Genomic DNA, 72,089 nt, shown 5'->3' with positions numbered 1-72,089 from the left:
ATCTGCGGGCAATTCCCTTGTAGTTAGGTGATGGATGAGAGGGCCCTTCCAGGACGTAGAGTAATCGATGGCGTTGATGATTGCAGGGGTTTGAATACTAGGTGTGGGTAGATGGTTGATCGGAACCACCCCGGAGAGTTATGCTTCAACATCCGTGGCGAATTTTGCCAATGTGTCTGCAAACACATTATGTTCCCTGGGGATCTGGCGGATGATGTAATTCTTGAATGATTGGAGTAACTCCCTGGTTCATGTCACGTAGGCGGCCATCTTCCCCCCCCTTCATTTGGTACTCCCTCGAAATATTTCTGACCACCAGTTGGGAGTCGCTGTGGACTTCTATATTTGCTGCTCCTACCTCCCAGACCAAGCGTAGTCCATCCAGCATGGCCTTATGCTCAGCTTCGTTGTTTGACGCTTTGAACTGGAAGCGTAGGGTGCTTTGCAACTGGTGACCTTGAGGGGATATAAAGATGATCCCAGCCTCGACCCCATTTTCATTCGAGGCTCCATCTGTGAAGATTTTCCATAGAGGAATTATGGGGTCAACGAGTTCTTCATCTTCAGTTATCCCAGTGCATTCTAAGATGAAGTCGGCCAAGGCCTGTCCCTTGATAGAAATTCTAGGGACATATGCTATGTCAAACTGGCTAATCTCTCAGGCCCACTTCAAGAGTCTCCCCGATGATTAAGGTTTTTGTAGTAATTGTCGCAGGGGATGGCTCTTCAGTACCTTAATGGTGTGGGCCTGAAAGTAAGGTCGCAACTTCCTGGAGGCAGTTAGTAAGAAAAATGTCAGCCTCTCGATTAATGGGTATCTGGACTCCGTGCCCAGCAACCTTTTGCTTACGTATTATACTGGGAGTCGGACCTTTCCCTCTTTTCCCACTAAAGCGGCACTAATGGTGTGTTCTGACACTGCCAAATATAGGTACAATGGCTCTCTATCCACTGGTTTCGACAAGATTGGCACTTGGGCCAAATTTTCTTTCAATTTTTGGAAGGCCTCTTCACACTCAACCGTCCACTCAAACCTCTGGCTTTCGCAAAGTATATTGAAGAATGGGATGCACTTGTCTATGGACTTCAAGACGAAGTGGCTTAAGGCTGCTATTCTTCCCGTCAAGCTTTGAACGTCTTTGTGCTTTCATGGTGATGGCATCTCGATCAACGCTGTGATTTAGTCCGGGTTGGCTTCTATTCCTATCGAGCTTACTATGAAGCCCAAAAAATTCCCGGATGCCATGCTAAAAGTGCACTTTTTGGGGTTCAGCTTCATCCCATACATCCGAATAATGGAAAATGCTCTTGCCAGGTCATCCACGTGTTTGGTCGAGCTCTTGGACTTGAATAACATGTCATCTATATAGACCTCCATGTTCTTCCCCAGTCGGTTTTGGAACATCCTATTGACCAGTCTCTGATAGGTGGCCCCAGCGTTCTTAAGCCCGAAGGGCATGACGATGTAGCAGTATACACCTTTGTTCATCTGGAAGATGGTGTGTTCCTAGTCTGCTACATGCATTGAGATCTGGTTGTAGCCAGAGTAGGCATCCATGAAACTCAAGAACTCATACCCAGATGTAGCATCCACCATTTGGTCAATCCGGGGCAGAGGGAAGCAATCTTTCGGGCAGTCCTTGTTAAGATCGGTGAAGTTGATGCAAGTCCTCCTTTTCCCGTTCGACTTTGGTACCAACACTGGATTGGCCAGCCAAACGGGATATAGGGCCTCCCGAATGAAGTTGATCGAGGACAACTTTTCGACTTCTAACTTGAGGGCTTCTGCCCTGTCCGCCCTTAGGGGTCTCCGCTTGTGCCAGACAGGAGTTGCATTTTCATAAATGTTCAGGATGTGACGTATGACGTTGCGGTCGATCTCGGTCATATCCGAATAAGATCAGGCTAGGACATCCTGGTTCTCTTTCACCTGGACAATTATGGCAGCCCTGACCTCCTAGTTCAGGTTTCTCCCAACTCGGATTACTTTGGTCGGGTCGCTATCATTGATGCACATCCCTTCCACCTCCTCAATAGGTTATAATGCCATATCCGCTTCTATCCGCGAATCCAATTCGTCCTCCTCCCAGGCCACCCTCCGTGCTGGCTGTGGTGGTGGGATTGGATCAGCGTTTTCCTCTTCAAGAGGCTCTTCGCAAACCATGAAGATTGGTCAGGCAGAGACGTGACATCATTTAAGGGCGCTTTTTTGATCTCCCCGCACAATTCCCACTCCTCCATTATCGCATGGGAACTTCATGCAGATATGGTGAATGGAGGTGATGGCGCCGAAATCGACTAAAGCGAGACGACCAAAAATTACGTTGTACGCAGTGGGTCAGTCCACCACTACAAGAGTGCAATATTTGAATGAACCCTGAACCTCGTTCCCCAACGTCATGGGTAGTTGAGTCTTACCCATCGGGAGCAATGAATCCTCATTAAAGCTATAGATCTGTGTTGGGCATGAGGCTAGATCTGCCTCTATTAATCTAATTGTTGTGAAGGCCGACTTGAATAGTACATTGACGGAGCTCCAGTCATCGCCAACACTCGGGATACCCTTTTGTTGGGGATTTGGGCATCAATGATGTAATGACCCACTACTCTAGACTATTTGGACCATTAACGAAACTATACATAAAATTCTTAAAAGAACTTACATTTGCGAAAATACCATAATTTTATTAAGTAACTTATAAAAATAAGAGTTACTTACAAAGTAAATACCAAAACGGATATGGGATCCCATTGTCTTTAAAACAAAAACATAATTTAAAATAATAAGACATTACATAATTAGTGCGGAAAATACATGTAAAAAGACATAAAACCGAAACTACATCCTCGAATCGAATAACGCTCGGCCCCTTGACTCCATTCATCATCGATACACATCCTCTAAGCGTCACGAACCTTTCCGCCTCTAAAGCTTATTTTCCTGCACATAAAACAAAAAGGAATGAGCCTAATGCCCAGTAAGGAAAATCTAACACATAGTCATATACATAATTTCATAAGAAAACATAAAGACTTAACATAATACATATAACATACACTTATTATAATGGCCATTATTACTTGGGGTCCCATAGACTAAACAAGCATATGCCCATGGGATTAGTGGGGTCCTACTAGCTAAGTAGGTCATATGCCCATAACCCTTTTGGGGTCTTGTTAGTCATATGGGTCATATGCCCAAGCCTACAAACATACACATATACATATCATAACACATTAATAACATAAAACATATAGATAACATAAGCACATAACATATTGATTCTAGCCTATTTTCCTTACCAAAGTTACCGGGATATAATGGACTGAGTTGGGACTTTTTGGAACACTCCTAAAACCATAAGAAAGAGTGAGTCTAAAGAAAGGAGATGAAATGAAAGAGATGGAAAGACTAAACCATAAAAGAACATACTTACCGACTTATATGCTTAAGAACTTGGATTCCCTAACCAAAATAAGAATGAGGTTAGGGGACTGAGTAGAAGGTTTTGAGAAAGGAAATAACATGAAATAAATGAAATAGAGTTTCGGGTTTACCTCAAAGATTTGCAAGATCAATCTAACTTCCACCGAAATACTATAGAACTCACTTCCCAAAGTGTTTGATAAGCTTATGATGTTTAAGCTTATAGTTTTTCCCAAACCAAGTGTTTACACTCTCACACTCACTTAACACTAGCAGCTTCTGAACTTAGAGCAAATGGTGAATAATGGCTGGGTACTAGGTCCTATTTATAGAGTTTGGGAATGAAAGTATCTTGATTTTACTTGAATAAAAATAATGGCTTTTTAGGTGAAAATCATTTGAATAATCGTTCAGTAGAGGCTGAAGACTAGTTCAAAAGATGCTGGACTTATGGAGGAGTTTGAATGGCTGAAAGGAAAAGAATTCAAAAGTATTTGAATTTAGGCTGGAGGAGGCGATATATCGCCCCCTATAGGCGATATATCGCCTGGACCATTGTTCCCGAGGCAACCGTGCATCGATTCGTGTTTTCCGTATCTACGTGCTGCGATATATCGCCCCCTAAAGCTGCGATATATCGGCACACGCTGAATATTTAAACACGAAATTACACATTTTTAGCTAAGTTTGAATGGAGTAAACAACCTTGACTAAGCCCCCAACGTACTCAAAGCTGCTGACTGACCCTATAACATTCAAACTTTACTCCTTATTAAATTAAATCCTCAAAAATCTTTAATCCTTAATCACCATTCATAACATGTGCTTAAAATCCTATTGGTTGATGTCTAAACCTTATAATATAATAAATATAATCCTTAATATAAGTCACATTAATCAAACCTTAGGTTATACTTAATATTCTTAAACTATAGATTAAACTTAGAAAATCTATAAGTACTACTATGAGTGTCCAAATAATTCCCGGTTTGAACCAAAAATCCATAGTAACAAAGATAACACTAAACATACTATAATACTACTAAACAATTAGCTAAGTAAAGTTCTTGGACTCTACAAATGACTAAGGGGTCATGATGTGGGAAATGAACGTTCTGGGCATCTTCTTCTATGAATGTGATGGGCAAGTTCATCAACTTCGAGCACTGGGCCGGAGTTTGGACCAAGGCACATGCCTCATGGTCGTGATCGAGCTCATCGAGGTACCTTTTTTGATCGTTCTGGGATGGTCCTCCCAGATGTGGGCCTCCTGATATGGTGGCCATGTGGGCATCTACCTGTGGAGGCGCGGTTCTGGGAGGATATGGCATTTCGGGCCCAGGTCCTCCCTGAGGGGCTTGTGCTCCTGAACCTGTAGCGTCCCCTCCTTGAAGAGGTCGGTATGATCCAGGTGCACCCAGGGCCATAGGTTTTCCGGGAGCTGCTGGCACTCTCGAAACCCCTGTTAGCATCCTAGCCCATTGGTGGAGATGCCCCAGTTTGATTAGGTTCTTGATCTCATCCTTCAGCTAACGACATTCTTTGGTCGTGTGACCCCGTCCTTCTGGTAGGCGCACCTTTTGTTAGTGTCCCTCGAATTCTTTCCCCCTTTAAACATGGGGGCTAGCTTCCGGTAATGGACTATGTTGCCAGGTAGATATTTTCCGGGGTGTCCACCAGGTTGGTATTTTTTGTGTATTGGGGCTCATACTCCTTTTTTCCCTTCTTTGATGGCTTGGATTAGTTATGACTCTTGCCCGATCTCTTTCCCCGGAAGGGGTTTATGCTTGCCTCAGCTCCTCCTGCTTGAGGCGGTTGGGCACCGCCGGGAGCGGCACTGTATTTGGTGGGTACCACTCCGTACTTGAAAGATGGGGCTAATGGAGCCGGAGCATACCCCGTTGAAGTGGGCTCATAGACCATCGGGGTCATGAATGGCATCCCAAGGGTCCCAGCGGATCTGGACGCTGCTGGGGGTGCTGGATAGATATCTGCTGGATACAACCCTCCGTATCTGGGGAAGGTTTGGGCGGCGGTCGTGCGGGTTGCTGGCTGCCACCCAAAGGCTTGGATTCGGGCCTCTTCCCAGTTGATTAAACCTTGGGCCCTCCTGATGAATTCTTCAAGAGTGGCCGCCTTGCTACGCTGCATGTCGTCCCAGAGAGGGAACCCAACTCTAATCCTGGACTAGTGTTCACCATTTTTGCAGATGATCAAGATTGATTCAAACTTCCTTCAGCTCTCAATGAAAGCACGAAAATGTTTACCGAGTTTTTCGAAAACTTAGAAATATATTATGAAGTAAAAGCTGAAATGAAAGAATTAGAGATGAACAATCAGAGTTTTTACGTGGTTGGGGTGTTAATGAGCCTCAGTCCACGAGTCAGTCATATTAGGCCTTAGAGAGTTTTTGACAATGGAGTTTTCTACATTTTTTAGCAGAGTAATTGCTTACAAAAGAAAATATGGGATCCCTGCTATAGTGCACAATTGACCCTATTTATAGGCAGTAAAGCGTAGTGGGCTTGGGCCGAATTAATTCAGGCCCAATAGGGTTATAATCACAGTTTTCTCGCTAATGGAGCCATAATACAAAGGATGTTACATAATAAAATGTAGTTAATCTAGCCCCATTGGGCCGGCTTAGGCGTGGCCAAGATTTACAGCTGCCCATTGTACGTTAGCTCAGACTGGTCTGCGTGAGCTTCTAAGGGGATCATGGGGTTAGGATCTATCAGAGTAATGGCAGTACTGTTTCCTAGGAACAGTGTACGTTCCGTGCATACCCTTTTCTGCAGGTTAGTTGAGGAGACCAATTGTCGGATTTCATGGGGACAAGTCAGCATTGGGGCTAGCTAGGCTTGCCCTATCAGGAAGTTTGGCCCGGGTTTGTTTACTAATGTCTCGGTTCACTTACCGGAGTTCTGGTTCGTTCATCCAGGACTCGGGTTCATTTGCCAAGATGGACATCGTGACACTGAGTATCTCCCCTGGATTCTTGATAAGGTCTATCTCCATCGACTAGTTAGTTTGCCACCTTAGTTGATATCTCGCAGGATTAGATAGGTTGGGACCGAGAAGATGAATCGGGCCTGCATCTTAGTCTCGATTCCTTTGTTATGCTCGCGCCCATCAAATGTTGTTGGGCTCGTTGGTGCTTGGGCTATCTGAGGTTTCATCCTTCCTCATTCACCAGGTTCATGATGGGCTTGGACCTCTTAAGAGGGCCCACAGACCCTTAGGGTCATGCCACGTGTCACGGGTGGAAAATAGGGATAACACCAAACATAAGGAAAACATTAAGAATATAAATCTTAAAGCTACACAAACCATATAGGCATTCTCGTCCTATATCAAAATCTACGTCTATTCAAATATCGATTATTTAACTCTCTCTTCTCAGATTTTGAATTAAATTCATAAGTAATGCAAATAACGATGTCAAATTATTCACATTCATTAAACACAAAATTGAATAGATCACAATGAAGAAAAAGAAATCATAGAGAGTGCATTAACTAAAAACAAAGTATCAAGAGACTACATTAAAACCCTAGAAAATTAAATTAGTTCATAACTAAATTCATAACATCCATTGATTTAGAAAATAACATAGGAAATAGAAATTAAAGAAGAAAAGAAGAATAACTCTTGATGAATTCACCAATCTTGATCTCCAAGTTCCTCTTGTTCTCCAGCAGCCAGAAGTGATTTGAATCACTAATAATTATGTTTTTATAATAACCTTAGTGATTCCCTGTGAAAAGATATTCTGGCCCCCATAAAAATGTGATTTGCGTACGTTGTACGAACTCAAGCATCGCGGCCCAACAATCAAGCGCGACGACCCGCCTCGAGTTGCCCATATTTCTTTAGCTTCTGATTTCTCAAGCGCTGCGACCCCACTTTCAAGCGTCGTGACCCTTCCGCTTTCAGTATTTAGTAACCTCTCTGACTTTGCATGCGCCATGACTCTACTTACAAGCGTCGCGACCCTATTGTCCAATATTTTTAACTCACATTTTGAACTCCATTTTCATTGTTGTGGTCTCTCTAGGCATCCAAGAACAACTAATCATCAAACTATATGCGAAAACCACTAAAATCATCCTCAACTTAGCACACTTTACACCACATCCACTCCATCCCTTGATTAATTGCTAAGTCCTAAAAATACACACCAACACAAGCATAATACTACACCAAACCACCTTAAAAATTAAAAACACACCCTAAAACCCACTCTAAAATCATACTAAAATAGACCTAACAAATTCCCCCAAACTTACCCTTTACTCGCCCTCAAGTAAAGAACACAACAATAAACAGACTCGACTAAAATCCTAAACAACAAACACCACTGAATCAAGCCAAGAACAAAAACTCAAGCCTCAAGCTATGATGACTAATACACTTATATAATCTTCAGGAAAATCAACTTATGATCTAGAATTTCAATAAAAACATTCTTCCAATTCACTTAAGTCCAAACAAAAAAAATCATGATTAATAAATAAAATGCATTTGATTCAATTCACGCTTACCAATTTTTTTTATTACAATCAATTGATCACTTGTTATCCCATAAACTTGCTATACTTGCTAATCTCCACTAATGTAGACAACACATGCTTAGAAATCAGTAGGACTTACACGGTTTAAAATTGAATGACTTAGGTAAAGGTAGATGAAATAGTTATTTAGGCTCAAATATACCATAAGCACACAAACTAAACAAACCAATCTTGTATCAACTTGCAAACCCCAAAAAAAATCCCAAATTTCTCAAATTTTCTTACTTTGAGAGAGAATTCATAAACTGATTTTTTCTTCTTCTAATGATACCACACTCCCCCAAACTTATTTCTTTGTAGTCTTAATTGGACTGTAGTTCATATTCAATATACTCTTTTTTTCTCTCAATTATTCTTCTTCTATCGACACAAATTTCTAAATATAAACCTCATCACAAACCATCCCCTAAAACTTTTCATATGCTCATGGTATATCAAAGGGAAGGAAAAATAACAAAGTTTCAAATAAGCTCAAAATAAGTGTCATACAAAAAGAATAAAATTGCTAAAAATTGGGTAACTAAGGATTTAATAAATCAAAGTTGGCTTGAAAGGCTCAAACGTTCCAAAGAATTGCCTAAATCATCTTCCAAAGCATGCATCTTCTAGGATTTCGTCTCAAAAAGCAAGCAAACAAGTTCTAGGATAAAAACAATTTCAATTTTTATTTTATTATGTTTTAAAAATTTAGCAAGCATAAATAAAATTCAATCACACAAAATTGATTAAAAATCATGATCAAGCTCTCAATTATTTAAGTGGACCCATGTAAACCAAAAGAGAAGTTCAACCAAGCACATGAATGTTTATAGCTTTTATTTCCATTCTATTTATACAACACACCACTCAATCATATTGTCATTGGCTAATCATTATCAACTTGATTCAACTACACTCTAAACAACCTAGACAAAACGCAACTAAAACAAAATAACACAAACCAACACAAACACACAACACTAAAACCCTTCGCCCAAACTTAACCTAAACATTGTCCCCAATGTTTAAAATTACAACTAAGGAAAATAAACTTAACTGACACCTCAGACTGCTTAAGATGATACAGATTGAGATGGTGGATCGAAAGTGGGGAAAGAAAATTTTTTGGTTAGCCCATACTTCATTATGCTTGGGCCCGAAGTAGCACCGCAACCCGTCCTTTTTTTTTTCATAACTGGCAAGCGTCTCTGTAACTCATTGTGCCGCGACTCCTCATGCAAGTGTCACGGCCCTATTCTTTTTTTTTATTCTTTCTTTATTTTTCACGTTTTTCACGATTCAACATTACAAATTTAATACTAAACGACAAAAAATAAAAATAACTCTAAAAAAAATAAATACTTAAAATACTAAAATTAGAATGTTCATATTCCAAAACTTAAATAAAATTAATAAAAAAATGCAAATAAAAGATTGGAATGCCTCCAAATGCACTATCGTTACCGTCATTTAGCCGGACGTTGAACTTCCTCTTCAAAATCAACTCGGATCCATACCATCCCTCATGTCCTTGAGAGCCATAGTATCATGAGAAGACACTCGTTTCTTGACATTGCAAAATTTTTGAAACTTTTCATCGTTCATTTTACATTCGAGCTTTCCGACTAAAGATCTTTTTCACACGATGATGAACTATTCGAATACCACATTGCACCATGGAATTTTTTTTAGTGACTCCCAACTCATCATCCCTTCTTTTCACTACATCAACTCTACAACAACTTGGAATTTTTGTTGCTGCAAAAACATTAAATGTTACTTCCTTGTTTTGAACTCGCAGCTTCAATCACTCTTTCGAACATCTATTAACACCCTACGGGTAGCTAAAATCGATCTTCCAATAATTGGGATATTAGTATCTTCTTCCTTGTTCAACACTATGAAGTTTGCAGGGAATGTAAACTTGTCTACTTTCACCAACACATTTTCAATGATTCCCCTTGGATGCTTGACAGATCTATCTGCCAACTATAGTGTAACAATAGTGGGTCTTGCCTCACCTAAGCCAAGTTTCACAAACAGTGAAAGTGGAATCAAGTTAATGATTGCTCCCAGATCGCATAAGGCGTGCTTGCAGTCAATATTCCCAATAGTACAGGGTATTGTAAAACTCCCTGGATCTTTATGCTTGGGAGGTAGTTTCTTTTGGAGTATTGCGCTACACTCCTCAGTAAGTGTCGTCGTCTCATAGTTCTCTAATTTCCTTTTCTTTGACAAGATTTCCTTCATGAACTTCACATAACTTGGCATTTGTTCTAAGACTTTTGCAAATGGAATGTTGATGTGAAGTTTTCGAAAAACATCTAAGAACTTGGAAAACTGCTTGTCAAGCGTCTTCTTTTGCTGCCTCTGAAGATATGAGATTTTGATGTGGTGCTCAAAACTCACTGGTGACTGCTTCTTCTCAAGGTTCTCAGTAACCTTTTCTTCCACCTTTCCTTTTCTTTTTAAGACTCCATTTTTGATGGAAGACTAGATTTCTCAACTGGCTCTACCAACTCCTTACCGCTCCTCAAGGAGATCGCATTTCAGTGCTCCTTAGGATTCACCTCAGTATTACTTGGAAAATTTCATTGAGGTCTACTTTGTAACATATTTGTCAATTGACCCACTTACATTTCGAGATTTCTGATGGATGTAAGAGTGCAATCTCATATTTTTAGTGGAATAATATTGAGATTAATATATACGATTATCAGATTAAAGAATTTTAATTAATAACTTAAATTTATTGGAGCTTGGAATTATAGATCTATAGGTCCCCTAGGCGACTCTATGTGTTTAAGGTAAGAGTTGAAATCGATAAATTGTGTAGGGAACATATTTAGAAGAAAATTGTTCTTTGGACAAATATGTAATTATGAGATAATTGATATTAATTTGTGAAATTAATAGGAATTAAATAATTATTTATTTATTTTATAACTTTTAAAATGATTAAATAAAAATTTAGAATAATTATTTTTGAATTAATTAAGTTTTCATTATTTAAATATGAGATATAAACGTGATAGTGCAAATTGATTTGAATTTGGATTTGTGATTGTTCAAATAATTAATTATTAAGATAATTAATTAAATAACATATAATATTGATTGGATTAGGATTATCAGTTATTCGAATATTTATCATAAATATAATTTGAATAAATCAAATAGTTAAAATATTATTTTAAGAAATTTTTTATAAAATAAATATTTAAAAGAAGTTGGGACACATGTCATTGTGCTATGACATGTGTCACATGCTGAACACAATGCTTGGACTATGATTTGCATGTACCCTGAGTGTTGACTCAATGTGGACTTTTTTATTTATTTATTATTTTATTAGGATAAATGATTAAATTTGATTGAATGATTTCAAACAATAAAATTATAATCAACAAACCCTGGATTACTAATACAAGTAATTAGTATTTTTGTAGGTCTGATAAGCTTTTCTTTATTGAGAAACTCATAGAAAGAAAAACATCATAATGTTTTTCTCTTGAAATAAAACATAATTTTCTCAAGCTTATTGACTACATCTCATATGTTGAGTACATCTAGTGAATAAAAAATATTACCTTCGTTTCTCTATGTGCCTACACATGTCTTGAGGTGTAAAGAATAGGTAAGAAGTTCGTGCTTTGAGTTCTTGTCAAAAAGCTTTTTGATTGAATGTTTGTCTATTAATACTAAAAGATAGAAATTAATAATGATATTACTTCAACTGTTATGATTCTCATCTTCTTTATGTATTATGATTAATATATATATATATTAATAGATCCATTATTTAATATATATTTCAAATGAATTTTTGAAATACAGACCTACCACATATCACACTTCTGCTGTGCTTCTTGAAAATGTGTTTCCAATAGTTGTAGCCCTGTTCGATGATATCATTATGCTCCATGGAAGGAATGCCAGAAAAAACTTTCAAGATCTTGCTATGTCCCATGACCATTGAAAGGCGATTGTGGCTGAACCGCTCAGCCTCCAGGAGTTGCTCGAGTATTAAGGGTTGAGGTTGAGGGTTTGAGTCAGCAGTATCAAGAATAACTTGTGTTGGTATTGAGGGATGAAAAAGGGTGGATTTGAGATGGTGCAAGGAAGAGTGTACTACTTAGTCCTTTTAGCATGTTTGCTTTGTTGGTTGTTGTCACCAATATTTTTCCCTTTTTGTTTTTTCCTACCTTTGGTTGACACCTGGGTGGTACCTACTAAGAAAGCTAGAGCATCCCCCGTGTCTCAAAGATACAAGTCAACCGTTAAGCAAATAAAGATTCAAATATAACGAGCACAGAATAACAAAGTTAATCTAGAAGGAATATCCAAACTGACTCTAGCATTAATATTATCTACTCTACAAGCCTTACATTCAGATTTTGATAAGAAGCTAATGGCCCAAGAAATTGTTTCTTGGCCATTACTAGTCGATAAATTGAAATTTCCAATCCCATCGATCAAGTCTTTTGGAGGTGGAGGAAGGTCAAAGAATGGTTTTGAATGGTTTGAGAGTGGGTCGAGCTCTGGTAGATCTAAACTAGAAGAACTACTCGTTGTCCGTGTTTTCACCAGTGGACACGTGGAATTCATTAGAGGAGTAATCAAGCTCCCTGAGCGCAAGTGAGGCTATGCCCCGAGATCTATCCTCGAGGCGCGGATGTCTCCAGGCTAGGTCACGTCCCATGCCCGACTCCAAGGTGTAGATGTCTCAAAGTAAGATCACACCTTGAGGACCAATTCAGATGGTCCTTGCTTTCTTCATTCGCCGATCCCCCAGGTCTAGGATTATTTTCCTTAGACTTAGAGTAGCTACCAGGTGTCAGTTTTCGTAGCTGCGGCGCACCAACATATCACTTGACAGCTTTTGGTGAGCCTTGAGTAGTGGTGTCGAGATCATACACTTGACAATTGTAATTTCCCACAACGTAGCCTGACATGGACAAACGTGCGTCGTATCCTAACACGGCCAAACACTTGTTCCCCATAAGGTTGGTAGGCAACTTTCTGCAAATGGGCCCCGTGCAATCTGCCTGGGCCCTTGGTCTTTGTTAGTGCATCCCAATGTATTAATTAGCAGTTGACTCCCCAAATAATGGGGAATGTTGTATTAATTATTCATTAAGGGTATTAATGACCCAAGCCTCTATAAATAGGGTTGGGGTATCTCTTTGAAAAGGGTTCACAACTTTGAAACTAAAGCATTGTAAACTCAGAGCAATATATACACTGCCTGAGAGTCCATTGAAGCTTGCTAAACACAAGCTTCAAGCTCACTAATACCAAAGACTCGTGGACTAGGGATCTTTTACAACCTGAACCACATAAAATCTTTGTTTTATTTTCTCTTAGTTTCTGTCAAGTTCTTAGATTAAGCTGATAGCAAAAAAGGCAGTCAACATTTTGGTGTTTTCATTTAGAGCTGAAGAAAGCTTAAAGAAAAAAGACCATGGTGGCCACTAGACAGAATGCACCAGACGACGTAGCTCCTCCCACCAGAGATAACGGAGGAGAAACCAGCCGTCCACCTCCACAAGACCTCCCGGAGATGGTCAAGGAGGATTATGACAACAACTCTTATTACGACAGAGGCGATGACGAGTATTAAGAGGAGGAATTCCCTCAGCCTATGGACGCGGATGACCCGTCAGAAGTGGTGGTGCTTCGTGACCAGGTGAAATATTCCAGCCCCATAAGAGATGGTTAACGCCACGAGGGCCACTCTAGGGACCCACAATGGCTGCAACTGGACCCTCATGGCGAAGTACAATCTAGGTAGCTAGCTGGCATGCCACCCATGCATCCAACTGGAGTGCCACATGTTAATGGAGCAGGTGTGTGATAACTCTAGGATTTAGAGTTATTTTTATAATCTTTGAACTTGCTTTTCAAAACTAAAAAGAGTAATGAGTCCTTATTTCATGTAATTTTGTCAGTTTTAGTGTGTTATTCTAGGTAGTGAGTCTGGGTAAGAGTTAGGTTTGTATTGTAATATTTTTCAGTGTTTTTTTTATGTAAATTACTGTGTTTGTGTTAAGCAGGAAAGGAGGCTGGAATAGGTGATCGGGAACTTTGGATCAAGAAGGGGAACAAATCTGGAAATAGCATGTTGCTGTTCTATCAATGCTATAGCAACCACAACGTAGCAATCGACAGGGACCAGTGAAGAATCGTGACAAATTCCAGCTGGACTTAATGAAGAATAAGTGATGCCTAGGTGGCGAGAATGTTGTACAATGAGTCAGCTGGATGGTGTGGCAGAGGACAAGAGGGCACAATTGACTTTGACTTACTAATTAGGGTAAACCAAGTACCCTAAAGGGGAGGCAGCCGAAATATTGAAGGGACAGATCATTTTTTGGAGGATTCTGACTATTTTTCACTAAGAAAAGTACAGAGAGAAGTAGAAAGAAAGAAGAAGAAGGGAGTACGAAATAGGAGAGAAAAAGAAGACAGACGCCTAAGGGGGACTAGAGCTCAACACTCAATTCTCTCTAATCTCTATTTCTGTTTAATTTTGTATTATTTTCTCATCTCAATTTTTGCTCAAACTCCATGGAAATATTCTGTACTGGTTTTATGTTTACAATTTCAGCTATGAACTAACACTCTAAAGATTTGGGTGGTTATGAACCCTTATGTATGAACTAAATTTCTAAATGCATGGTGAAGTTGTTTATGTCATAGTTCAATTGAATGTGCTGTAATGTTAATTGAATGTTAATTACTGGCCATATTTAGCATTTATTAAGTTAGATCTAACTTGGAAAAGGGAAGTCTAGCTGAACCCATTCAATTGATGCAAGAGATTCATATATTTTTAGGTGATTTTTAGTAGTGGAATAGGACTATTTTGCTGCCTTGTATAACTTAAAGATTTGGTGCTTGATGGATTGTTTATAGTTTGTTTTAATACAGGAATGTATTGAGGGAGGTTATAAACAACAGATAGTAAGTTTTGGGAAAAACTCACTGGGTTTTACGAAATCTGTTAACTGTGACATAAATTGCTGAACCATTGCTGTAGCAACTGGAACGAACCAAGGGGAATTAACCACCTAAATCTATTTTTTTCATATCTGAAATCCACCCAGAATTCTTTCATTTTAATCTCTGATTTTTAGTTGAATTAATTTGCTCATTTGCATTTATTTTCAGAATTAATTACACAACCTTTCTCTTGATTTGGTTACTGTATTATAAGCTGTTTTTGGTTGATTTTACGTTAATTTAGTTGAAAAGTCCCTGTGGAGACGAACTTTGATACATTATCACTGTATTACTTGTTGTCGATTGTGTATACTTGCGCATATTTTAATCATTAGAAAATTCACAACAAGTTTTTGGCGCCGTTGCCGGGGACTTTAAAATTAAATTTTGTTTTATCAACTATTTTACAGTTTATTTTCATTGTTTTTAATCTTGTTGGTTTGGGTTGTGCAATCTCAGGTACCTACAGTGTATGAACCAGCAAGAGGACAGTGAACTTGCTCTTATTGACCCCGAGATCGAACGCACTTTCAGAAAAAGGAGAAAAGATCAAAAGGCTCAATGCTGAGGCACCATGGCTGAACGTGTTGATGATGAGGGGGATGGCCAGCAAGTCACTAATCCCATTGTTTTGGCAGATGACAGAGCCAGAGCAATACGGGAATACGCTGCCCCCATGTTTAATGAGCTAAATCCAGGCATTGTGAGGCCAGAAATACAAGCAGCTCAATTCGAGCTCAAGCCAGTGATGTTTCAAATGCTCCAAACCGTGGGGCAGTTCAGCGGGATGCCGACGGAGGATCCTCATCTTCACCTTCGTTCATTCTTGGAGGTGAGCGATTCCTTTAAGCTTCAAGGAGTGAGTGAAGAAGCATTAAGGCTGAAGCTATTTCCATTCTCATTAAGAGACCGAGCTAGATCATGGCTCAACACTTTGCCTCCTGATTCTGTCACAAATTGGAATGATCTTGCTGAAAAGTTTCTGCGCAAATATTTCCCTCCCACCAGAAATGCAAAATTTCGGAGCGAAATCATGTCATTCCAGCAGCTTGAAGATGAATCAACCAGTGATGCATGGGAGAGATTTAAGGAACTTTTGCGGAAGTGTCCACACCACGGCATCCCGCACTGTATACAGATGGAGACCTTCTATAATGGCCTCAATGCAACTTCTAGAATGGTGTTAGATGCCTCGGCTAATGGTGCTATCTTGTCCAAGTCTTATAATGAAGCTTTCGAAATTCTGGAAAGGATAGCCAGTAATAATTATCAATGGTCCAACACAAGAGCTCCAACAAGCAGAAAAGTGGCGGGGGTTCTGGAAGTAGATGCATTGACTGCTTTGACAGCCCAAATGGCTTCCATGACTAATATTCTGAACAACATGAGTTTGGGGAGCAACATTCAGCCAGCTGCTTCTATTCAAAGTGGAGACATTTCCTGTGTATATTGTGGAGATGGGCACATGTTTGAAAATTGCCCTTCCAACCCAGCAGCAGTTTGTTATGTGGGAAACCAGAATTTTAACCGAAACAGTGGCCCATACTCAAATTCGTACAACCCATCTTGGAGGCAGCATCCGAATCTATCTTGGGGGGGTCAAGGAGCAAGTTCCAGCAGTGTACCAGCACAAGGGAAGCAAGCTTATCCGCCAGGTTTTTCTCAGCAGCCAAGGGCTCCACAATCGCAACACCCTCAAGGCTCCCAGCCGAACTCTTTGGAGAATCTAATGAGAGAGTATATGGCTAAGAATGATGCAGTAATACAGAGCCAAGCAGCGTCTCTTCCTAATCTTGAGATGCAGCTCGGCCAGCTAGCCAATGAAATGAAAACTAGGCCACAAGGATCTTTGCCTAGTGATACAGAAAACCCAAGGAGAGATGGGAAAGAACACTGTAAAGCTATTCAGCTGCGGAATGGTAAAAATCTGGGAAATTCTGAGGAACTACAGGGTAGTGGAGAGCCTACTTCAATCCAAAGCGAAGGAGAAACAAGTAACAAAACTGCCCAGGAAATTACTGAAACTAGCCCAGTTGCTACAGCAAAGGGTCAGCAAACTGCTCCAGTAAATTCTGGTCCTAAACCGCCCCTTCCATTTCCGCAGCGATTTCGCAAACAACAACAGGATGGTCAGTTCAGAAAGTTTTTGGATGTACTGAAACAGCTGCATATTAATATTCCCTTGGTCGAAGCATTGGAGCAAATGCCAAATTATGTTAAGTTTTTAAAAGATATTTTGACAAAGAAAAGGCGATTGGGGGAGTTTGAGACTGTAGCTCTCACAGAAGGTTGCAGTGCGATGTTGAAAAGCAAAATACCTCCTAAGTTAAAAGATCCTGGCAGTTTCACGATTCCGTGCTCAATTGGGGGTAGAGATGTGGGAAGAGCATTATGCGACTTAGGCGCTAGTATCAACCTTATGCCTATGTCAATTTTCAAGAAGCTGGGTATTGGTGAGGCACGACCCACTACTGTTACTTTACAACTTGCGGACAGATCTATGGCTCATCCCGAGGGCAAGATTGAAGATGTGTTAGTTCAAGTGGATAAATTTATATTTCCGGCGGATTTCATCATTTTAGACTATGAAGCGGATAGAGAGGTACCTATAATCTTGGGTAGGCCTTTTCTTGCTACGGGGCGTACTCTTATTGACGTGCAGAATGGTGAACTTACCATGAGGGTCAATGACCAACAAATCACCTTTAGTGTGTTTAAAGCTATGAAATTCCCAGATGAAGTGGAAGAATGCTCTAGAGTTGACGTTGTTGATACTTTGGTAGCTGAGAAGTTCAATAAAAGGGTGGAAAAAGCTGCTATGGAAACTCAGATTTTTGGAAGAGAGGAGGAGTATAGCATTGAAGATGAGGAGATGATTACATGGGTAGATTCTTGCCAACCAACCAAGAAATTTAGTAAGGTGTTTGAAGCTCTAAATCTGCCAGAAAAGCACTTTCAGGCCCCTAAGCCATCTGTTGAAGAACCACCTCAGCTTGAGTTAAAGCCGCTGCCAAGCCATTTAAAGTATGTATACTTGGGCGAAAATGATACTTTGCCTGTGATAATATCTAGCTGTCTGGAGTCTGTTGCTGAAGAGGCATTGCTGAAACTGCTGAAGCAGCATAAAAGGGCGATTGGATGGACAATGGCTGATATTCAAGGGATTAGTCCAGCGCTTTGTATGCATAAAATCTTGCTGGAATCTGATTGTACTAGTTCTGTGGAGCAGCAAAGGCGTTTGAATCCAGTAATGAAAGATGTAGTTCGAAAAGAGGTCATTAAGTGGCTTGACTATGGGATTATTTATCCAATTTCTGACAGCAAGTGGGTGAGTCCTGTCCAATGTGTTCCGAAGAAAGGGGGCGTTACAGTAGTTACTAATGACAACAATGAGCTTATTCCCACTCGTACAGTCACCGGATGGCGGGTTTGCATGGATTACAGAAAACTCAACAAGGCCACTAGAAAGGATCATTTCCCTTTGCCCTTCATCGACCAAATGTTGGACCGCTTGGCGGGGAAGGAGTTCTTCTGTTTTCTTGACGGGTATTCTGGTTATAATCAAATTTCTATAGCGCCGGAGGACCAAGAGAAGACCACTTTCACCTGTCCATACGGCACATTCGCTTTTAGAAGAATGCCCTTCGGTTTGTGCAATGCACCGGCCACATTTCAGCGGTGCATGATGGCGATTTTTTCAGATATGGCTGAGAGTATTTTGGAGATATTCATGGACGATTTCTCTGTCTATGGGGATTCATTTGAAGGTTGCTTGGAGAATTTAGAAAAAGTCTTAAAGAGGTGTGAAGAAACTCATCTAGTGTTGAACTGGGAAAAATGCCATTTCATGGTGCAAGAAGGCATTGTGTTGGGGCATAAAGTGTCTAGCAAGGGGATAGAGGTTGACAAGGCTAAACTGGAAGTTATGGAGAAACTACCAGCCCCTACCACAGTAAAAGGCATTAGAAGTTTCCTCGGTCATGCTGGCTTTTACAGGTGTTTTATCAAGGATTTTTCTAAGGTGTCCAAACCTTTATGCAGCTTGCTGGAGCAAAATAGGCCTTTTGAGTTTACTGATGAATGTCAAGAGGCATTTCTGAGATTGAAGTCAGCCCTTGTTACAGCACCAGTGATCACAGCTCCTGACTGGTCATTACCTTTTGAACTCATGTGTGATGCTAGCGACTTCGCTATTGGGGCTGTTCTTGGGCAGCGGAAGAAATTTTTTTTTCATTCTATTTACTATGCAAGCAAAACATTGGTGGATGCCCAGATTAATTACACTACAACAGAAAAAGAGCTGCTTGCCGTGATCTTTGCCTTTGAAAAATTTCGCTCCTATCTTGTGGGGACTAAAGTTATTGTGTACACGGACCACTCCGCTATCAAGTATTTGATAGCCAAAAAGGATTCTAAACCGAGGCTTATACGTTGGGTTCTCTTGCTGCAAGAATTCAATTTAGAAATCCGAGATAGGAAAGGCACTGAAAATCAAGTAGCAGACCATTTATCAAGGCTGGAATCAAGCACTTACAGCAGCAATTCAGAGGAAAAATTGCAGATTCAAGACACTTTTCCTGATGAGCAATTGCTGGCTGTGGAACAAGAGGAAGTACCATGGTATGCGGATATCGTGAACTTTTTAGTTGGGGGCGTGTATCCACCAGATTTTACCAAACAGCAGCTCAAAAAGTTCCTACATGATGTCAGATTTTATTGTTGGGATGAACCTTACTTATATAAACAGTGCCCAGATCGAATAATGCGAAGATGTGTCCCAGAAAGTGAAGTTTCCAGCATCCTAGAGAGCTGCCATTCAGCCCCTTATGGTGGTCATTTTGGTGGGCAACGAACTGCTGCCAAAATATTTCAGTCAGGATACTATTGGCCTTCTATTTTCAAGGATGCCCATAATTTTGTTCAACATTGTGATCGCTGCCAGCGAGTGGGCAATATCTCCGCTAGGAATGAAATGCCTCTTAATTGCATTTTGGAGGTGGAATTGTTTGACGTGTGGGGTATCGACTTTATGGGTCCCTTCCCGCAATCTTTTGGGAATCTCTACATTCTAGTGGCGGTGGATTATGTATCGAAATGGGTAGAGGCAATTGCTAGTCTGACAAATGATGCTAGAGTGGTTATGAAGTTCCTTCATAAACATGTGTTTACAAGGTTTGGGACACCTAGAGCCTTGATTAGCGATGAGGGAACACACTTTGTGACCAAAGTCTTGGCTGCTCTCTTGGCAAAGTACAGTGTTAAACATAAAATTTCCACTGCCTATCACCCACAGACCAACGGGCAAGCTGAAATATCAAATCGAGAAATTAAAGGAATTTTGGAGAAAGTTGTAAATCCAAGCAGAAAGGATTGGTCCCAGCGCCTAGACGATGCACTTTGGGCTTACCGGACAGCTTATAAAACTCCACTAGGCATGTCCCCTTATCGCCTAGTTTATGGGAAGGCATGTCATCTTCCTGTAGAATTAGAGCATAAGGCGTTTTGGGCGTTGAAGAAGTTAAATTTGGATCTTGTAGTGGCTGGAGAAGCAAGAAAGTTGCAACTGAATGAATTGGATGAGATGCGGCTGTTTGCTTATGAAAACGCCAAGTTATATAAAGAGAAAACAAAGAGGTGGCATGATCAAAGAATTAAGGAGCGGGTGTTTGAGAAGAACCAGAAGGTCTTGTTGTTTAATTCCAGGTTGAAACTGTTTCCTGGCAAGCTAAAATCCCGTTGGTCGGGCCCCTTCACAGTGACTAGGCATGTCCCCACCAACCATTTGTCAAAGTTCAACCGATTGATGTCGACGCATAGTGTCTCCGAGGACGCAAAGTGCCATGTGTTCCCGTTGACCTTGACGGGACCGGCGGATGAGTGTTTCAAGAAGCACAAACCAGGGTCCATTCATTCATGGCACCAGCTCTCCTCCTCATTCTGAAGACAGTTTATAGAGGCTAGGAAGGTGAGCTTTGAGGTCAAAGCCTTGGCCAACATAAAGCAACGACCCCTTGAAACACTCAAAGCCTACATGAAGCACTTTAAGGAAAAAGCCACTAAGACTAAGAGGGTCGACGATGGCTAGAAATTGATGGCCTTGCAAGAAGGCCTCTGTGCAGGGGTCTCCTTTGTGGGATGACCTCCAATGAAGGGGATGTCATAGCCTCAACGACTTCATTTTTTGAGCACACGAGTATATAAACTGGGAGGATGCCCAAATTTGGGCGTTTGGAAGATTCGTCGCTTTGGGGAACCAGTACCCCTTTACACTACTATCCAAGAGAGTGTGGTGGGTACCCCACAGTTTAGCCTAGCTGTCTAGTCAGTTGGCTTTAGTGTCATGCCTCTTGCTGGCTTCACTGCTGCTCCGACACGATATGGAGCCGCTCCCACTGGATACAATGCTTTTCAGCCTATGTCCAATGCTAGAACAACGAATCTAACTCTGTCAGCCGTACCAACCAGGACCCCCAGCAGAAGTGGTCACGGGGGCAAAGGCAAAGGCAAAGGCAGAAAGCCCAAGGGAACTGGGGCAGCATCGCCACTACGAGATGCGGCCTCCAAGGATAAGTATGTCTCGCAGTACTCCAAGTACACAGACCTGGTGGAATCTCATTAGAACATCTTCTTAGCCATGGAGCAACACGTCCACTACTAGAAACCACAACACATCCAGAGGGACAAGGAGAGGAGAGATCCCAACAAATTTTGTCAGTTCCACAATGATGTGCGGCACAACACCAATGAATTCTGACAACTCAAGGATGAGATTGAGAACCTCATCAAGCTAGGGCATCTGTATTTGTATGCTTGGGGCGAAGCACATCTGGTTTAGGCCCTAGCCACGGGAGCGCCTCCGTAGCAGGCAACTCCCTAGGCTCTGGGTGCAGTACCCACAACCCCATAACAAGAAGTAGTCCACGGGCCTCCCCCAATGACTTGGAGAGTGAGAACTATATCCTAGGGGGCACCTCTCAGGGTTCACATAATAGATATGCGCAAGCCTTGAATCACGATGATGAAGTGCTAGCGTTAGCTCAGCTGCTAGCATAGATGCCTAGGATGATTGACCAAGTCATCACATTCTTCGAGTACGATGCGCAGAGGGTCCATTTTCCCCACCACGATCCTTTGGTGGTCGAGAGCCAGACTTCCAATATGATGGTGGCTTGAATCCTGGTGGACAATGAGAGTTCGGTGAACTTCCTGTTTTAGTCAGCCTACGAGAAGATTGGGCTAACCACGAGTGACTTGTCCCCGCACACCTCGACTCTATACGAGTTCTCGGGGAATTGGCTCATTTCGATGGGGTAGATCAAGCTGCCTGTGACACTTGGAGAAGTGCCTTGTCAGGGCTTCAAGTACAAAACCTTCATCGTAATGAAATGCTCCAATGCATATAACTTTATCTTAGGGCATTTAGCCTTGGTAGAATTTGGAGCGGTCACTTCAATTTGCCACCTGTGCATGGAGTTCCCCACAGAGGCGGGAATCGACTTAGTCCGAGGAGACTAGAAGAAGGCCAGGAAATGCTACAATGTGTCCCTCAAGCAACCAGTTATTGTGATTGAGGCAGCGACCCCCGAGCAGCCTCTCCCTGAGGAGGTGGGGGTACAAGATGTTCAAGCAGAGGAGTCGAATGAGTTGGACCCTAGGATTTAAGAAGAGTGGGGTACAACCCGATTTCCATGCATGTCGTGGACTAAGAGCACACCGACTTCTGAACTAAAAAAGTAGTGTACTGCTACAAAGTGATGCCCTTCGGGCTCAAGAAATAGGTGCCACTTATCAGAGATTGGTAAACTGTATGTTCAAAATCTAGTTTGTAGGAAGATGGAGGTTTATGTGGATGACATGCCGGTCAATTCTGTTATATTATTTTATAATATAATATAATGTAATATTATATTATAATATAATGTTTTAGATTAAATAAATGTGACAAAGAGTGTCACATATTGTAACATATAATAGAGAGTTACAATATTTAGATATATGAGATATATCCAAATAATATAACATATTTGGTGTTACAAATTTGTAACTTCCAAATATTACCCTTTATTGTGTAAATTTGGTGTTACACAATATTGAGATGAATTTCATATAGCCATATGTGAAATGGCTGTTAGAGATATGATTTTAACCCCAATAAGGTGTTTTGGGAGTTACAAAATCATTTGGGAGGGTTTGGAACCGTTTGGAAAAATAGCACATTTTCAAGTGCTGAAACTGGGCTGTGGTCGTGGCCACTGGATGTTGGTGGCCGCGGCCTGGGGGACAGAGAGCAGTGGTCGCAGCCACTGATGTCCCTGGCCGCGGCCACAGGTGCATTTCAGGCCATTTTTTTTTCAGTTTTTTCCAAATGTGTTAAACGGTTCCAAAAACCCAAATAACTCCCAAATCTCATTTTTAATTCCATATTAATCCAATTAAACATTGGTAACAACCATGGGGGTTGGTTGAATTTGAAATTCAAAGGGTGTCTCTAAACTCTATAAATAGGAGCCTATAGCTCACTTGAAAGACACAACATTTTTTCTATCCATTAGAGCACTTGTCTAGAAACACCTTGAGGCTTGATAATTCCAGAAAGCATTTCCTGTAATCTGTGAGAGATCCCTTAGTGCTTGAGTTAGGGGGAAATAAGCTTTTGGACAAAGGTTTCAAACCTTGTTCAAGTTGGTGATCCCCAACACTCTTCACTTTGGTAGTGTGAGTGAGAGTTGTTTATCTTTTGTTTCTTGTTGCTTTCTTTCATTCTATTGCTTTTCACCTTTATATTCTTCTTCTCTATTTACTTGTATTTCTTGTTTAAGAGTTGTAATCTTTTCTTTTCTTTTGTTTCAAACACTTTACTTTATTTGTAATCTTTTGCTTAGACTTGTATTTTACTATTCTCTTCTTCTTCTTCTTCTTTTGTTCATTTGTATTTTCAGTTATAGAGTTGTAACACTTTATTTAATCAATTCTTGTCTATTTTAATATTTTTGCATAGAGTTGTAATTATTCTTACTTATTTCCATTGAGGCAAATAAATATTTTCCTAACATTCAAAAGCTTACCCCTTTGTTTGTTTCAATTGAAGGTGAGACCATCAAAATCATGAATCAAGACCTAGTGAGGTTGGATAGGTTTGATGGGTCCAATTTCACTAGGTGGCAAGACAAGGTGAGATTCCTTTAGACCACTCTCAAAATGGCCTACATTCTAGAATCCACCTAGAACCTCTCCCAACACCATCCGACAAGGACACTCCCGAGGAGGTGGAGAAAAGAAGGAAGAGGGAGGAGGACAATCTCCTTTGTAGGGGTCATATCCTCAATTCCCTATCCGGCTCTATGACCTCTACACTGAGACCAAATCGGCCAAGGAGATATGGGATTCACTTGAGAAAAAGTTCAAGGCAGAAGAGGAAGGTACCAAAAAGTTTTTGATATCTCAATACTTCGATTTCAATTTTTTTGGTGATAAACCTATTCTTCCTCAAATTCATGAATTGCAAATAATTGTTAACAAACTGAAAGTTTTAAAGATTGAGCTTCCTGAGGCCTTTCAAGTTGGTGCTATAGTGGCTAAATTACCACCAACTTGGAAGAGCTATAGGAAAAGAATCCTTCATAAAAATGAGGATTATTCTTTGGAGGAAATCCAAAAGCATATTCGAATCGAAGAGGAATCGATATGTAGAGATAAACTTGTGGAGGGGTCTAATGGAGAAACTTTCAAAGAAAATGCGGCGTCACAACTAAAACATCCCAAAACAAAGGGAAAAAGGGTAACGAGAAACCTTTGGGTTCAAATACCAACCCAAACAAGTTTAAGGGCGAGAAAGGTCCTTGCTTTGTGTGTGAGAAAAAGGGTCACTATTCTAGAGAGTGTAGGCATAGAAAAGACCAACAAGGACCTAAGGTGAATGCAACTCAAGAGGAAAACATAGTTGCTACCCTTAGTGATGTGAATGCGGTCCAAGGCAAGGTGAAATGGTGGTGGTATGATACATGTGCCACCGTCCATGTCACCTATGACAAATCATTGTTCAAGACCTTTGAAGAGTCAAAGGGCAACCATGAGATTCAAATGGGCAATGAGGGCAAATCCAAGGTACTTGGAAAAGGTACCATTGAAGTCTTTTTCAAATTCGGCAAGAAAGTTACATTAGTGAATGTACTTTATGTTCCCGAAATGAGTACAAACTTGGTAAGAGGTGATTTTCTTGGCAAGCCCGGCATTAAAGCCGTTTTTGAGTCCGGTAAACTTATACTTACCAAATCAAATGTATTTTTGGGAAAGGGGTACTCTTGGGAGGGTATGATTAAATTGTGCACCATTGATGTAACTTTTAATGTTATCAATAAAAATGCTAATTCCGCCTATATTGTTGAGTATGATTCTTTATTTTTGTGGCATCTTAGACTATTGCATATAGGTTTTTCAACCATGAAATTGCATGCAATATTAAAATCTATGGTAAATGTGAAACATGTGTTAAGGCAAAAATGATTAAGAAACCATTTCCTAGTGTAGAAAGATCATCTAATTTACTAGATTTAATCCATAGTGATCTTTGTGAATTAAATGGTGTTTTAACTAGAAGTGGCAAAAGGTATTTTCTTACTTTTATAGATGATTTTAGTAGATATACCTATGTGTTTCTTTTAAAGCATAAAGATTAAACTTTTGATGCTTTTAAATTGTATAAATTAGAAGTTGAAAATCAACTAAATAAAAAAAATTAAGGTGCTAAGAAGTGATAGAGGAGGAGAGTACTTCTCTAATGAATTCAATACATTTTGTGAAGAAAATGGTATAATTCATGAGTGCACTACACCTTATACACCACAACACAATGGTGTTGCCGAAAGGAAAAATAGGACTTATCTAGAGATGATAAATTCTATGTTGGTGTTTTCTAAGTTGAACTTCAACTTATGGGGTGAAGCGCTTTTAACCGCTTTTCACATTCTTAATCGAATACCGATGAAGAAAAATGAGATATCTCAATATGAGTTATGGGAAGGAAGAAAACCCAACATAGGGTACTTCAAAGTGTGGGGGTGTCTTGCATATTGCAAGAAAAACGAACCTAATAGAACAAAGTTAGGTTCAAGAGCCATAAAGTGTGCTTTTGTTGGTTATGCCAACAATAGAAAATCTTATAGGCTATTAGACTTAGAGTCTAATATTGTGATTGAATCTAGAGAAGTTGAATTTTTTGAGAATATGTTATGTGACAACAATTCTCAAGCTTCAACATCTCTAAAAGAAAATTTGTTATATGAGAACAATTCTCAAGCTTCTACATCCAAAGTTGATTCTTAAGAGGAGAATTCTCAAAAGGATGTAAAGCAACCCTTTGAACCTAGAAGAAGTCAAAGGCTTAAAAATCATAAAAGTCTAGTAGTGGATGAGATAGATTCTCAACGAATTTCATTCTACATGGTAGAAGGAAATAGAGAGGAAGTTATTAGGAAAATTCCTATTGTACTTCTCGTTGAGGATGATCCTAATACTTATAGAGAAGCTATGCAATCGAGAGATAGTGCATTTTGGAAAGAAGCCTTCAATGATGAGATGGATTCCATTCTTTCCAATAATACTTGGGAATTGGTAGACCTCCCACCGGGGTCTAAGCCAATTGGGTGTAAGTGGGTATTTAGGAGAAAATACCACACTGATGGCACTATCCAAACCTTTAAAGCTAGATTAGTAGCTAAGGGGTTTAGGCAAAAAGAGGGTATCGATTATTTCGATACCTATGCGCCTGTTGCAAGAACAACTTCTATAAGAATTTTTTTCGCTTTAGCTTCTATACACAGCTTGTATGTTCATCAAATGGATGTCAAAACAACATTCCTTAATGGTGACCTCAATGAGGAGGTCTATATGGAACAACCCGAAGGGTTTGTCCTACCAAAATATGAACATAAAGTTTGTAGACTTGTAAAATCCTTATATGGATTGAAACAAGCTCCTAAGCAATGGCATGAGAAATCTGATCAAGCCATCATGTCTAATGGGTTTAGACATAACAATGGAGACAAGTGTTTGTATTCCAAAACTTGTAAGGGATATGTGATCATTGTTTGCTTATATGTGGATGACATGCTTATTCTAAGTAATAGCATGAAAGGGATAGAAGAAACGAAGAGGTTTCTATCATCACCCTTCAAGATGAAAGATCTTGGAGAAGTTGTAACCATACTCGGTAGCAAAGTAAAGAAACATAGTGGGGGTTTTGCGTTAGGGCAAGCCCACTATGTTGAGAAAGTATTGAAAAAATTTAACCATCTCAAGGTTAAAGATGCCAATACTCCATTCGATCATTGTGTAAAACTAGAGAAGAATGAAGGAAGAGCGATGACTCAATTGGAGTACGCTAGTGCTATAGGGAGTCTAATGTACGCTGCCCAATGTACTAGACCTGATATTGCATTTGCGGTAAGTAAACTTAGTAGGTTCACAAGTAATCCAAGTGTGGATCACTGGAAGGCAATTGGAAGAGTCCTAGGTGATCTCAAGAAAACCAAAGGACTAAGCCTTCACTACTCCAAATTTCCCTCAATTTTAGAAGGATATACAGATGCAAGTTGGATATCCAATCTTGGGGACAACTTGTCCACAACTAGTTCGGTATTTACACTTGGTGGAGGTGCAATTTCTTGGGGTTCCAAGAAACAACCCTGTATATCTCATTCCACTATGGAAGCATAGTTTATAGCTCTAGCTGCTACCGGTAAAGAGGCCGAATGGTTAAGGGATCTGTTGATAGAGATTCCCCTAATCAAAGATAATGTATCTATTATATCGATACATTGTGATAGCCAATCGACATTGGCTAGAGCATACAGCAGAGTGTATAATGGGAAGTCTAGACAGATTAGTCTAAGACATGGATATGTAAGAGAATTGATTCAAAGAGGAGTCATCTCAATATCCTATGTGAGAACAAGTGAAAATCTGGCGGATCCTTTCACTAAGCCACTAACGAGGAATTTAGTGGCTGCATCATCTCGAGGGATGGGACTTAAACTCCCTAAAGAGATTCACGATTGATGGTAACCTATCTTAACACTAGTTATTCAACTAGTGTTAGGTTCAATAAGTAACAACAAGTCAATCAAGTGAATATTAGTTGTACTCAAAACATGTCCCATCTGAGATATTGAGTACTTGTGTGTTACCAAGTTGAGGGTTAAAACCGAAAGGTTTTTTAATAGAATTCAGTTTTGTGAAGGCAAGTATTTTTGGTAACAAAATACTGTAAGAATTCTACCTATATGGACCTAGGGGTGGTGCCGCCTCTCATGAGAATTGGGAGTATTCTCAAGAACGTCCATGAATGGAAAATGCACATGGCCATTAACGGTGCAAAGCGAGACATATAGGTCTCAAGTGAACATCGCAAAGGTGTGTGTTACCACCGATTTATTATCATGAAAAGATGGTTCAATGCCTAGTGCAACCAAATTTTCGACAAATTTTGTGATAATTACACTATAGTAAATTTCAAGTTGAAAAATACTTTGCTTTATGCACTAATGCAATGACTCCTATAAGAGAGAGTTCTTATTTAATCAAGTGGGGGATATGTTATATTTTAAAATATAATGATTGATTAAATAAGTGTTACAATAGACAACTATTTAATCTAGTGGGGGAATGTTATAATATTTTATAATATAGTGTAATATTATATTATAATGTTTTAGATTAAATAAATGTGACAAAGAGTGTCACATATTGTAACATATAATAGAGAGTTACAATATTTAGATATATGAGATATATCCAAATAATGTAACATATTTGGTGTTACAAATTTGTAACTTCCAAATATTACCCTTTATTGTGTAAATTTGGTGTTACACAATATTGAGATGAATTTCATAAAGCCATATGTGAAATGGTTGTTAGAGATATAATTTTAACCCCAATAATGTGTTTTGGGAGTTACAAAATCATTTGGGAGGGTTTGGAATTATTTGGAAAAACAGCACATTTTTAAGTGCTGAAAATGGGCTGTGGCCGTGGGCACTGGATGATGGTGGCCGCGGCCTGGGGGACAGAGAGCAGTGGTCGCGGCCACAGGTGCATTTCAGGCCATTTTTTCAGTTCTTTTCCAAATGTGTTAAACGGTTCCAAAACCCCAAATAACTCCAAAATCTCATTTTTAATTCCATAATAATCCAATTAAACATTGGTAACAACTATGGGGTTGGTGGAATTTGAAATTCAAAGGGTGTCTCTAAACTCTATAAATAGGAGCCTATAGCTCACTTGAAAGACACAACATTTTTTCTATCCATTAGAGCACTTAGCTAGAAACACCTTGAGGCTTGATTGAGACTATCTAGATGATTTTATCCAAGGTACAATGGGGACCATGGGCCTATGAAATCAAGCTCCAATAAGTTATCATAAATCTAACAAATAAATTTACTAACTTATTAATTCCTCGTGACTCCACTATAGACTTGGAATTGCACTCTTGAATTCATAGAACGCTCTATAACAAATATAGATACGCTATTAATTATCCATTGTTACAACCATAATTTTCACTCAATCCTCTATAGACGGTCTACAATGAGATAGGACTAAAATACCATTTTACCCCTCATTGTATTTTATCCTTAAAACACTTAGTTCCTTGTAAATGATATTTCAGTAAACTAATTTAATTACTGAAATGAGATCTCTATCATTTAACACCTTGAACCAAACTAAAAGGAAACCATCGTTTCACTTCTTCATCAGAAGCTATAGATGTTCATATCTATGATTAACACTCCCACTCAATTATACTACCGAGTTCCCAAGATGTAAGTATGGGCTAGTTCGTAGGGTAAGCTGGTAACGAACAAGTCAAAGAACTCAAATAATACAATCAGTTAGAATACTAACCACTCAGAATTGAGATTGAATTGACCTATGGTCAACTATATGATATGACTAGAATAGATAATAATGGTATGTTTACTTATCTTATCAACTGTCAATATCGGTCCTGTCCGATGTAACAAATACATCTGATCTTATCTACTTTGCTAATGTTCTGGAAAGAACATAACACTGTAATGTGTAAGTAGATCATATCGTAGATTGACAAGTCAGTGTAAATCCGGTGCACTGACTAATCTTAGGACTAACTTATTTTGAACATATAATCATATTTATATTCCACTGTGATTACGTCACTATAAATAAGATTAGCTATATGCTCGGGATTTAATAGAAGTTTATATTAAACAAATAATCATGAAAATAAAACATGTGAGCAAAGTGATTGACCAAGTCAAAAAATGATTTCTATTCTTTTATTGATAATAAAATGAGATTACCAAGAATTTGGGTTTTAATTAGGGCATAAAACCCCAACACTAGGTGCATCCCACCAAGGTCCTCACTAACCATCCCTTACAACAAGTCCTTCAGAAGTCGAAGTCATCCGGGAGACTCCTTAAATGAGTGGTTGAAATTTGTTAGTTCGACATCACCTATCACCCAAGGACCACCATCATGGGGCATGCATAGGTAGATTTCATCACCGAGTGATCGGGAAATCAAGAGAGACCTGGGGACACCCAAGTGTTAGGGCTATATGGAAGTTGTACGTAGATGAGTCTTCTAATGAGAATGAAGCCAGAGCGGGCCTGATCTCGGTATCCCCTGAATGGCACAGGGTCCATAGTGCCCTGAGGTTTGGATTCGATTCTTCCAACAACAAAGCCAAGTATAAAGCACTTATTGCTGGACTCCAAGTAGCGCTGAAGCTCAAGGTCGAAGGCCTCGAGATCTTCAGCGACTTGCAGTTGGTAGTCAATAAGGTGCTCAGAGAATACCAGGCTCGGGGATAAAGATGGTCGCTTATCTGGCGAAAGCCCAAGAAATGCTGCCCAACTTCAAGAAATTTATCATACGACAAGTGCCCTGAGAACATAATTCTAATGCTGATGCCTTGGCTAAGCTTACTACCACTAAGGACGTTGAGTTGATCAAGGTAGTCCCTATTGATTACTTGGCCCCTTCGAGCATCTTAGCCCCCAAAGAGGTGGAAGCAGTCCAGCCCCAGGATGGCTGGATGGAGCCCATTGTGAAGTATCTTATCTTCGGGGAGTTACCGGAGGACAAGAAAGTAGCTCATAAGCTGCTTTACCAAGTGCCTCGGTATATGATCATGGAAAGTAAGCTGTATAGGCAAGGATATTTGCTACCCTTACTGCAATGTATGTCCAACCAAGAATCCGATCTTATACTTCGGGAAGTGTATGAAGGCTTTTGTGGGGACCACGCTGGGGGAAAAGCCTCACAAAGAAAATCTTGAGACAAAGATACTTTTGGTCCACTATGAATGGTGATGCGATGGATTACGTGAAGAAGTGTGACAAGTGCCAACGCTTCGCCAACATACCCCGAGCTCCTCCAAATGAGCTCACTAAGATGACAAGTCCATGGCCCTTCGCGTTATGGGGCATTCACCTTATCGGGTCCTTGGCCACGGGTAAGGGATGGGTGAAGTATGAAATTGTAGCTACCATCATGTAACGCCCCACGTCACTATGGCTACTTCTTGGAATGACGACTGGTGCTACAAACCAGCGCGAGTCTTTCCTGCATGCTTTGTCCTCACTCGCACACTTCTTGGGAAAATGTAACGACCCCAAATTCGGTATTAAGGCTTGGGGCCTGGGATAGTGTGCCTGGAGGGCATAAAGGAATTCTGTGTGTGTCTTTAATGAGTTTTATGCAGGATTATGATTTAATGCACGTTATATGATTATGTGATTAATTGTGATGCCTGACTATGTGAATTAGTATGCATGTAGACCTGATTGAGCATATTTGTAATTTGGCCATGTTGGGCATGACTATGTTGATACCTGTGATCTATGACTCGAGAGGATCTTAGAATGAGCGGGTTAGCGGAAAGTCAAAGCGGGAACCTGTGCCAGGCTTGGGTTAAGCCTGGGGAGTTTAATTGAGAATCTGGGGATATATTTGATGATTAATCCGGTATTGGGTAGCGAACGGGAATTATTAGGAACACTTGAGGAATTAGTGGGAATTTGGGTAATATGACTAAAATGCCCCTTTATGGACATAAAGGTTTAGAATTAGTAAGGGAGGGCATTTTGGTCATTAGGCTTGTAGGAGAGAAAATAAAGAAGGTCTTTATACTTAGTGGATTTTGTAGAGAAAAGTATAGGCTGAAAGAAAGAAAGAAGGAAGAGAAGGAAGAGAGGGAAAACTGAAGGGTTTGGCTTTGAAGATTCAGTTTGTGGCTCTCCCAACCATTTCACTTGATTTTTCTTGAGGTTAAGCTCAGTGGGAAGCTAGGGTTAGCTGAGCATCAAGGATCCTAAGCTAGGCTTGAGGATTGGCAAGGATTTAGCAAGATCAAATCAGAGATTTGAGGTAAGTTCTTGAGGTTTTCGGTTTTAGGGTTTTGCTGGTTTTGAGCTGTGTTTTTGAGCTAAATGGATGGGGTTTTGGGGAAAACAGGTCAAGGTTGTGAAGGTGCAAGCCAAGGAGGTCTAGGGTTCAGTTCAAGGTCGAAATTCCACCCACAGTACGATTTCTAAGACCCTATCCTTGTTGTTTGAGTAATTTTCTGGTTTTTGGGTTCATTGGGTTAGATTTTGAATTGTGGATTGCTTGAGCTTGGGATTGAGTTCATGGGGTGCTTGGGATGAGTGTGTGGTGTATATAAGTTTGTTTTTGGGCTTGGGAAAGAGTTGGACAAGTTTGGGTTCGAAATGGGGGAAGAAAATCGCAAGATGCGATTTTTGGTTTTGGTCTGCTGCAACTAGCGCTACAGCGCTAGGCAGGGGGCGCTGTAGCACTAGCCCCTGTCTGGTGAGGGTGGTTCTGCTTGTAGCGCTACAACGCTACCTTTTGAGCGCTGTAGCGCTGTACTGTTCACAGAGGGGATTTTTGGGCTTTTGTGAAGGGATTTTGACCTAGGGTTCGGGGCTCGATTCCGCCACTTTGTTTTGGGGATCTAGGACTTCCCGGGGGCTCGGGATTAGTCCCGAGGCTAGGTTTTGGACTTGAGGATTGGTGATGACTTTGACTTGTGGATTTTGCTTAGGTAAGCGCTAGGGCTCGGGTAAGATCGTGCTCAAGGAGTCAGGTTGATCAAGGCTACTGAATCTAAAGGTAAGAAAACCGTAACACCCGAGAATAGGGCATGGTCCCACTGTGTGATTGTAGGGCATGGCCCAGATTGTATTATGTGCAAATGTTTAACCTTAAATGAATCATGATGTGTGTGAATGATTATTTTGAATGTACTATATGTGTGATTATGATGAAATGAACGGCAAGGGCCGAGTGCGGCGTAGGCCGGGTACGGCCGTGGGGCCGAAAGTAACACACAGCACATGGGATGCTTATATTCAGGGTGGGACCCAAGGGATACATGAGTTATCCTCGCGGTGAAAACCGAAACCCCAGGCTTTGGTAAGGCCTCGGGGGTGGCTTGGCCGTACTTGTTTATTATGATGGTTTTCCTATGTATCAGTGAATTATGCCAGCTATTTGATTTGCATATGTTATGTACTATTTGGGTTTTCTTGCTGGGCTTCGGCTCACGGGTGCTCCGTGTGGCAGGTAAAAGCAAGGAGTCAGTCAACCGGCCATGAGTATGGAGAGCGTGGGGGCGGCACGTACATGTTCGGCCTGCCCGACTGCTTTGGTTTGGGGCATTTTGTATATGGCTATATTAAATCATTCTTTTGATAACTGATCAAGTGTAAATCTATTTTTGAGTTGTAAATATTTTGTAAACCTTACTTTGGGATCCCAGATGTTTTACATTTAACGTTTTCAATGAAACTAATCATTTTCGAGGAGTACAGCCTTAAACTCTGATTTATTCACACTTTTGGTTTTAGAAACCACTTAGAGTAAACTAAATGCACAATTTTCTTTTAAACTCACTTAGTAACGGCTCTAAGGTAGTAGGGCGTTACAGAAAACTTTCCAGGATGCCACCCATCATGAGACTACTCTAGGTCAAGCACACTTAACTTTGGAGTTCTCAAGTGATGGGCTATAAAAAAAAAAGATGCATCTTGTTGGCATAGGTAGTACCCATCGATCCATTTAAGCCTTCTTCAACTATGTAGTCCCATACCTACACAGTCTTAGAATCATCACACTTGACCTTCCCTAAGCGATGTGGAATTGCACAACTTTTACATGATCTTTCTCCCTGTGGATCACAGGATTCTGACTGCCACAATCACCCCCCTTAGGGGTCCGACGTCCCCGTCGACCGTACTTCCTGCTGGGTCAAGGCTCTGATACCATTTGTAGCACCCCACATCACTATGGCTGCTTCCTGGAATGACAACTGGCCCTACAAACCAACACGAGTCTTTCCAGCATGCTTTGTCCTCAATCGCATGCTTCCTGGGAAAACATCCTAGGAAGTCACCCATCATGAGTGTAACGCCCCAACTCCAGGGACCGCTACAGTGCACATTGCAAATAGTGCTAAACTCGCTAACCGAGTCGTTTGGCCATAAACGTGTAACTAAGTATGATTAGCGGTTTAGGGGTTAAAAACTTTGGTTAAGATAAAACGTTTCACTAGAACGTTTACTGTATACATTGGGATCCCGAAAATACAATTCAGAGTTTATTACAAAAAATATTTACAACAGGCCGTTCTAAGCGGCAAAACAGGGTTCAACCCTAGTTCCACTTTCAAACCTCGCCCAAGTATTGGTCGAGCAGCTGCATATGTACACGTCATCACCTAAGCTCTCCAACTCAAGGATGGCCCAGCTTTCTTTTGCCTTTACCTGCACCACATAGCACCTGTGAGCCGAAGCCCAGCAAGAAAACATAACACTTTTCATAAACATTATCAAATGATTATCATTATAATCACACTGAATGTAAAGCTTTCAACCAATGGGTGCACATCTCATGATTCTAGCGGGAGAGTGGCTGTTAAGTAAGCCACCAGCCTCCAAGCTCTGTTTTGTAGCGGGAGAGTGGCTGTTAAGTAAGCCACCAGCCTCCAAGCTCTGTCTTTTAGCGGGAGAGTGGCTGTTAAGTAAGCCACCAGCCTCCAAGCTCTGTCTTTTAGCGGGAGAGTGGCTGTTAAGTAAGCCACTAGCCTCCAAGCTCTGTTTTCTAGCAAGAGAGTGGCTGATAGGTAAGCCACTGGCCTTCAAGCTCTGTTTTCTAGCAAGAGAGTGGCTGATAGGTAAGTCACTGGCCTTCAAGCTCTCTTTTCTAGCAAGAGAGTGGCTGATAGGTAAGCCACTGGCCTTCAAGCTCTGTTTTATAGCAAGAGAGTGGCTGATAGGTAAGCCACTAGCTTTCAAGCTCTGTTTGTTCATCGACCCTCAGGGTCGGTCAGGCATTAATGCTCCTTGAGTCATTCAATGCTAGTAATCGATTAGATCTAATCTCTTTTGGCTTGCGTGATTCACGCTAAGGCCGTTCTGACAAGTAAGTCAGCGCTTCCTGACCTGTGTCCAGTAACACTGCCGAGCCTGACAAGTAAGTCACAGCCTCACAGCTGATACTAACACTTTTGTCGATCTGACTAATTAGCCAGTGCCATACACAAGTAAGCAATGCTATCAACATATATCATATGCCAGTTATCCAAGAATAGGGCATTCAGCATGCTTACTAAACAGTTTCCAGCATAATCATAATCATGCACAAATTCAGAGACTCAAGCTCTGGCCAATCTCATATTCATCATTCATAGCATGCCCTAATCACATGTTTTTCGTGCATTACATGCATCTCACTTAATCATCAAGCATGCCTCAACAACAGTCATATGCAAATGGCAAGGTTTGCCAAACATTCATTATGCTAACAATGTTTACATTTAAATGTACAACATGCATCAATCATAGCCATGCATGTCATGCTCAATAATCGACCAACATGCATCCATATTAGCCATGCATGTCACACATACACAGGGTGCAGTTTTCTTACCTTAGGTCCAAGCACAGGTTACCAACAAATGAGCCACAAGCACGATCTTGATCCAAGCCTCTAGTGTTAACCTAGTCACATTCACAAATGGTGATCCAATGAGTTCAAGCTCTAAAACCAACCCTTGAACTAAAAATTAGCCTCCAAGACATCAACCCTCACTAATCCGGGTAGTAGGAATGATCCCGAGGCCTAAAACCATGTTCCCGGGGTCAAAGCACCCAAACGGGCTCAATAGCCTGCCTGAGCCGCGGCCCTGGCACCCTGAGCCGCGGCCCCCAGCACCACCAGAAGCAAGCGCCGCGGTGCCCAACACCAAGGGCCGCGACGCCCAGCAAGGCAAAACTGGGGCACCTGCTTCATCGAGCAAGGGCCGCGGCGCCCAAGAACAGGGCCGCGGCCCAACTTCGGGGCAGCCATTTTCCCTTTGTTTTAACCTTTTAAAACCTCCCAAAAACATGTCTAAACATTCCCAAATCATTAAATCAAAGTTCCCAAACTCCCCAATGGTCCAAAACCACCAAAACCTGAGGTTCAAACACCCTAAAAACTCAACGATTCACAAAGTCCAATTCTAAGCTTAAAAACTTTTAAAAACTTAAAACTTAAACTTGAATTACCTTCGATTGAGTTGTTTCCAACTAAATCCTCCGGCTAATAAGCTTCTAATTCTCCTTAGGATTGCTATGCCTCGATCCTCGCTTGATTCCGAGTCCTAGAACTCAAGTTACCTTCGAAAATGCGATCGGGAACGAAAAGGGAACTTTAGGGAGAGAGAGCGTACAGAATGTTCTTTTTATTTCCTTAAAAGGTTACTTCAAGCTTAAGTAGCTTCCAATAAAACCTAATGCTCGGGGTCCCGAAAACACCCCCTGGGACATTATAGTCAAAACTTCCAGAATTTCCCCCTAGTCTTACTAACTCCCAATTTATCGCCAAATGTTAATTCCCATTACCCAATAACCCGGTAATGCTATAAATACCCCTTGACTTACTCCAAGTCAAGCTTAAATCCCGTTGTGACTTTCCCACTAGCTTACCTCCTAGGATCGTCTTATGCTGGGTAACCCTGGCATAACCAGATAATAACAAAGCACCACGCCCATTTCACATGCATATTTAATACACCTAAACATGCATATTATCATTAAATAGCATAATAAAGCAATTATGGCCCTCCTGGCCTCCTAATCAAGGTCCTAAACCTTATTAGAAAATTTGGGGCATTACAATGAGACTAATCCATGTCAAGCACGCTTAAAAGACTCGTGTTGGTTTGTAGGGCCAATCATTATTCCAGGAAGCAACCATAATGACGTGGGGTGATCTTCTTTTCAGTAGCCCATCACTTGAGAACTCCAAAGTTAAGCGTGCTTGACTTGGAGTAGTCTCATGATGGGTGACCTCCTAGGAAGTTTCCCGAGGAAGCATGCGAGTGAGGATAAAGCACGCTGGAAAGACTTGTGTTGGTTTGCAGGGCTGGTCATCATTCTAGGAAGCAACCATAGTAACGTAGGGAATTACACATCACCTCCAAGAAGGCGCTGGACTTCGTCATCAAGAATTTCGTTTGCCACTATAGGCTCCCAAGGAAGATAGTCTCCGACAACGAACTATAGTTCGACAGTGAATTGTTCACAAATTTTTGTCAAAGGCATGGGGTAATGAAGAACTTCTCCTCCGTAGCTCACCCACAGGAAAATGGACAGGTGGAAACAGTCAACAAGATGCTTAAAGCAACCTTGAAGAAAAGAGTAGAGCATGCGAAAGACACTTAGCTCGAGGAGCTGCCTAAGGCATTGTGGAATTACAACACCACTGTCAGGACCTCCACCGGTCAATCTCTATTCTCCATGGCCTACGGGTACGAAGCCATACTCCCAGTTGAGGAAGAAATCTCCACGCACCGAAAAGATACGTACGATCCTATTGGATAAATAATCAGAGTGCACAACGAAATTGGCGTGGTGGGCCAAGTTTGGAAACACAAAAATTTTCCATCTCTCATATAAAAAATTTATATGTTCAAGAAAACATCCGGACAGAAACATTAATATGCAATATCATTAATCATGCAACATATATATAATTATACACATACTTATTTATATATCATATGCACATTTATACAAATATTCAAAAACAAAAATATTTACCTCTTGAAGCCTTTTCGTATATATAACGATCTTCCCATCCAACGCTTTGAGTACTCAAACCACGATCTTTCGGAATATTCTCTACACCTCAAGATCTGTGTGGGCACATAGAGAATAAGAGTTTGTAATTTATAAAACACAGGTATATCTCAACACATGAGAACTTGGATTATGGCTATAGAAATGTTAGAATAAAAGAAGAAGATGACAATTTGTTGTTTGACAAATTCTGAAACTTTTTCTGAATTCTTACTCCCTTTTGTTTTTCTTCTTCTCACATAATATATATATTAGAGATTATATATTACATTATCATTCCTAATAATACTAGTAATATAAAAATAATATAATGATGATAGAAATTGATTTAGGTAATATCTAACTTACCAAATTTGAAAAAATCTATTTTCAATTAATTAATTAAATAAATAAAATTAAAACAATATTGATACTTTATTTGTATTGTCTTACACGCATGTCACAGTCCCTGGCGTGTGTCATGCGTGTAGCAGTATTCTCTTTTCAGGGATATTGCGTTTTTCTTTTATTTATTTATTTAATTAAAATCAATCATCCCACAAAATATTGTATTATCTTTTTAAGGAAAAGATCACAGACATATTTCAATATTTAAATTTTAAATTCAAAATTCAAATTGATGATCATCATTATCATCATCTATTTTAATTCAATAAATCAAAAACTATTTTGACTTACCAATTTTATTTTCTCCCACTCAACTAAAACAATTAATTTCAAAATTTATTTATTTATATATATATTTCGAAAATTTATATTTAAATTAATAAACATATTTTCAAAAATTAATAATTAATTCTAAATTAATAATTAATTCTAAATTAATTATTCAACCTCAATTATCTTATCATTGAATATTTGATCCGAAGAAAAAAATTCTTCTCAAATTTCCAAATTACAGTTTTACCCTTGTATCAACTTTTACCTTGATATGGTGTTGATAGAGCCACTTTGGGGACCTATGTACCTATAATATCAAGCTCCAATAAATATTAGATTATTAATCAAAGCTCTTCGTTTAAATAATCATATTTATTAATCTCATGATTACTCCACTATAAATATGAGATTGAACTCTTGATAATTATAGACATATATTTACAGAGTACTTTATTAAAGAATAAAGTGTCCATTGATGTACTCATTACATACAATATTAATCCTCTATTAGTGGTTCATAATTGAAAGAGAATAAAATTATCGTTTTACACTTTTAACTATATCTTGTTCCTAGAGTACCATTGACTTTACTAGTGAAGGTTGTGTCACAACAAGTTTGTGACGTGAGCGCTAATAACCTTTTTAGTTCCAAAAGTCAACCCAATAGGGAAACATTATTCAATCTATAAAGAGGTCTAAATTCCATATCTGTTAACCTATGTCTCCAGCCATATATATCATTGAGTCCCAAAAATAATTATTCCTAGCTTGATCATTCTGAGGAACCTTAACGCATGAATCCAAGGATCAGATGACATATATATGAGTTCATATTAACCTCAAGATTAAGATCATTGTGTATATGATCATTGTTTGATGTTTTTGATTAATATTATGAAACATTGTTTAAACAAGTATTAACAAATCACATCTGGTCAAGTTCTATATATCACTATATATAAAGTACCTTCACTAAAGTGTCCTACTACACTAGTGACCCGGGTCTAGGTCACTTGTATTCATAATACTAGTGAACCGTACTAGCAGTAATTAATCTAAAGATTCCAAAACTTTATTATACTGCGAACTGTTTCAAGTTTATTATCTTAATCTCGATCATATCATACCAAAATGAGATTAAGATGACATAGATAAACTTTTGAATTTTCAGATATTTACTTAATATTATCAACATAATATCAGACATAGTTTATATATATAATAATTCAATTCAATTATTTATTTTATTTAAAACATTTGTCAACTACAATTGCTTTAAGGACACTATTTCCAAAAATCTCTCAATTGACCTAAAGCAAATTGAGGCATCTCTCTCATTGTGTTAATCACATTATCCTGAACGAATTTGTCTAACAAAGTCTTTGTAAACAGTTTTGAAGAAACTGTTTTGAAGCTATCTTCAAGATTATTACATCAATTATGTAAAATTGTCTCGAATTAAATAATACTTCATTTCATGTGTTTTACCCTTGTGGATGCCAAAAATCCACCAAAGAAAAAATCTCTAGTCCCTTGTTGGAACACAGGGATAAAGGTCACTTAGTAATGCTATTGGGCTCGAGCCTGTAGGCCTTTTTGAATACAGGAGATTGTCTCATGAGAAACAACATGTTATGAGCCATAAGGTTTGGCCCTGCTAAGCTAAGGGACTTAAATGAATACTGCAAGAGGATAGGTGCACAAGGCCCTCACATAGTGAGGTCCGACGTGCTCGCGCGAGGTTGACATGCTCATGGGTCAAGATGCACTCACACGCGTAAACGCTGCCAAAGACACCCAGGACATACACCTATCTGCATGCAAAGGGCACCAAGTACCCAGGCACCTCGCGAGACCCCCCGTCTCGCGGGCCTATCACCCGCATCTCATGAAGAGGCACCTGTGGAGTTGCGGGTGTCTCGCACCAATGACCCACGAGCCCACCTTGCACCTCACGAGGAATAGTCTTGCATCCGGAGGCACGCTGCGCGCCAAGGGTGTCACACGCCCATGCATCTCATGCAAGTGGCGCACCTCGCGCTTGGTGTCTCACCCCGAAGCCTCGCACAGCGAGGCCATGCGTCTCGCGCAAGAGGCGCACCTCGCGCCTGGCGTCTCGTCCCCAAGCCTCGCACAGTGAGGCCATGCGTCTCATGCAAGAGGCGCACCTCGCGCCTGGCACCTCGCCCCCAAGCCTTGCACATCGAGGCCATGCGTCTCGCGCAAGAGGCACACTTCGCGCCTGGCGTCTCACCCCTAAGCCTCGCACAGCGAGGCCATGCATCTCGCGCCACCAGCCTCGTGCACCTAGGCATAAAGACCTCGTGCACCCGTGTGCAAGGGCCTCATGCACCTATGGTCCTGCGGCCCCCTAAGGCGTCTCGCGCCACCAGCCTCGCGCACCCATGTGCAAGGGCCTCATGCACCCATGGTCCCGCAGTCGCCCAAGGTGCCACACACCAACACAACCATCAGATACAAAGTACCCGTACGTGTACGGGTGTAGAACATACGACCATGAGGAGGACAGAAGCGTGACTCTGACATCTACATCACGCAGGTAGTGGAGGTACAGATTTGTACAGAGAGTGGAAACATTATGTGCACGCCTCTGACCACGTACCAGCCCGACACCATGACCTTCTACTCCACCACTACCTGTGCCACTACCCAGACAATGTACCTATGTACAGTCTTGTCCCCTGGGACCACAATGTATAAGGAGCCATTAGAGCTCCAGTATAAATAGATCATGACCCCTCCAGAATAAGGGTTGGAAAATTCATTGTAAGCTGAAGCTATTAAGCAATATATAATTTTTACTCCATTGTTGATCTGTGTTTATCCTTCCATAAGTCCATTCTAAGTTCTCATCTGAACATCACTTGACTTACCTTTGAGTTTTCCGATCTAATTTCGTTGACGAGATTTCACCATCAACAGTTTGGCGCTGTCAGTGGGAAGAACAAGCATCAAGCCAACGTTCTTTCATCATTTCCAACAAAGAAAAATGCTAAGGTGTTCAAAACTCCTACTGCAACTACAAGATGATGAGGTTCGCCGGGAAGGAGTAGAGAGGAAGGCATCCAAGAAAGACCCCCCACCGCCTAAGCATGGAGGTAGGCTGGAGGAACCTCCTCCCCCAAGGGAGGAGAAGGAAGCATCGCCCCTGGCTATCCGGCCCGACGGAGGTCATTCAGAGCCGCCGGTACATCCACTTCACCGGCCCCCGGTGGCACCACGCTCAGGCCACCAAGACCAAGGTCCATCAACGCACCGGCCATGCAAGGGTCCCAGGGTGCACAAGGATGAGATTCAAGGGTTACATAAAAAGACTCGAAGGCTGGAAGCCACAATAGAGAGCATGCAGGAGGTCTTAAACGACCTACTGCAAGGAGAGTCGAGCATACCCCTTCCTAAGCATAAAGAGAAGGAGCGTGAAAAAGGGGAAAACACTGCCCCCGTAGTCGATGGGAGAACCCGACTTTCCACCAGTAAAACTCCCTAGAAAAAATACCATGAGCGGTCTAGACCGACGAAATGCCCCCAGGAGCAAAGGCGGAGGGAAGACGATGGTTGTAGGAACGAAGTAGAAGTCACCTCAAAAGAGGTGCCCCCTGGCCTAAGAGAAAATCTCCATGGGAAGATATCAGAAGTAAAAAACGCACCCCCCGCGGTTCCCCCGAGGAACACAACCAGAGCAAGGGTTCAGTCTGAGGGCCCACGAGACTCCTCAAGCAAAAAGAGGAGGGGAATAGACACCAAAATGCGAAGCCCTCGAGGAAAGATTACCACTGCACTTGGGGGGCACAAAGATGACGAAGAATTTGACCGTGATTCGCCCTTCACAAGGGAGATCCAGGCTGAGCAAATGCCCACTGGCTTCAGAGAGCCTCGCATGACTCCGTACGAGGGTACTACAGACCCAAAATATCACTTAGACTCCTTCAATAACTTGATGAGGTTAAGAGGGGTGAACAACAGGGCAAAGTGCCATTGCTTTGTTGTTACGCTTGAAGGAGTGGCATACAAGTGGTTCAGGAGGTTAAGGCCAGGAACTATCAAGTCATGGCAGCAATTCTCTGATGAATTTCTTCAGCAACACCATGCAGCCTGTGATTACGTCATGCCAATTACCAGCCTCGCTAACATAAAACAAGGCGAGAATGAAAGTTTGAAGAACTATATCCATAGGTTCAATATAGAAGCAACAAAGGTGGGAAGTTTAACCAAAGCGGAGCTCAAGATGGCTATTACAGCTGGAGTTCGTCCAAGAAGCAAGTTATGGAGTAACATGCTCAAAAGAGAAGTTTCAAGTTTAGACGATTTCTTCGAGAGAGCACAGAAGTACATACGTGTGGAAGAGGGCCATAAGAACTCGCAGGTTGAAGAAAGCGAACCTTCCTCCAGTCGTCCCACTACCGATACATCTAAAGATTCCATATAGAAGGGGGCGTCGTGCTAGAGGGGTCGCAGACCAAGTTTGAGATTGAATGAAGACCATCTAGCCATGAAAGTCCCGACCCGAGGGGAGATCACCTCAAAAATTGCAAAAAGGGTCTCAAAAGTAGACGCCTGCAAAAAGTGTTTCACAAGTAGACACTTGCAAAAAGGGTCTCCAAAGTAGACGCCTACAAAAAAGGGTCACAAAAGTAGATGCTTGCAAAAAGGGTCTCAAAAGTAGATGCTTACGAAAAGGGGTCTCAAAAGTAGGCGCTTGCAAAAAGGGTCTCAAAATTAGATGCCTGCAAAAAGGTTCTCAAAAGTAGACGCTTGCAAAAAGAGTCTCAAAGTAGACGCTTGCAAAAAGGGTCTCAAAGTAGATGCTTGCAAAAAGGGTCTCAAAGTAGATGCTTCCAAAATAGTACTATGCCTAATGATGAGAAGGACGCTTCTCGCAAAAAATAATAAGAGCGCGCAAAAGTATGTAAAAGGATAGCTAGAACCCAATGGGTCAACCTATCCTTATAGATACAATCAAGGTGCACCAAAGAGAGATCTACCGAACCCCCTTTCGCGGGGTTCCAAAGGACCTCGAGCATGATAAATACAAAAAAAAAAGAAAAAAAAAAGGATAATAAAAAGGAGAGAAGAGTCTACAAGAGCGCCTAAAGGTCTCCCTATAGACTGGGGGCCAAGTGTGGATGCCAAAAATCCACCAAAGAAAAAATCTCTAGTCCCTGGTTGGAACACAGGGATAAAGGTCAATTAGTAATGCTATTGGGCTCGAGCCTATAGGCCTTTTTGAATACAGGAGATTGTCTCATGAGAAACAACATGTTATGAGCCATAAGGTTTGGCCCTGCTAAGCTAAGGGGCCAGAATGAATACTGCAAGAGGATAGGTGCACAAGGCCCTCACATAGTGAGGTCCGACGTGCTCGCGCGAGGTTGACATGCTCATGGGTTAAGATGCACTCACATGCGTAAACGCTGCCAAAGACACCCAGGACATACACCTATTTGCATGCAAAGGGCACCAAGTACCCAGGCACCTCGCAAGACCCCCCGTCTCGCGGGCCTATCACCCGCATCTCATGAAGAGGCACCTGTGGTGTTGCGGGTGTCTCGCACCAATGACCCACGAGCCCACCTTGCACCTCGCAAGGAATAGTCTCGCATCCGGAGGCACACTGTGTGCAAAGGGTGTCACACGCCCATGCATCTTGCGCAAGAGGCGCACCTCGCACTTATCGTCTCGCCCCCAAGCCTCGCACAGTGAGGCCATGCGTCTCGCACAAGAGGTGCACCTCGCGCCTGGCGTCTCGTCCCCAAGCCTCGCACAGCGAGGCCATACGTCCCACGCAAGAGGTGCACCTTGCGCCTGGAGTCTCGCCCCCAAGCCTCGCACAGCGAGGCCATGCGTCTCGCGCAAGAGGCGCACCTCGCGCCTGGCGTCTCGCCCCCAAGCCTCGCACAGTGAGGCCATGCATCTCGCGCCACCAGCCTCGTGCACCTAGGCATAAAGGCCTCACGCACCTGTGTGCAAGGGCCTCACGCTCCTATGGTTCCGCGACTCCCTAAGGTGTCTCGCGCCACCAGCCTCGCGCACCTGGGCATAAAGGCCTCGCGCACCCATGTGCAAGGGCCTCACGCACCCATGGTCCCGCGACCCCATAAGGCGTCTCACGCCACCAGCCCGCGCACCCATGTGCAAGGGCCTCACACCACCATGGTCCCGCGGTCCCCCAAGGTGCCACACACCAACATAACCATCAGATACAAAGTACCCGTACGTGACGGGTGTAGGATGTACGACCACGAGGAGGATAGAAGCGTGACCCTGACATCTACATCACGCAGGTAGTGGAGGTACAGATTTGCACAGAGAGTGGAAACATTATGTGCATGCCTCTAACCACGTTCCAGCCCAACACCATGACCTTTTACTCCACCATGACCTGTGCCACTACCCAGACAATGTACCTATGTACAGTCTTGTCCCCTGGGACCACAATGTATAAGGAGCCATTAGAGCTCCAGTATAAATAGATCATGACTCCTCCAGAATAGGGGTTGGAAAATTCATTGTAAGCTAAAGCTATTAAGCAATATACAAATTTTACTCCATTGTTGATCTGTGTTTATCCTTCCATAAGTCCATTCTAAGTTCTCATCTGAACATCACTTGACTTACCTTTGAGTTTTCCGATCTAATTTCGTTGACGAGATTTCACCGTCAACAACCCCTCATGATTTATAGTTCTTCTAGAATAGTTATATCTCAATTTCTTTCGCAATGAGATGCTAGTAGTTTATTCAAGTTTGAAACATTTTCTAGAATGGCAAAGAACTCAGCTAAATCAAATAGCCTATTTAACTGCTCATAGCTGTTACATTTAAGCTTCTATGGTGAATCATACAATTCTGAAATGTCCAATAAATTTCCGATTAGTGTGTTTCCTCCACATTTATGGAACTGATTCTGATATCAATCTTTGAAGATTTCTATCTGGTTTAAAATCAGTTCATCCTTTGGGATTTTAGGTCACTGCCTAAATACACAAACATATAATCTCCATGATATTCAAGATACTCAAAAAATTAAGTCCTTATAATTATTCATTGACATCAATGGATTGACAACTGTTGATTATTCCTACTGTTTAACAAATGTTAATTCAAAGGCATAACATTCGATACATTAAACAATCCATCACTGAGTTGTAGGAATACTGTCTCATATCCTTCTTTTCTAGTAAAAGAATAAATGGACATTATTATTTACAGAATACATCCTCCAGACCGAGAAGGCAAAAAGCCTTTCTCGGACTTTTGTAAACTAAAGTATTTAAGCTTCTTATCTATATAAGTTGCTTGAGACAATGCCAAAAGATTGTTCGTTCAATCTCTAGTGATTTGAGTGTATAGAACATTCTTGGCTTTTCTAAATACAATATTTAGAAATGTTTAGCTAACCATTTATTTTCTACTGATAATTTCTCTACATCATTCTCAATGATTAGAACGTTATAAATATTAAGAATAAGAATCACAACTGAATCTTTCTTGTCGAGATCTTCAAACGGTTTTGTCATGTCAGCCATTTAGTAAAGACTACTTAGACATCCATTTAAATTAATCTCATAATCCATGCATAAAGAAATGGATAAGAGTATGTAAATAGATTAACGCTTGGTTATAGTATAAGGTATTTATTCGAGTAATAAATTATTATTTTTTGTTTATATCCTTAGGCTATTAACCTTACTTTGAAAAGTCTGTCCTAAACTCTGTTCTCCTCTTCATCTTGAATATCTTGTTTCAAACTGAAGTTCAATGAAATTTAGTTGGATATTCAAGAATCCAGATGTCATAGGAATTCCAAATTCCATTTCTAGATTCATGGTGTTTCAACCATTGTTTTTTCTGTTAAAACTTTTCATTACATACTAGTATGTGAATGAAATATAGTTATATTTTATTACACACAACTAACTAAAATTTATATTTGTAACAGAGTAGTTACTAACTATGCTCCCACTACAATAATGCTTTACATAAATTGTGATATCTTTGGTTTTATCATTGTTAATTATGAGTAACTCGCATACTTGACTTATAGTCATTATTTCTAATACAATTTAACTAAAAAAAAATAGTGATCATAATAATCACGCTTCATTAAAGTAGGATTTAAGAGATACAAAAACTTTTGTAATCTTTTATGATTGTTAAATTGTTTTACTAAATGACTTCATGAAAAAATTTCAATTTATTCACATAACCAGTTGTGAATCCCAACTTTAAAGTCTTTGATGTTGTACAATCAAACATGTACATAGTATAACAAGTGTTAAAATTATAGAAATAATAAAGACGATAATGATCACTCATTATCTAGTTAATCTTATCTAATATGATTATATTCCATTTCTAAAATACTAATTTTGCTTAGCATTCTATTTGTATGTGAGTTGGGTTTGAATTCCAAGTTCACATGGAAATTACTTGAATTCCAAATTCGAGTTTAGACTTCCTTTTGATCAGATCAAACAAGTCATTAAGTGACTTTACTTTGAATGTTGCATGAAAATTTCTAGAAATTTATTTTCATTCAATCAAAAATAAACATATCTTAAATAAATGTCAATCAATATTGACTTACTATTTATTATCTCTTTTAGCTTTGAACATTAAAAGGTTCAACATACATCTCTATGTATTAGCTAAACGATTATGTGATTTTTGAGCCTTCATTAGAGAAAGATCTTTTGGTTAACTTTAATTAATAGAATATATAAGCAGGGAGAGAACCAATGAATGGTTCTAATAAAAGACTATTTTTTTTATTTGTTTTATGTGTCTTATTAATTACAAACCAATCTCAAAATAATTTACATATATGTTTCACTTAATTGTTGTTGGAATAATATGTCTTATTTATTAAATCTATGATTTGTACAATAATGAAAAATGAATAATTATCATTTATACTCATTGATGAAATAGATGGACTTCCATATCCATTTTGAATTATATAACTTTTTAATTATTTTAAACAACCTTTTAAAATAATTAAACATTGGGTTTTAACACCCAAATAGTTTCTAAGGCCCAATTTGAATTTGGGTAATTTAATTCAAAAATAAAATTATACAATTTAATTTTAATAAATTAAAATTAAGAATAATTTTAATTTTGGATATTTTAATTATGGGAGAGAATAATTAAAACATTTTTAATTAAGGAAAATAATCAATATTCTTTCAATTAAAGAAATTTCCAAATTAAAACCATTTTAATTCAATTTTAGATTTTTAATTGAATGAATAATTAAAATAATTTTGGTAACCACACAAACCCTAGGTGTGTACCAATGTGGGCGGCGACAAGGGTCTGACGGTGGAGGAGGCCACGACCCGGGGTGGACGCTGGCAGGGGCGCACAGATGGGCACAGGGGCACTGGATGGCCTAGACATGCGTGGCTGGCACAGGCACGTGGGTGGGTGTTGCACGACCTGGGCGTGCGGCACAGTGTGGGCATAGGGGCGCGACTGATGCAGGAAGGCACATTACTCAGGTGTAGGAATGCGTGGGCACGACGTTTGGTATAGGCGCACAGCTTAGGCCTCAGGGTTCGTGCTTGGGGCTCGGGCCATCTCAGAATTTTATCTAGAAATTAAAAAGAAAAATTACAAAATTCCTATGCCCCAAAAGATGGCTTACATTTTTTTTCATCTAGAAATTTTAAGAACAATTCCTAAACCCAAAAACACCATTATTGTAACGACCCAAAATCACTAATATGGCTTAAGAGCCTTGATTAGTGTGCCAGGAGGGCATAATTGGTTTATCGATGAATTTATTGATTTAATGCATGATTACATGATAAGTATGCTTGTATGATTATATGTATATAAATGTGGTTAAATGTTATACTTGTGAGAACCACATTATTATGTGGGTAAATCTGCAGCGGATGACTTGCAGCGATCCTAGGGAGCTAGATAGCGGGAAAGTCACAGCGAGGCCTAATGTTTGACTTTGGACAAGTCAAGGGGTATTTCAGGTATTGGGTGGTTATTTAGATTACCGGGTTATGAAAATAAATAATTGGAGATATATTTGAGGTTAGGAAGCCTAGGTGGGAATATTGGGGAATTTTTACCATTTTTCCCTTGGGGATGTTTCCGGTACCCCGAGCTTTGGGATTAGCTTAATTTCCTAAGGATAGACTTAAGGAGTTACAGAAAATAGTAGAACATAAAACATACTGATTCTTTCCTCTTTCTCTCTCCCTCAAAGGAAAAACACAGGAATTTAGAGGTCTTGGCTGGAATTCAGAGGATTAAAGTTGGGATTTAGAGGATTAGCTCAACGATTATCAAAGGAACTCAACCAAGATAGAGGTAAGCATTGAATTCCAATTTCTGTGGTTGAAATTCTATGATTTTCAGTGTGTTCTAAGTGGTTTTTGGGTATTGGATTTGAAGATTAAATTGAGGCTAGAAACTTGGAAGTTAGCCCAGAAAGCTCTTGGAGGATTGGTTCTGCAGCTGAGGTAAGCTCTAATTTAAGGTTTAATGGCTGAGTTATAGTGTTTCCATGGCTGGGTTTTGTGTTCTTGAGTTAGAAAGTTTTCAATGATTGAAATGGGTTTTTGATGGGTTTTTAGTTTAGATTTCAGCTGGGTTGTGTTGCTGGAATCTTGTGGGAAGTCTTTGGGTAATTGAGTTGTGGAATTGGGGTAGTTTTGGGTGAGTTTGCATGAGGTTTAAGAGTTAAAAATGGAGTTTTTTCTGGGTTCTAAGGGGTCGGGCCACGGCATAGTTCTTGGTGAGCCGTGGCCCTTCGAAGCTGATGTGTGCTGAGGAAGGAGGGTGGGCCGCAACATGGTCTGAGTAGGGCCACGACCCTTGTCTATTTTTGGGCATTGGGAGGCCTCTGGTTGGGGCCATGCCGCGGCATGGGTGGCTAATGCCGCGACCCTTAAGGGATTTTGAGATTCTAGGCTTGGGAATTTAACATAGGGTGCTCGGGATTGAATCTTTTACCATGTTTGGTGAAGTTCAATGATTCAGAGACTAGAACTTTGTCTAGAAGCTCTTTTAATATTGTTGATGGTATCCTTCATCTGGGTTGTGACTAGGTGCTAAGCTAGGGCTCGGGGATCAGATCACGCTCAGGGAGCATCGCTCGTAGTCTTTACATTCGGAAGCTAAAGGTAAGAAAACTACACCCGGTTGTGTATTTGTAATGGGACTAAGGGTTTCCTAATATGTATGCTTTGAAAAGGATGGTATTATGCCATATAAATAGTAAACCAATGGCCTAAGAGTGCCAAAGGTTACACTTGCGCACAGAGCGCGGCTCGGCCACTGGTAGCCGAGGACAGCTTATTATGCACTGAGCTTGGTTTAAGCGGGCCGGAGTCAGTGGGGTAAACAGAGGGTGCGGCCTAAGTTGTCGGCCCTAGTTATTATGTGATTTGACTGTTATTAATGATTGGTCGCATCTTTGATTCCAATTACATGCTATGCTATTAATGTGGAATGTTAAGTGTTTGATCATGCTTAAAGAATTATTCTCTTGTTATGATTGTTGTGATGTATATTATGTTTTCTTGCTGGGCCTTGGCGCACGGGTGCTACGTGGTGCAGGTAAAGACAAGGGAAAACTTGATCAGCCCTGACTTGGAGAGCTCTGTGAGCGGAATGTACATGACCAGCTGCTCATCTGCCACGGTTATGAGGATAACAGGAACAGAAAAGCTATAAATGTCTGTTTTGGCTTAGAGTGGCTGATGGTAATCTGTATTTTGGAAATTTTGTAACCAACTTTTAAACACTGTTTCTTTTTGGGATCCCATATGTTGAATATATGAAATGTATCTTTTGAGACCAAAACCATTTTAACCTTAGCACATTTATGGTTTAGTGACATGTTTTGACTAAATGACTTGATTAGCAAGTCCTGCACCTTTATAAGTACACAGTGTAGCGATCCTGGCTATCCAGAGCATTACAATAATAAACAACCCTTAAGAATCTATCATCATCAATATTGTTACACCCAAATTTCAAGAATGGAAATTTTGATCTCGAAAGTCAGGCTTGTAAGGTATAAGCTCGAAATAAGCATATTCGTCATATAATCAACATTAGTGAGAAAGTTAAGGATAGTCTCGCTGAATATTAAAATGACGACATCAGAATTAGTGAGCTCGGAGCTACGTGGTCTCGAAGGTGTTCCGAGGTTACAAGTCGAGCTCGAAGTTACAATGAAAGGGGTTCAACACTTTTATAAATCTCCTGGTTCAACTTTTGCCATCAGACAAGACGGCTCGAGCCCAGGCGTTGTGAGCTCGGGAAGGGATGGTCTTGACAAAGTCTCTTGTTAAGACCTAGGTAAATTAAGGTAGCGAGCTCATGATGATTGGCCAATCTCGAAGGCATTCGATCATTCGAGGTCAATAGCCCAGTTTGAACATAGTTACTTTTTGAAAATCCCTATATATAAGGGATTGGTTGTAATTTGTTGTAAAATCGTGAATATCATGGGATTTATATGTGTATTGTATAATTATATGCATTTAATTATATTTAATTTGTGATTTGAATAATAACTCCCCGAAATGTGAGGGGAGATATTCTGTAAACCAGTCTATAAATAGATTGGAGTTATTCATTTGTAGAGGATGGAGAAATTTGCATTTGGGAATACTCTGTTAAATTGCTCCTAAGAGCTTTGAGAGAATTCCATAGTTGAATAACATCGACTTGCGGACTAGGCAGATTTTAATTGCTAAATCGCGTAAAAATCGTGTCTTTTATTGTTTGTCTCTTCTGGTATTTTGTTTAATTGCTCTTCATTTCTAAGTTGACGAAAAACGGTGTCAACAGTTTGGTACTTTCATTGAGAGCCATTAAATAAGACGTGAGCCTGTTTAATCAGAAAACCTCATGAATCCTTAATGGCCGCTGCAAACAACTCTAGTACTGGTGGGTGACCATTGCCCTAGATACCATAGGAACAGACTCCTCGTACCAAGGAATATCCCCAACGACCTGGAAAGCAGCTTGTGGTGGACCCGAACCCTGAGGAGAGGAGTGATTCATCCAATTCTCAAGGACCATTTGCTCCTAGGCCTAATGTGGATCTGCACTACAACCCTGAGACATATGTTCCTATCGTGGAACTTGAAAATCGCCAACTGCGCAAATAGTTGGCAGAGGAGACAAAACACAATGAAGAATTAGCCAGACAGGCTGCTAACGCTCAGGTACCTCCCCATAGGCCTAGAAGACGTCCCCGTGGGAGCACGCCCGCCAGGAGGGTGGGACAAGCATCACAGTCGAATTAGTCGAGGCCCTGGAGAAGCACCCGGCTAAGGCCACTATCAACCCGGTTGCAGAATTATCAACAAGAACGGGTAATAACTGAGCCCCCCAGTTAGGTGTGCACATTTGGACCCGAAAACCCGACCACCCGACCCGACCCGCACCTGAGACACCTGAGAAAAAGTTAAAACCCGCACATTTGGGTTGGGTTCGGGCTCAACCCGAGCTTCATCGGGTCGGGTTCGGGTTGGCTAAATAAGTGAATCTCGGGTTCGGGTTACACCCGAACCCGCCCGTGATGTTTCAGTTTTCCTTTTTTTATATAATTTTTTTAGTTTTCGATTAAATAAAAAAAACCTAAAAAAAAGAAAGTAACCTAAACTAAAAGCCCCAACCCAGCAAGCTGTACCCGAGTCCCCCGACCCCCTCCTCATCCCTTTCCCCCCTAGTCCCTTCGGCAGCGCCTCACCACCAGCAAGCACCAAACACCGATGCCAGTGCCCACCCAGACCAGACACCGCTCCTTCCTCTCTCGGTCTTTCCCTCTTGTCTCCTCCGTGGGTTCGGTCGGTAGTTAGGTTCGGTGGCGTGGTTCATCCTCCTCCCCGTTCGTGGGTTCGGTCGGTGGCGTCACGGGCGACAGCTAGGCCTCTTCCTTGCCAGTGAAAAGCCAAGCCAAGACTATATATATATATTAGTTTAATTATATATATCTATATTATATTTTGTCTGATATATATATTATATTTATATTAGAATCAGCTAGTTATATATATTTAAATTTAATTATATATATTTATATTTTGTCTGTGATATGATTATATAATATAATTATATATATGTATATGTGATGATTACTTGATTTAGATGGATATAATATAATTTTAATGTTTGTTTGGTTTTGCATTTGGTGAATTTATATTTTTGATTTTGATATTGGATTTTGAGTTTTGATTTAATATAAAATTCTAAACTTAAAATTGTAGTAAGATAAAATTGAAATTGCTATTTGGAATTGGATATTTAGAATTTTCAATTGCTTGATTGTATATGTAAAATTAAAATTGTTATAATAATTAGTTTTATGTATATTTGATATTTTGAATGTTGGATTGTTTTGCTTGATTGTATTTGTTATTTTGTATATGTGGTTTGGTTTGGTGTTTGTAATGTTGGATTTTAGTTGTAGTGGATTGGACGAGATTAGTGGATTTTAGGTATGCTCGGTTGTTAATCATTATATTATATATGTCTTTGTGTTCTATAGATTATGGATAATGATCAAGATCAAGTAGATGAAACTACACCACCACCTCCACCTCCACCTACCAATGATGAAACTCCTACAGATCAAGCACAGGGTATTCCTAAAAGAAGGGGTAAAAAAAGAGAGAAACCTCATTTGGCTCCAAAAAAAACAAAAGGGTCAAACATTTGGGAGCATTTTTAAAAATTGCCTCCAGTTGATCCTAACGACAAAGAAGAGATACCCAAATGTATTTGGTTTTATTGTGGGAGTGAGTTCTTCTATGATAGTAGAAAGCATGGGACTAGTCATCTGTGGAATCACTTTAGGAATGTTTGTGAGTTTAGTCCATATAAGATTGATGAGAAAAAGCAAAAAATTTTAAGTTTTGAGCCAATGATAGGAAGGAAGGAGGGGGAAACAACTTTAGTTCCGATGGCTTATAACAAAGAGGCATGCATGCTTGCATTATCAAAGTACATTGTGTTGGATGAGTTTCCTTTTAGACATGTTGAGGGGGAGGGTTTCCGACAATTTGTTAGAACCATACAGCCTAGGTTTGATATCCCTTCCAGGATGAGTGTTGCTCGGGATGTGTTGAAATTGTATGCTGAAGAGAAAAATAAATTGAAAAATATTTTAAAGAATCAGAGGGTATCCATCACCACTGATACATGGACTTCTATTTAGAATTTGAACTATATGGTCATCACGACGCATTGGGTTGACTATGATTTCAACTATCAGAAAAGAATCATAAATTTTTGTCAAGTGGTAGATCACAAGGGGGAGACTATTGGCAAAGAGATTGAGATTTGTTTAAATAATTGGAGCATTACAAAATTGTTTGCCATTACGGTGGACAATGCTTCTTCAAATGATGTTGCTATTCGGTTTTTGAAGAGACGGTTTAGAGAAAAGGAAAATGGTCTCATTTTAGATGGGAAGTTTTTACATATGAGATGTTGTGCTCATATTGTAAACTTGATTGTCACTGAAGGATTAAAAGAGAAGCATGATTCGATTGCTAGCATTAGACATGTTGTCAGATATGTTAGGTCTTCTCCCACTAGACTCAAAAGGTTTAAAGAAGTTGTTGTAGAAGAAAAAATTGAATGCAAAGGACTTATCTCTTTAGATGTCCAAACGAGGTGGAACTCTACATATCTCATGCTTAATTGTGCATTAAGATTCCAAAAGGCTTTTGAAAGTTTACTGTCAGATGCAAATTTTGTGAAGTATTTTGAGGAGGTTGACAAAGATGGAAAGAAAAAGGAGGGGCCGCCTACTGAAACAGACTGGGAGAATGCAACGGTATTTGTAAAGTTTTTGGAGACTTTCTACAAGATTACATTAAGGTTTAGTGGATCAACCTATGTCACATCAGAAAAGTACTTTATTGAAATATGTAATATGAAGCGCACTTTGTATAGAATGGCAGTTGAGGAGGATGACCCGTTGTTAGCGAGTATGGCACATAGCATGTAGTTGAAATATGACAAATATTGGGGAAAGATTAAGGAATGTAACGAGGCCCTTATAATTGCCTTGGTTCTTGACCCAAGATACAAGCTCAAGTATCTCAACCATTACTTCAAAGCTTTTTATGGTCCACTGACATGCGCTCAGATGGTTAATGAGGTAGAACAAACATTACGATCACTATTTGATTTGTATGGTGGGGGATCTACATTACTTCCGCCATCTATGACCCAATCTCAGTCTCTGTCTCACTATCTGCCTCAGCCTAGTGGATCTTCCTCTTCCTCATTCACTACTACATCTAGTTTGAATAAGTATGCTTCGTTGCATGATGAGTTTGTACAACAAAGGAAAGAGGAAGATGGTGGTAAGACAAAGAATGAGGTTGATAGGTAATTAACTGAGGATGCTGAACCTATGATTGAGGGTGTCAACTTCGACATTTTGAAATGGTGGGCCAGAAATGCATCCAAGTAACAAGATCTTGTCAACCATTGCTCATGATGTGTTAGCCATACCAGGTACAACTGTTGCTTCTGAGGCTGCCTTTTTGACTGGTGGTATAATTTTAGATCCCTTTAGGAGCTCACTAAGTCCTAAAATGGTTGAATGTTTAATATGTCTCAAAAACTGGTGGAGCAGTTCACATCAACCAATCATTGTTCGAGAGTACATGGATGAAAATGAAGTTCTAGAGACATCAGAGATTATGGAGTCTAGTAAGTTGTTAAACAAACTTTTATTTAGAATTTTATTTGTAATTATTGTTTGAAATTAAATAATATTTATGGAAATGTATAATATTGTAGAGATCACAGGTGATAGTGATACTACAACTGCTGGAGCTAGTGGTAGTGAAAATGTTTCTGCTTCACCTTTTGGTTCTATTAATGCTCCATCTACAGCCTCATCAGCTGCACAAGGAACTGATTGAATGAAGATGAGAACCTCATCTTTAGACTCTGGTTATTTTGTGGACTTTTAAAGTTTTAGTAGTTTAGTAACTTTTTGTTAAGGACTTTGAAATTTGAATTTGGACTTTTGGATTTGGACTATGGCATTGGTAATTTGGTATGGACATTTAAATTTTAATTATGGACTTTTGAATTTATGGCTAATTATGGTTAGAACTTGGATGTTTCATATAAGTTACTTATTATTATTAATTTAAATTCTCTTTTTATTTTTTCACCTTTTTATTTTTTTTTTTTATTGAAGAAAACAAAACAAAGGTGCTTTTCAATTAATCCCAACCACACAACTAAGGGAAAAAAATTTAATGAAATGCTCTAGTAGGGCAGACTCAAAAACTTGATAGTGTTGTTTAGTTATTGTCACTATGTGATTGGTCATGAAGATCCATTTAAGTAAAGCTTATATTATATCATTTTGGCATATTCTGTTTTTTTTTTTTTTTTTAACTTAAAGCACTTTTGGGCATGTCTTTATCATATAACCATTATTTTATGCTTAAGGATTTAAAACCCCTTTAGTCCATGATTCTACACACACCACCAAAAATTCCAAATTTTGGATTCAATGAAACATAATTGTGGTGCTACTACTTCCTTGAATTTTTTTTTTCTGATTTGCAATGAAAGTGGGGTATTTTATTTATTTATTTATTTTTAAAGTGGGTTTTAGGGGAAGAGAGAATTTGAGAAAAAATGGCACAACAATGTTATTACTACTTGTACTAAGTTTTAAAGTAAGACAATGAAATGCAATTGAATAATAATATTTCATTGCCAATTGCAAAAGTAGTTGCTCTTATTGATATTCGAATTTCGAGTAAACTTGTTGAACATCATCAAATCTAGAATATGAGTTTTTAGTATGGTTGTCTTTTGAGTAACCCAAACCCGACCAACCCGACCCCCTTTTCAGGCGGGTTCGGTTGCACTTTTCCCACATCTGAACCCGACCCACCCGAACCTGACACTTCCCCACCCAACCCAATCCAAACCCGAAGAAATCCAAGAACAATTAGGGCGGGTTCGATATGAATTTCTTCCACCCGAAACCCGACTAACCCGAACCCGAACCCGACAAACCCGCCCTATGTGCACCCCTACCCCAGTGGCTCAGAACCCGAATCCTGATGCTGCAAGAAACAACCCGGAGCCTGTCCGGGAAAACTCTGGGCCATCCAGGCCCGACAATGGGAGACAGCCACCGTCACCCATAAGGTATCCACCATCACCAATAAGGCACCCCTCGCCACTCCAAGAGGTTGCATGACCTGCACCACGGAGGCCATCTCGCAACAACAGTCGAGATGGAAACCGACAGGCTAGGCCTGGACAGGGGAATGAAAGGGAGGCTACTTGAGATCACAGAGATCCTCAACTCTCAGGAAGCCAAATGTCAAGATCACAATCTGCTGGAATAAGGAGACTAGCAAGGGACCCACCTCGTAATTATCGAGCCACGCATCCAGAGAGGGCTACAAGTTACACAAGCAGAAGCTCGGACTACACTCGATCCGTAAGCATTTATAATACTAAGCCAAGGCATACGGGGAATCACCCTAATCTGCAGGACCATCTAACCCATAACCGAGGGCGAGATAATCCCCCGAACCCTGCTCTGTGAGACCACCTGAATGGTCATAAGCAGCTAGCATATAACCCAATACCAAGACATGGTGCTGGAGTTTTTATTAATGATATCTAGCCCCCTCAAGTCCAGGATCGACTCCCAGTGGATCTAGTCCAGGAAAGGATTGACCAGTTAGAAAGAGAATTTAGGCTCCTGCAAGACGAGCGTAACATGGATAAGGCTGAAGAGTCCGACGAGGAACTCGAACCTTTTTCCCTGCATATTTCTAACAATTTGTTTCCCCAAGGATTCAGAATACCCCATGTACCACCAATTGATGGAAACTCGGACCAGTATAGCCATCTGAGTACTTTTAACACCATCATGCGAGCCATCAATGTTGGCTATGAGCTCAGATGTATACTGTTCCCAACCACTCTTACAGGACCAGCAAAAAACTGGTTTGAAAAGTTTCAAAGACATTCGATCTCATCCTGGGATAAATTAGCTAGAGAATTTAAGAAGAAATTTAAAGTTATGGTTGGCATCAGGCTTGAAGCCTCAGCCTTAACCAATGTCCAACAATAGCATGACAAGTCGCTAAAGAGTTACCTTACGAGGTTTAACCTAGAAGTGGCCCGACCTCGAAATGTCGACGATAGTGGACACCTGATGGCTGTTAGGGTTGGTTTTTGCCAGGAAGTCCCCTTTGGGAAGATTTACAAAGGAAACCTTTTAGGTCACTAACCAAGTTCAATCGAAGGGCCCAGATGTTTGTCACTGTAGAAGAGGCGAGGTTAGCCTTTAACCTAACCTCTCAACCCACAACTACAACGACAAATGTGAACTCTACCTCAACCTCGGTGGCCCCATCAACTTCAAAACCCTCCGAGGATAACCCTTCTAAAAGGAAGAAGAACGAAGGGAATAACCCTGAGGCTAATGGAGGTAAAAAGAAGAAAGGGGATAAATATTTCTCCATATACAAGGTGTATACCAAGCTTAACTAGACTCGGGAGAATATTTACCTGGCTAATGAAAACCAGGTTCCGTTCAGACGACTTGATTCCATGCGGAATTAGAAGGTGAAAAGGGACTCAAATAAATATTGTAGATTCCATAGAGACATCGGACAGACGACCGATGAATGCCGGCAATTGAAGGAGGAGATCAAAGGTTTGATATCGAGGGGATATTTTGGTCAGTACGTTAGAAACCGAAATCCCAATCAATCCTCAACAAGTCAGAGGGCAGCAGTTGCACAACCTGCCAACACAACAACTCTTGAGCTCGGGAGGATGAGCGACCCCCTCTGATTGATGGAGAGGATGTAGTAACCATCTCAGGGGGACCTCATATTGCAGGCTCGGGAAGGAATGCGCAGAAAAGATACGCAAATGAGTTCAAAACCAGAGACGGTTCTCTTTATGAACCCGAACCACGAGCTCCAAAACAATAGAGGGTTGAGACTCAACCCATAACATTTACCGAAGAGGATGCATCACACGTCCAATTTCCTCATAATGACCCCTTTGTCATTACTCTCTAGCTCGCGAACAAGAGGGTACGCCGAGTCCTAATTGGTTATGGGAGCTTGGTGAATATCCTTTACAAAACCATTCTAGAAAAGATGGGACTCGCGCTTCGCATTTTGAAAGCATGTGCAACAACATTGTATGGTTTTTTAGGAGATGGGATTGCCTGTGTGGGATCCATTGAACTCCCCGTAACCTTGGGGGACTATCCAGTCTCAGCAACCAAGATGATGGAGTTTGTAGGGGTGGACCTCCCGTCAGCCTACAATGTACTGCTCGGGAGACCCGCCCTGATTGGGCTGGGGGCAGTATCGTCTGTTAGGCACTTGGCCATGAAGTTCCCAACTTCTAGTGGCATCGAGACACTGAAGGGAGACCAGCTCGCAGGAAGGGAGTGCTACAACCATAAGAAGAAAAAGTCAGACAAGTGCGCAAGCACTGGTGGTTATCCAAGAAATAAATGGAGCCATTTTCGAGATTGATGAGGAGATCAATCCTAGAGTAGATGAGAGGGCCAATCTCGAACCTCTGGAAGAGCTCGAGGAAGTTGAGCTCGATGCATTTGATGTCACGAAGGTGGGTAAGAATCTTTCTGAAAAGGCAAGATAGCAATTAATTTACTTCTTAAAAGAAAACCAGCATATGTTTACATGGTCACACTTGGACATGGTAGGAATTAGTCCGAATGTCATTAGTCATTCACTCAATTTTGACAAGAGCTTCCCCCCGAAGCCGCAAAAATAAAGACTTTTGGATGATGATAGAAAGAAGGCCCTCAAGGAGGAGGTCGATAGGATAAAGGGAAATTGATTCATATGGGATGCCTTTTATCCTGATTTGATCACCAATCTGGTGTTGGTCTCGAAGCCCAACAGTAAATGGCGAACCTGTATCGACTACTCAGATCTTAACAACGCATGCCCTAAATACTATATCCCCTTACCTCGGATAGATCATCTCGTAGATGCCACTGCAGGTCATGGCATCATGTCATTCATGGACGCTTATTCTGGATATAACCAGATTGCCATGCATGCACTAGATTAGGAACACACAAGCTTCGTGACCGACAAAGGGTTATACTGTTACAATGTCATGCCTTCCGAGCTCAAAAACGCTGGAGCCACGTACCAAAGGCTGGTGAACCGGATGTTTGCCGAGCAGATAGGAAATAACATGGAAGTTTATGTTGATGATATGCTAGTCAAATCAAAACATAATGATAACCATGTGGATGATCTCACATAGTGCTTTACTGTACTTCAAAAATATAATATGAGACTTAACCCACAAAAGTGCTCGTTCGGAGTGTCTTCTGGAAAGTTCCTTGGATTTATAGTAAACGCATGAGGGATAGAGCTTAATCCTGATAAGATTAAGGCATTGATAGATATGCCCTCACCTCAGAAGCATAAGGATGTCCAGAGCTTAACAGGATGGATGGCGGCATTAAGTAGGTTTATATTGAAATCTATAGACTGATGTCTTCCATTTTCAACCTTTTGAGAGGGGGCAAAAATTTTGAGTGGATGGAACAATTCGAGCTCGCATTCCAGAATCTTAAAAAGCACCTCGCCGAACCACCAATCTTGTCAAAACCTATCATGGGAGAGGTTTTGCATCTATACCTCGCTACAACCGAGCACACCATTAGTGCGGTGCTAGTACGTGAGGAGAAGAAGGTACAAAAGCCTGTATACTATTTCAGCAAAACGTTATTGGGGGCAAAATCGAGATATCTGTTAATGGAAAAATGGTTCTGAGTCTGATACATTCATCTCGAAAGCTCCGGCCCTACTTCCAAGCACATCGTGTGCTAATTGACCAGTCGCTACAACAAGATTTGTCCAAACCAGAGGCTTTCGAAAGATTGTTAAAATGGGTTGTCAAACTCGGGCAATTCGAGATCACATACCACCCAAGAATGACCATCAAGGGAAAAGCCTTAGCAGATTTCATTGTTGATTCTATTGGGATCTCAAATGATGAAGTTGTAACCCCGACCCATGAGCTGTGGAAACTTTATGTCGATGGATCCTCCAACGAAAACAGATTGGGGGGAGGTATTGTACTAATTATCCCAGCAGGATATTGATTCCACTCAGCGTTAAGATTCAACTTTGAGGCATCAAATAATGAAGCCGAATACGAGGCGTTACTAGCAGGACTCTAAATAGCCAGAGAGCTCAAAGCAAAGGCTATACACTGCTATAGCGACTCACAACTGGTGGTCAACCAAGTTTTAGGGGAATATTAGGCTTGTGGCATAAGAATGGTTGCGTACCTAGAGAAAGAAAAAGCCACGCTCGGATAGTTCGAATTCTATGCCATAGAGCAAGTCCCTCGAGAACAAAATTCAAATGCAGACGCGTTAGCCAGGCTCGCTACAACCATCGAGGCCGATACACTGAATGTGGTGCTGGTAGAGTTTCTATTGACCCCGAGTATCAGCGAGCCTGACGAGGAGGACATAAGCATGATCGACTCACAACCAACCTAGATGATCCCAATAATTGACTACCTCGAAACTAGGCTCGAAGGCTGATGTATCAGATCCTGAGATACACTATTGTGGAAGGAAGGTTGAATCAAAGAGGGTATTCTATGCCATTACTCTGATGCGTAACTCCACCCGAGTTGAAGAAAATGTTAGAAGAGATTCATGAAGGATTTTGTGGAGATCACACTGGGGGGCATAGTTTATCCAAAAAGGTGATAAGAGAGGGGTATTTCTGGGCCACAGTCAAGGTAGACCTGTTCAAATATGTCAAACAATGTGATAAATGCGAATGATTTGCCTCAATTTCGTGAGCTCCACCTATCGAGCTCACCATGTTGAACTCCCCTTGGCCATATGTTGTATGGGGGATCGACCTCATAGGCTCTTTTCCAACTGGAAAAGGTGGAGTAAGGTACGCTATGGTCGCGATCGATTATGTAACGCCCCAACTCCTGGGACCGTTATGGTGTGCCTTGTAAACAGTGCTAAACTCGCTAACCGAGTCATTTGTCCAAAATCGTGAACTAAGTATGATTAGCGGTTTAGGGATTAAACATTTTGGTTAAGATGTAACGTTTCACTAGAATGTTTAATATATACATTGGGATCCCGAAAATAAAGTTTCAGCGTTTATTACAGAAAATATTTACAACAGGCCGTTCTAAGCGGCAAAACAGGGTTCAACCCAAGTTCCACTTTAAACCTCGGTCGTGGCGGACGAGCAGCTGCATATGTACAAGTCATCACCTAAGCTCTCCAACTCAAGGATGGTCCAGCTTCCTCTTGCCTTTACCTGCACCACGTAGCACCTGTGAGCCAAAGCCCAGCAAGAAAACACAATAATGCATGATATAATATCAACAACGATCATAATAACCATTCGGGACTATCAGTCCAAGCAAATAGGTGACAATAGCCAAAAGTCACAATAATGAGCATCGCTCCCTCTAGCCATATGACGATAGGGTCACCAGGGCTTAACCGATAAGTGATTCTTTCTTAAGTTTGATTAGGACAGGTGCAAGGTGATTAGTCACCAACATAACCTTCCTCATGAATCTAGAGTCGAAACTATGGACAACGTCCCTTAGCCATGTGACAAACGGTCACCGGGGTCATATACCTTGGCTATAGTCATCTGGTCATAGACCAGGCAAGCGCTTATAAGTTCTTCAACCCTAGGGTCGGTCTAGCGTTAATGCCATAGAGCCATTCAATACGTGATTCTCGACTTTAGAGTCGGTCCTTGACTAGTCAGTGCCATACACAAGCAAGTCATGCCACCAATCGTATACCACATGTTCAATATCCATAAACAAGGTATTTAGCATGCTTACTAACCAGATACCAGTACAATTAGGACCATGCACAACCATAGAGGCTCAAGCTCTGAACAGTATCATACCTAGTATACAAAGCATGTCTTAATCACATGTTTCTCATGCATCATATGCAATATATCCAGCAATCCAACATGCACCAATAACAGCCATGCATGTCACGTTTAGTAGTCAACCAACATGCATCAAGAATAGCCATGCATGTCATACATAATAATCAACCGACATGCATCATAATAACCATGCATGTCATACATAATAGTCAACCGACATGCACCAATAATAACCACGCATGTCTCATGTACACAGGGTGCAGTTTTCTTACCTCAATGTCGAGCTAGAACGATTAAAAGATCGACCCTTGAGAAAGATTAACCTTTAGCGGTCACCTAGTCATTACCAAATATATAAGGTATCATCAATAAAAATGATCAACATAAGTTCCCACTTAACCGGGTACTAGGTTCAACCCCGAGGCCTAAGGCTAGAATCCCCAAGCTAAAAACATGTTTTTGGTCAAAATGGCCTTAAGGGCCGTGACCCTCCCCTGTTGCACCGCGGCGCACCCTCAAACAGAGAGGGACTCCCCCTGCCAGACGCCAAGGGCCGCGGCGCTCCCCTGCTACGTCGCGGCGCCCAGCCCAAACCAGCTAAGTCGGCCACACGCACCAGAATTTCCCCTGTGCTATTTCCTCTCAAACCAGTCCTTCAAACCATCATAAAACCTCTTCCTAACATACAATTAAACCCCCAAATAACACCCATTTCTCACCCTCATCAAATCCCAATCAAACCAACACTAAAACTCCCTTTGATTCACACTTTCCACATCAAAATTCTAAGGCTGAAACTAACAACCAAAACAGAGCATAACTTGAGTTCAATGATCAAAACTTACCTTAAAACCTGTTTTGAACTTCCCACACAAGCCAAATCAAGTGCTCCAACCCAGCCTTTAAGTTCCCTTGGTTGAATCCCCACCTAGAACTCAAAAACCTCAAAGGCGGAATGAAGGAAATTGTGTACGGGAAAGGAAGATGAGAGTCTCTGTTTTTGTCCTATTTTAATCTACCACTTTCTACAGCCAGCAGCCTTTTATATCATATATATCCACCCCTAAAATGATCAAATTACCCTTGTGTCATCTTAAGCCTCTAAAACCATTCTAGGGGTAAAATTGGTACTTTTTGCTTAACCCGTTAATCATAATTAACGCTTCCCAATTCCCGCTAATCTCAATATCCTCAAACACCAATAATTCATATCCCGTTACCCTAAAATCCCTGGTAACGCTATAATCATTTATATCACCCCGAGACTCACCCCGAGCCCCGAGCTTAAACCCGTTATGACTAGACCGAACACTTACATCTCATGATCATCTCATGTCGATAGCTCGAATCAATCCACCTTATAATGTGGCCATATTAATTAATCACAATAATGCACCCAAAATATACAATTACGCCCACAGTGGCCAAATTACCAAAATACCCTCACAGTTAACATATGAGCTCATATGCATGCATTCACCATCATATAATAATATAACTCACATAAACATGCATATAATAATTAAATACTATAGTAAATCAATTATGGCCCTCCCGACCTCCTAATCAAGGTCCTAAACCTTATTAGGAAATTTGGGGCATTACAGATTATTTCACGAAATGGACCGAAGCTGAACCCTTGGCCACTATCACCTCAAAAAAAGTCTTAGACTTTGCTGTCAAGAATATCATCTGCTGATATGGGATGCCTAGAAAGATAGTGTCGGACAATGGAACCCAGTTTGACAGTGACCTGTTTACCCATTTCTACAAAAAAAATGGGATAATAAAAAGCTTCTCCTCTGTCGCCCATCCCCAGTCAAATGGCCCGGTTGAAGTAGTCAACACGACCTAAAGAGCTCCATAAAGAAATGGTTAGAAGAGACAGAGGGAAGGTGGCCCAAGGAATTACCTCAAGTTTTGTGGGCTTATCGAACCAAAACTCGGTCTTCAACGGGGCATTCTCCCTTCTCCCTAGCTTATGGGTGTGAGGCCATGTTACCTATTAAAGTAAAAATTCCTACAATACGGAGCCATGCGTACAATTAGGCCTCGAACTAATCCCAGCTCGAAGAAAGTCTAGACCTCATTGAAGAAAGACGAGATGAAGCTCAATTGAAAAATGCTGCATACCAGCAACGAGCTACTAGGTACTTCAATAAAAGAGTTTGAGATAGAATATTCGGATTGGAAGACCTGGTACTAAGACAGGTATTTTTAGCTACACAAGACCTGTCTGCCGGGGTACTCGGACATAACTGGGAAGGACCTTACCAGATAGAGTCTATCATCTGACCTGGGGTGTATAAACTGGCGAGATTAAATGGAGAGTTGGTTCCACGAGCTTGGAATGGCGAACATCTACAACCTTATTATCAATAATGTAGGACTGGTGTTTCATTGTAACCAAGCAAGTTTATTTTTCTGCCTTTTGTCAATAAAATGTTAAGTTTTGTTCAAAAGTTGCTTTCTTTTTTAAATGTTGTATTTCTTGCAAACTCTCTTAATTCAATAACCTATGGTCACACTCATAGGATATTAAGGGGGCATCGGTGGTATACAATCATATCATAAGTTTGAAAAAATAAATATCATAGAACAAAAATGTCTGGATCATTAACCTGACATAAAAGTTCATAAGTGTATCCGCAAGCTAAATCTGCCCGGACTTAACCCATCATTAAAATTGTACGTGTATGGAATAATAACCAAACACACAAACTAAAAGTGTATGGAATAATAACCAAACATGCAAACTAAGTGTATGGAATAATAACCAAACACGTGAACTAAAAGTGTATGGAGTAATAACCAAACACGCGAGCTAAAGCTATCTGGACTTAACCAGATTGTAAAAATTCATAAGTGTATGGACTACAAACCAAACACGAGCTAAATTAGTTTGGAACAAACCAGCTAAAACTAATCGACAAGTAAGAGAGTTGGAACAAAAAATAAACCAACGAAAAATTAAGTCGATTCCGAGGTTGGAAAATTTTGCAAAAATTAGTTTCGACCTCACAACCTCGAGGAACTACTCGGGATGAGAAAATGTGACTAGAAGAGCAAGATATAACTAAACTACTAAAATTACATGCCAATTAAGTACTTTTGAGTACATGGTGAAAGTAAGGTTCGACCTTGACATTAACGAAGTTGAACATGGATATTTCGGTTAAATTGTGCATGAATGCATTGAAATTCGAGCAAAAATCCAACAGATGTATTTGTACGGACAAACAAATATAAAAGAAAGTCTTTAATATAACATGCCCGAAATATTTCGACCCCAAAATGTAAAGCATATATTAAGACAAGAAGCTAAAAACCAAAATCAAATGTATAAAAAGATTTTCGAGCCAGAAACTATATGCATAAAGGTTCAATGTTAATACTTAGTAAAAAATAGCTCTAAATTGAGCTGTGAATTGTCTTCGCCTTAAGGGCACCTATAAAGTTAATAAAATATTACAAAATTAAAAATGGGATGCAGCCCATGACTTTGCCTTCACGGAGGAGGCACCTTCCCCTCGGCCGCTCCGGACGCTCTCGTTGTCTCTTCGCCCTCAGCCCTGGCATCTTCTTCATCGAGGCGGGTCTGCCACCTCTCAATGAACTCAGCCTCGAGGGTGTCCAAGAAATTGAAGTCAAGATCGGGATTGTTGACCCAGATACGGTACATCACCATGTCAATGGCGTGATCCTTCTTCTCCTTGAACTCCTCAAGAAGGCGGGCCTTTTCTCCTTCGATTATCTTGGAGGTTGCCTTTTTGTCCTCCTCCAACTTCACGTTGAGCTTCTAAAGTTCCTTGATTTTGGAGTCCGTCTCCTTGATCTCAAAATTCTCGACCTCGACTTCTTTCAAAGTCACTGCCATTGTTGACTCGAGGTCGGACACCTTTTGGGCAGATTCCAAGGCAGCCTCCAGCTTCGGTCCGAGTTCGAACACCTTCAGCATCACATCTTTGAGCTTGTCAGCGAGCGTCAACTGGAGGTTCTTGGACTCTTGAACGTAGGCTCCGCTTGGAGAAAATTTGTTGTTCAACTTGAAGTTATGCTAAACAAACGAAGTGAAAGCATGTATACAAAACACAAAAATGAGTTACTAAATATACATGGCAAGCCTGTATAAGCAACATTACAGAGAAAAATGACTTACCGAGGCAAAGAGCTCGCTGCTCTTATCGAAGATGGTGTTTGTGTCGCGGCAGGAGGTGAGAAACTGCCATTGGGGAGCACAGAGGCTGCTAAGACTTTGGCCGACTCAGGATAAGACTTCTGAGCCCAAACTAATTTCATGCGATCCTGCGGCTTAATTGATCATATAGTCGGGGACGTGGGTCAAGATCGACGGAAGATGTTCCTAGATGGGGACTTGTTTCTTTGGTGCCGGAGTAGATTGTTGGGGAGCTCGGACCAGAGGAGGAAGGGGGCCTGCAAGCGCCACCCACCCAACTTCAGCAGTGACCTTGACCTCGTGTATATGGTCGACAACCTGGATCTAGCCATGAATATTTAAGACTAGAGGTGTCACCTCAGATTTCTTCAGGACTTTCGAGGGACGCCCCCTCTTTGAGATGCCCGTGGGCGTTTGCTTCCCTTGGCTCCCGAATTACGGTTGAGCACGTTGTCCAAGTCAGAGTCCATATCGTCTGCAAAACACATAAGTTACAATTTAGTAATTGAGTCTAAGTCACTATCGAGCTTGAGCTCGGCGACCAAGAAATTCCCCTATCTTCCGAGGATGCTTGGGAAGTCCCTTCTCTATAAGTAGAGGTTAGCCTCGAGAGGTCCCTATATACGTTGGTTCCGTATTGAACGACCACCTCGTCCCAGACCTTGTTCAAACTATACATGGTATGAAATTAGCCTAACCAGCTATCGAACCTATGCACCGTATGATCTCCCAAGACCAAACGTAAAGTAATCCCTAGGATCCGGGAAAAGAATTAAGGTATCTGGTTTGTGCTTAAGTAAAGAAGGGGACCGCATTTCAGAGCTAAGCACAACTTTACCTCCACTACTCGAGCTGGGCAAAGCTTCATCTTGTGCTTCATTTCCCGAGGCAGGCCTGTCATGTCGGCGAGCTGCAAGGGGACGAGCCCGCGAGCTCGAAGACCTCCTCCTAGGAAGGAGCTTGTCAGTGGGAAGTGGTACATGGTCCCACCTATAGTATTTGCAGTAGGTCGAGTCATTGGTCGATTGGCCTTCCTCCAAGAGGCCGCAGGCTTGAAGCCAATCTTCGTGGAGAAGATACGACAGATATCGCCCTCCATAAGGCAGTTGGAGAAGGGTTTCCTTATGCTCCACCATCGAGTCTGAGGGGTGGGATGGTGGTTGTTGTAGAAACAATTTAACATTATTATTTTGAGATTTATGATTTGGTGAAAAAGAAGAGAGGATAGGTTTGAGGGTACTTACGAATGCGTTGGAAGGAGCGAGGCCATCCGTCCAGAAGAAATCGAGTTTGAAGTTCGTAGGATGGTTTGGCATGTCCTCGAAAAGATTTTTCTCCTTTGGATAGCTCAATAGGTAGTAGAAACCATCTTCTCCCCGAGCTCGAGAGAGGTTGCCTTTGAGGCAAAAGAGACATAAAATCTTTTGAGGTGAGGGTCCTTCCCACCTCAGCTCATTATATAATGACTTAAGGCGGAGAGAACCCTGTAGGAATTAGTCTGAAGTTGGAAGGGAGCGAGTCCAACGAATTCAAGAAAATCCTTGAAGTAGTATTTCAGGGGGAGCAGAGCTCCTGCCCTCACGTGCTCGTGACTTCATGCAGTGAGTTTGATTATATTATTGGGATTACCATCTCCTAGGGTGAAGAAGCTATGCTCGCTCGAAGTCGCAGGCCGACACATTAGAACGCCCAAAAACTTCAAGCCATGATAGGCTAGCAGATCGCATATCACGCTCGTGGTTGTGACTGAGCTCCAGTAATGCTCGGCCTCGAAGAATTCCTCCCCTGAGGTAGGAATTGAAGCAGCTTGAGAGGTGGAAGGGCGGTTTGAAGGATCTCCCATTAATGAGAATGAGAGGACACTAGGCTCAAAAGCGACGGTGGCTCTGAGTTTGGGATCGAGAGGGGCGGGTTTGATCTCTGGGTCTAGATCTGGGAGTATTTTCGTCTTTGTCTCCTCGACCTCATCAATCTGTCATCGTAAACGATCTCAGGTGTCTTCTTATTCACACCTTTCTCAGTGCTCGCATATCAGGTGCCGGTTCTGAGTGAAGGGTGATTTTGGACTAGGAGTTGGTGGAGAGTAGGGGATTGCGAGCTCTGACCACCACCGATTCTTAGAGTTCTTCGACATCTAGCAAGAAAGAAAAGGGTGAGGGCTAGACATGTAGAAAATTACAGAAAAGATAGTTTTGGTGGTTGAAGCTCGAAAGTTTGAGATCACAAACATACCTCAATCGAGACTGAAGTCTCGAAATGGTAGGATGAGTTCGAAGGTGAGTCCCGAACTATTGAAAAGTTTGGGATTTGAGCGTGTACTCACACGAGAAAGGGTGGAAGTCGATATCAGTTTTAAGGATCCCATATTTTCAGAGGTAAAACTGACAGTTACCCAAAAAATTTATATTTTTGGGATTCGTACATTTAAAACCCTAAATCAAAAACCTCTATTACTTAGGCTACACGAAACTCTCCCAGACCAGAAAAACCCCATTTTTGCATTTTTACACTAAGGAATTTGGGTCTAAAACCATGATTTTGGTTGCATTAAAATACTTCGGATCATGGGTTTGCCTAATATTGATCAAATATCCTTATAAAACTAGTGAAAAACCAGTAAATATATTCACGGTACAGTAGAAACACGTTGTACGCCCTGGTTATCCTGCGGGCTGATTAGCAAGCCGAGCTGCTGACTAATCGTAGTTATCTCATGAACTCCCCTAAGACCAGAGCTTCTGTCGTTAGCTCGAGGAAGCCCAATTGGAGCAGGCCCCCTGAAGGCCGAAGGTCGAGTCCAGTATGCAGCCCGCGGTACGAGCTGGATATGGAGCTATGACCCCTTGAGAAGTAAACACACGCAAGGTAACACATGCATATATCAGGCATCACGTGTCTGATATCCCCCTGACTTCTCGAACACGCAGCAGGAACGTGCGTGTTCAGACACCCACGATTGGGTTGGGCCGTGCGGCCCATTACTTCCTTACCTATTGATTTGACAACACTTATGTGTCAGGTTTAGGAATTAATCATGAATGTCACAGAATTGATACGACAAGTAAGAAGGTCACGGGATGACCTCCCTACCAACTTCCAGGTGCCTTCTCCTATAAATATGGAGACCCTGGGAGTTGATAGGGGTTGGGAAAAATAATATCTTGTAAGAAATACTTTGTAACCAAATACTCAGTATAGATCAATAATATTGACTAGTGGAGTAGAAGGATTTTAACCTTCGAACCACTTAAAAACTGTGTCTTGAGTCACCCCTTTTGTCCTGTAAGATCATATATCTATTTCGGTTCGCATTTAGCACTAATCCTTTTCTCTCCTTCTCTTAATTACCTGTTGGCGAAGAACCGCGTCAACAGTTTGGTGCTTTCATTGAGAGCTTTTCCGATTAGTTCTACTACAAACATCCAACTATGGTGACTACACGGTCCAGGCATGGCAACGAGACAGAACAACATGATGGGTAGGAGGCTCATCATACTACCATCCCTGATGAACAAGTTCCCGAAGTCCAGCAGCGGCCAGGAAAACAGCCGGCGGGCCAAAACGATACTGGTAGTTCGGCGCCTCGGCCTCCTAATCCGAACCCGTGTTATTATATTGCGGTGGAGATGGAGAACGCTCAACTAAGGAGCCAGTTAGCAACGGCCAACCAGCAAATCAAGGATATCCTTGCACGACTACCCCCTCTCACAACCGACGTTAACATTGGAGAGAGGCAAGGTGAGGCTCCTAAGTCTCGCCGGGGTAACCGGTCCAGGCATAGCCGGTCGGATAGACTTCCAGCAGCCAACTCCACCCCTTTATCACACCATCGAGAGGCAAACTACGGGGAAATGCCTAGGACCAGACAACAACTATACAGCCATTCAGTTAGGACATCAACTCCTAGCTCTCAGCCATCCTCAAGGACGCCCAGGGGAGCTCGAGGAAATTCCCGAAGAAGATCCAGGGAGGGCTCGCGACGTCAGCCCATCCCCGACGACCGTCCGGCGCCTCGTCCAGATCGCCCGGCGCGGGACCAGGAGGTTGGTAGGGTCGAAAGGCCCCTACCAAACTTGATCCGTCCAGACGGAACTAGGATTGCCTCCCCCGTCAGGCATCCTCCATCTCCGATCAGATATCTGTCTCCTCCTCGGCCCGTCCTGGACATCCCAGCCTATGGGAGTAGTAGGAAGAACCTGCCATCAACTGGACCTTCCCAGCGTAGCAGGGCACCAGGGGAAAGCTCAGGTCGTCACCGCCAAAGGCGGACTCCAAGCCTATCCAGCAGGAGCCACTGGACCGGCAGTCGCCGGAGTGATCTCTCTAGAGGAGACCTGCGCCAGCGGTTGAGTTCGGCACAAAGTCACCAAACCACCCAGGGAGGCGACCTTCGAGATCGCCTTAACTCTCATAGAGAGAACCGGGCTAGAGATGGCAGCCAGGCTCATTCAGGGGGGGTTCTGTCCGAAGTACGCAACGGGGGGAATGTCCCAAATAACCTATCTCAAGGTAGGAGGGGAAATAACCCACCAAATGTGTACAATGGATCTGGAGCTGTTGAACAGCCTTGGAATAACCAAGGACATCAGGACCAAACCCTCGATCGCCTGACCCAGATGGAGGAGCTGATGAAGAAGCTCCTGTCTGAAAAAGAAAAAGATGAATATGATTCGAGAGACGAGATGGAACTCTTTGCCCCCAACATAGCATCAACGGCATATCCATCTGGCTTCCGTATGCCTCACTTGTCAAAGTTCAACGGGGACGGAGACCCGTCGGACCATTTAGGGATGTTCAACACCCTAATGATGGCCCATAACATTGACCCGGAGCTGAGATGCTTGATCTTCCCCTCCACACTGACCAGACCTGCCAGGCAGTGGTTCAAGCAAAGTAAAAAACAGTCCATCAGCTCCTGGAAGACCTTCTCAGCTGACTTCAAAAGGGCATTCCGCGCCTCCCAGGCAGCCCGTGTTCAGGCTGACTCCCTGGCCAACGTGAGACAGCAGCCCGGTGAGACGCTGAATGCCTACCTGAGCAGATTCGCGAACTTCGCTGCGCGAGCTAGGGACGCGGATGAAAGCTCCAAGCTCATGGCCATGAGGACCGGAAT

The sequence above is a fragment of the Humulus lupulus genome, chromosome 9 (genome assembly GCF_963169125.1).
Source record: "Humulus lupulus chromosome 9, drHumLupu1.1, whole genome shotgun sequence".
In the NCBI taxonomy this organism is placed as follows: domain Eukaryota; kingdom Viridiplantae; phylum Streptophyta; class Magnoliopsida; order Rosales; family Cannabaceae; genus Humulus; species Humulus lupulus.
Note: the sequence above shows the minus strand (reverse complement) of the source record.